General features: G+C 47.7%; 2 protein-coding genes across 2 annotated transcripts; both read right to left on the bottom strand.

Moving 5' to 3' along the window:
* Positions 1-19549: 19549 nt before the first annotated feature.
* Positions 19550-43099, bottom strand: LOC144165727 (sulfotransferase ssu-1-like). The gene is made up of 4 exons (XM_077695523.1): positions 42960-43099; positions 37915-38003; positions 21515-21936; positions 19550-20249 (listed from the first exon to the last, which is right to left on the bottom strand). Exons 2-4 carry the CDS (start codon positions 37951-37953, stop codon positions 19691-19693), a joined length of 1020 nt encoding a protein of 339 aa, XP_077551649.1. The 5' UTR covers positions 37954-38003; positions 42960-43099; the 3' UTR covers positions 19550-19690.
* Positions 40974-61662, bottom strand: LOC144165819 (uncharacterized). The gene is made up of 2 exons (XM_077695598.1): positions 60381-61662; positions 40974-41048 (listed from the first exon to the last, which is right to left on the bottom strand). The coding sequence occupies exons 1-2, from the start codon at positions 61425-61427 to the stop codon at positions 40974-40976; spliced, it is 1122 nt and encodes a 373-aa protein (XP_077551724.1). The 5' UTR covers positions 61428-61662.
* Between the last annotated feature and the right edge of the window lie 10013 nt (positions 61663-71675).

Below are 71675 nucleotides of genomic sequence, written 5' to 3'. Positions count from 1 at the left end.
TTTGACAGCTTAGCCCCTATTTCTTTTTGATTAATATTTATTTTGTTGATATTATACAAGAATGCACTGAACGAACTTACAGAAATCGCATACAATATACGTAGCAAATATACGCAGTCAGTAGAGAGTTTAAGCACTCCGTATGCACCGTCTTTTCCGTGGTTACCGTGGTTACCTTGTTGACCTGGAAACGACTGCGCCTGCGCGCACGGGAAGGGCGAGGAGGACACCCCCCACCATGACGAATCCGCGAGCATGGCGAGGGCCGTGCAAGGGAACTAATCCAACCTACCCCGACGAATGCCCAAGTGCCCAGACGGGTCCCGGTCAACACGGTAACCACGTACAACACGGAAAATAAGGAGGGCTACAACTCTCCGTTACCATGTGCCTACGTTTAGTTTAGTGCTCGCAATTTGTGCCTCATTCGCGAAATTTTTTTTAACCGTATCATCAACGACTGATCTGGCAACCACAGCGCGGCATCATGCAGGCACCAGTGTTTAGACAGCTTTGTGGGATAGCTTTACCCGCCTGCCAAAACCAACTAAAACTTAAGCGCTCCTCATCCCTTCAATAATGTATAAGCCGCCGAAGAGGCCGCAAGCTTTATTTTCACGTTGTGAGGGCCTACACAGACGGCCGCAGCTGCGGGTAAACGGCAGCCAGCATCACAGTCGCGGAATCAGCGTTCATCTAGCTTCAAGATGCGAACACGTCAAGCAAATGTCAAGGTGAAGTCAGACTGCGAAACATCGACAACGTACACAGGAACCCAAGCACTAGAAATTGCCGAGCCCAAGCATGGCAAATCAACTGTGGCCAGTGCGTCCGAGCTTGGGAATGCCTCGGCCGCCATTATTTACTGGTGCTGGGAAAGGTGACATGCCAACAAATGACCAAGCTCTGGAAGGCTAATATTGGACAATGCTTGGCAATTTATGTTGCCGGATAATGCCTATGAGTATACCCCACGCTATTTTCATGCACATTTGTGGCTTCGTGGCCAGTCCTTATGGAAATGGCCTGTATTTTGATATTGCCTCGCGGCCCGATATCTGCTTTACACATGCCATTATACAGGAAATTATTTACCGAGTGCGCATTTATTTATTTAATGCGCACTCGTTAAATATTTTCCTGTACAATGGCATGTATAAAACAAGAATGGGTTCGCGAGGCACAATAAACAGCACCAACTTCGCGAACCAATTACGTGACTTGCCAAAAACAATTGAGCAACACAACACATCAGGTCTCTTTGCTTATGTTTGTTATTATGCCCATCACATTTACGAGAAACCTGGCTTAACAGTGGCAAGAATAGGAAATAAACGTTTTCAAAGCACAAACACTAAATCAAACAAAAACAGAATAGGAGAGAAAAAAAAGTGCTGGTCATGAAGCCGAACCGATCTATAATTCGTTTAACTGCTTGAGATGCTACAAAACAGACGCATTCAGGCAAACGAAAAGAGGACCCTCCTCCCCGGTAGTTCGCCGACCTCCCAAGACCACAGTATGTAGTTAAACAGCAGTGTTGTAGACTAGTCCAGTTTGGAAGGCTTGTTCTCTTTGCTGCACCAGCCACTTGTCCACGAGAAACACGTTCACCCCAGAAAGAGAACGACTTATCTTCTTCTCATAACCGCAGATCTTCGCAACGAAATTTTGGAAGCGTGCCACGACGACCCTTTTTCCGGGCATCTCGGCACAGCCCACACAATAAAAAAAATCAAGGCAAAGTACTACCGGCCCCGCCTTACATCCGACGTCACCCACTACGTGCGGAGCTGCTGTGACTGCCAGCGACGAAAAACGCCACCGACGAGACTCGCTGGACTTCTGCAGCCGATCGCCGTCCCATCCAGGCGCCTCCAACATATTGGAATGGACCTTCTGGGCCCGTTCCCTACATCTCGATCCGAGAACAAGTGGATTGTCAGGGCGACGGACTACATCACGCGCTACACAGAGACCGCCGCTCTTCCGAGGGGGACTGCCGATGAAGTGGCAAAGTTCTTCATAAGCCAAGTTGTGCTACGACATAGAGCTCCGGAAGTCCTAACGACGGACCGTGGAACGGCCTTTACTGCGGAGCTGATGCAAGGAATATTACGCTACAGCAACACGGATCTAAGAAGAAAGACGGCGTACCACCCCCAAACGAACGTACTAACGGAACGTCTGAACAAGACAATCGCAGATATGCTGTCAATGTACGTCGACGTTGAACATAAGACTTGTGGAAAGGTGCTCCCGTATGTCCCGTTAGCGTACAACACTGCTATTCAGGAGACTACGGCGATGACGCCGTTCGAGCTTGTCTACGGAATACGGCCGACTACGATGCTTGACGCCATGCTTCTGCATGTAGAAGACGACGACCTAAACCCCGACGTCGAAGGATACCTTCAGCGTGCGGGAGGCCCGCCAGCTCACTCGAGTTCGTACAATGGACCAGCACCTCGTGGATGCCGGGCGCTACAACCTGCGACGCCGAGACGCCGAGTACCCCCCAGGGGGTCGTGTTTTGGTTTGGACTCCCATCCGACGACGCGGACTCAGTGAGAAGCTTATGCGACGGTATTTCGGACCCTACCAGATTATACGACGTGTCGGCCAACTTATCTACGAGATCATCCCCGATGGTGATTCCGGAACATCACGACGACGCACGCGGCCTGAAGTCGTCCTCGTGGTTCGCTTGAAACCTTGAAAATTTGGTTCGCTTGAAACCTTATTATGCAAGAGGATAGACATTTTTGTTGTTTCTTTTGATTGTCTTTTGCTTTAGCATCTGGTCGATACAATCTTAGAGGGGGGGGGTAATGACGCAAACCATGTATGCCTTTGTTTACTTATTATTTGTTTTGACTGCCCCGCCACACCCGGCTCTGTTATATGTGTCAAGCGAAGCGCGTCTTCTATTCTTTATTTTTATGCCGCACGGGCCATCTCACTCAGATAAGCAGACTGTTTCGTCTTAACGTCGCTAGGCCGCAATATTCTTCTCTGATTCAATGTTCTTGATGTGAATCGACGGTTCCAGAAACACTCGCGCCGAAAGATAAAAGCCTGCATAGCAGACGCCTTGGCATTCCGATCGTCGACGCTCGCCAGCACACGTCACTTTGTTGACTGCTGCTTCGCCGCCTATTTCTACAAAAGACCTGCTAGTTGGAAGCTCCGCTTGCCATAGGGAAGCTGGTCAAGAGAAGCTGGGCTTCTCAGCCTACCTTCAGCTGGCTAGATTTAAGCACAGCTCGAGCAGCTTCGCACCGCCATTACTGGAAGATTTTCGAACGGACGGTGAATGTGTATTTACATACCGGCTTTGGCTATGACATTACCAAAAAAGCGCCTGGCGAGCTGATTTTACTTGTCGAAATATGTGAACAGCGACGCGATAAAGCGAACATGGCCTTTAAAGCGTCCTGTGGTCGTGGAAGTTGGCGAGGTTTGTTTTGCTTGCCTGTGCCTCAAATGCGCCCGCCTGACCAGCCCCGACTGAATAGAAAAACGTTTACAACTTTCAAACTATTGCTGCTACCAGGTTCAAATTTTGTACAAATGTGCTCTAGAACGTTATGAAAGAATATTGTGGAAGATAAGAACTTACAATGAACATTCACACGCGAAAATGTCAAAATTCACACACCCCTGCCCATCCGCGTATGAACTGAATGGGAGGTTCTCGAACGTACGGTGGTGGTTTGTTTACATTCCTGCTTGGGGTGTGGAATTACTAAGAAAGCGCCTGGCGAGCTGATTTCACTTGTAAAACTATCTGAACAGCGACGCGATCAAGCGAGTGTGGCCTTTGAAGAGTCCCGTTGTGGCAGAAGTTAGCTACAGTCGTTTTTGCTTGCCTTGGCCTCAAATACTCAAATTTGCTTGCCTTCGTTGGCCCCTAAGGAAAATAAAAAGTTTTATAACTTTAACGTCTACAACTTTATGACAAAGCGTAGACGTTGTTTTTAGTGACTTCGTTCCGTTTTCTGTAATCCCCGGAGAAGCGAAGGGTGCGGGTTTCCTCTCGACCAGCTCCATGGGCGACGACTATGAGCTTCTCGATGACTGTATGAAGTCGCAGTTGAGAATTTCGTTCGGTCCGACGACCACTGCTCTTGCTGTCAACTTACCCACATGAGCAATTAGTCAAACTCAAAGAAGATATGCGTCGGGCCACACGTGCTCTCATCCCACCGTGTGGAACAGACCTTCCCAGTGGGCTCGCTCGCTGGGAGGAGGTCCTGCTGCGTAGACTTCGAGTTGAGGTGGCCCTCTCTCCTGCGGTAACCTGGGCGTGGCCCTCGCGATACCATGCTCCGTTTACCACGACCTGCCACTTCGGTACGGCTCCTGCCGAAGACGCCCACACCAAGCACCTGCTATGGACGTGCCCTTCCCTGAGTGCAGCGAGATCCCGACACCTTCGCGGCACAGCCTGCACCCTGGGAGACCCCCCGATCTCCAAAGATGGCTGTGGGGCCTCACCACCGCTGTCTTCTGGACTTCCTCCGGGATGCGGGTGTCAAACTTGTACCTGTAGGACATTATGCCAATGGGCATACTTTCGCAAAAATAAGCATTTCTTCACTTGGTGACGAATAGCCTCCCGTTGTGTAGCCAAAACTCTGTGAGGGCGTTGGTTTATAGGTCACACATTATTGTGGTTATCCGATGTGTAGCGGTAGTTGTCTGCCACACCTTAGATGGCAGAGCGATGCAGTCGCTGAAAGACTCTGGAACGTGTACAAGCTGCTCCCGCTGTGACGCAGTCAGGTCGGCGTTCACTTGTTTTTTGGCAGCTTTCCCATGTTTACTTATGGCCGATAGTGTCGCTAAGGTTATTAGGTTTTGGCCATCGTTGACCTCGTTTAAGTACGTGAAGGCCGTCTTGCTCGGTGAATGCTGGTGTTCTGGGCTGAAAATTGCAAGAAGTAACTCTGTCCGTCCATTACGGATGTCAACGAGACCACGAGCAGCGCAGACGTGTCGGGTTTGTAAAAGAGACACGTTTTTCTCAGCAATCCCACCTTTGGTAGGGGATCGATCAAATTCAACTGTGACGAACAGGTTGGCTCGGTGTGGGAATTTTACAGGATGGCAAGTTGGGCGAGTTGGTATTGATTCATCTGGAAAAACAGGCGCAGATACGTAATAAATTCTCGTCGCAGATACGTAATGCCGGCCTGTATTGCCGACGGTTCTCGTCCAACACCTGTGTAGTAAAAACGTGACAAAAAGCTCTTGCAAGTTAATTACCGCACCTTTCCCGAAGGAAGCCTAGTCAGAGAATTAATCGCTTCGCGCCCCACCGAAGCACAACAAAGCTTCCAGGGAAAGTCCAACCACGTACTTCATTTCTGGCCTAGCATATGACAATCGGCGCCACCATGTGGCTGCCCGCTGTACGGATTCGCCGTCCGTTTTACTGCGCCGTAAGTGTTTCGCAGCTGTGCGGCATGTGAGCCATTCATCACGAAATAATCGGCTCCAGTGTCCACCAGGGAAGCAACTGGGAGGTTATCAACGAAAACGGGCATTTCAGCTGTGAGTATTTCACCTTCCACGTACCACATTTGGGTTCGATTTGGTTCCGGATGTGGTCACGTTTTGGAGGTTCGTGAGTATGGTGCGCAGCGGCTTCACCCCTGGATGTCGCTGGTCTACGTTTCCTCGGCGTAGGTTGGGGAATCTGTGGCCGGTAGGCTAAGAAGACAGGCGGTGGCTGGGAGACGAGTACTGTCGCGGTGATGACGACGTAACGTAGTGCACTGTGCCTAAAAAACACGACATGTCTTAAACGAACGTAGTGACGCTGTCGTTTGGTTTCTGTGTGCTGGACTGGGGAGCTAGTTGGGCTTTTTCTTTGCGCTCACTGCTACCGTATGGGTCGAGCAATTACCTGTGAAACTCCGGCCAGCTCGTCAGCGAATTCTCGCGATTCTCGTACCAGGTATTTGGTGAGTCCTCAACCAAGAAATATAGGTGCCTTAATTTACGTACACGTCCTACTCGTGAAAAACGGCCATACGGTCAAAATGCTCTAACCAGTTCCCCACTTCCTCAAACGTGTCCCCCTGAAATGAACGACGGGTGCTCTGAGTATAGAGGACAAGTGGTGAGGGAGCTCCAAGGAACTCACTGTTTTGGAAGGCGGTGGACGTTGTCATCGCCCGAAGTAGTGTTACGAGCAGGCCAAAAAAGTCCCTGCGCTTTGCAGATGGATGGCAAGTTGGTCTAGTTGGTTCGTAGTTACCATAATAAAATGCAGCGCGAAAAAGGACGGGACAAAAGAAGAATTAGCGACGCACGGTGCTGACTCGCAACTGAATTTATTAGAAAAAACACAATATATATATACTCAATCCTCGTGGCTTCCTATCATGTTTCTCGTGATTGCAGTAAAACTACAACGTTGTCAAACTATGCCTGTCAAATACCGTTCTGCTTTTTCGCGCCGCATTTCATTATGGTATCCCTGCGTATTTTCAGCCGCCTGTTTCCACAGGGGCGATTTCCCTTGCAAGCTGGGTGAACTTCCCAAGAGTTGTCGCCTACACAAGGGCCGATCGCTAATCCGGGGAGTCGCTTGCACATATTTTACCGTTAGGTGTCCGGCACCACCAAGGCACACAAATCCACGCAGTGCTTTCCACAGCAACGGTGGACGCTCAACTCGCACCCGCCTGTGGCAGGACATGCCGCCAGACTCTTTCACTTCTGGCAATGGTGCAACGCGGCATGATGGCCTGGGGCCCCGCCAGATGGACAAGGGACGCGGGCCCCTCGCAATATTAAAAGCAGCTTTCCAGGCGTGGATTCCCCTTTGAAGGGTCCGCACTCGACCAGGGACGCCTGTACCCGTAAAGAAACCGGTGGGTGCCCGGAGGTACAAGGATTCGAACCCACTACGTCCCGCATGTGAGGCGAGCGTTCTACCTCTGAGCCATCGCTGCGGACAAACGTCACGACCACTTCCACAGAGCCATTTGCGACGAAGTTAGGTAACTTTCCAAGCACTGGATCTTCTTGTTCCGGTGGTGCTTGTACCAACTTTTTTTTATAATTGTTGGTGCCGAGTGGTACCGAAGTACCTACCACTTTCTTGTAACCAATGATGCGGTCCAGCGTGGTATTACGGGTTCTACGAACTTCTCATGGTAGGCGCGTGTTCCCATTTTCAAACTGGTGAGTGGCCAGACGCTGAAGTCAAGGAGCAGCAGCCTCCCACATATGCCGCAGTGGTAGAGGGTATCCAAGCCCGTTATCCCCTCCCGAGGCAATACGGGAGCGGTTGTACCCTTTTGAATGGTAGGTGCCCAGCGGTCACTGACCCCGCGCGAAGGTGTTTGAGGGACCTCCCACATAGCCTCCCACGGCTGCTTGTGGTCAAGCTCCAAGCGTTTATTCCCCCGTTCAAGGCGCCCAGAGGCTCCGGGGACGCTTGCACCCTTTAAAAAAACCAGTGGATATCCGGCGACACAGGATGTGAACCTGGTACCTTCCGCTTACGATACGAGTGTTTTTACCACTCGACCATTGCCGTCAGTTTGACGGGCGGTGGTAGTTGTCATCGCCCGAAGTAGTATTACGAGCAGGCCAAACTACAGCTGTAGGTCTTGAATGCAGTAGCGTGATTTTAGCACAGGTGTCACCTCCTGAAGACTACTGCACCGGTCGAAAGGTTGACCTGACTGAAAGTGCATGGGGCGTTGTACCCCGCACTCCCACCAAAAATGTCACTTACATAATGTGAATAAGCCGTGATTTCAGAGCACAATGCCGCACGAAGTGAAGAGAAACCGGGGGAATATAGAAATGGCCGAACACCAACCTCGCTATCCTACTCCTTCATCTTTAGCTGAGTTCTGATTCTGTGGCACGTACCCTGCCGGCGAATGACCATTACGCTGCCCCAATCTTAACAGCGTGAACATTTACTTTTACGTTACCACCCTCTACGCAAATTCTAACCGGTCTCTCACATTTCGTATTAATTGTTGCTTGCACAGCTGCTAGGAAACCTATATGCTATATCTCTAAAGCCAAATATCCATGCTGTCACTAATGATGTCTCTAAGTGAACACGCGCGGCTGGATGGCCAGCTTTATTGGAAAGTGATGATGATTGTAGTTGGAGTATAGGAGCAGGAGGCTTACCTAATCCAAATCCAAATGGTAGTACGTTAAAGTCATAAAGCCCGTCCTGACTAATAAAGGGGATATTTTCACGATCCCGTTCGTCTGCCCCAATTTGCCAATATCCGCTCTGCACACCATAAGAAAAGAAATACCGAGTATTGCACGATCCAAGAAGTCGTCGATGCGCGCCAAAAGGTAAACGTCCTTTTTTGTGACTTCGTTCTGTTTTTTGTAGTCCAGGCAGACGCGAAGCGTGCCGTCTTTTTTCTGGACGAGAACCACAGGCGACGTCCATGGGCTCCACGATGGCTGCATGAAGTCATCCAAGAGCCTTTCCTTCACTTGGCCACCAATAGCCTCCAGTTCTGTAGCCAAAACTCTGTGAGGGTGTTGGTGTATTGGTCGCTCATTATCGTCGTTGATTTTCCAATGTGCAGCTCTCGTAGTGGGCCGCACCTTCCCTGAAATGCTTCCTAGCTACGCTTGGCGACAGCTCCGCTGGGCACCCGCGCTAAAATATGATGTGCTGCCACAGATGACGTCTATAGGCCTAACGCCATGCTCTGATATGGAATTCAAGAGCCGTTTCTCACAGCTACACTTACTATTAGAATGATGTTCTCCGGCACGGCGGAAGTCTGTTAGCCGCAGGACGTTAGTCCTAACTCTGCATTTTTCAGGCTTGGAACCTAGTACCTATCGTAACGTTTGGAGGTTTAACACCCTGGACCGGTAATCACTCGCAATAGTACTCACTGTACGCCAAGCGGTGCTACCGATTCACGCCCGAGACCTCAAACAGACATCAGGCCTATGGAGTACATACCTGAAAGTTGCTGTGGTCATTGCAAAAAATTGGTTCATACCTCTAGAGTAACACATACTCCAAGTTTAGGATTGGCCAACCAAAAACCTCACGAGCAAGCTTGGAATTGAACCATCGTCATCTCTAAACCGAGGGGCGCACAATTTGTAGTTTTTCTTTCTTCAAATCCTTCAATACTTAGGCAGCATTGGGCATGCCGATAGCAATTAAGGCTAGCTTCTTATTTTTTTATAACTTTTATCCCGAACCTTTGCTGCTCACCTATTCTGACATTTGACACTGCGCTGTTTTCTGCATGCATGTTTGTACGTTTCCAATTCATAAGTATCTCAAACCTCCGTTTTCTTGGCTAATCCCTCCACGTGCATAGGAGCCAAGAAGTGAGGAAGACAACAGCGACGATGGTCGAATCGTCGGGCGGTCTGTTCCGACCAGACCAACGACGATGGTTCCCGCCAACGCAGAGCACGACGTGATTGCCCGTGACAAAATTGTAAGCGTGCAGCGACAACGACTAGATGGTTTAAGATGAGAGAGAGAGAGAGAGAAAATTTTATTTGCCCTTTTGGCTAAGGCCTCCTCATTCCAGGGGGCCGCTGGAATTCCTCGTTAGTTGGTCTTCCAGGGGTCTAGCCGGGAAGGCGGGGTGCCTATGGTCTTTTGGACAAAGCTTGCCAACGATAGCTGCTGCTCTAGCGTGGCCGGTTGAGTCAGCCACTCCCTGCGGATACTGCTTCTATCTACCTTGGGGCATAGCCATAACATGTGCTCTTGATTGATCGGTACGTGGCATTCATCACACTCTGGCGGGGAAGTGTTCATACAGCCTTTGTAGATGTAAACTTTGTCGGGTGTGAGTAGCGTTTGCGTTTGCGTCAGCCTTATAGTGGTTTGCTGTTGCCTGGATAATTTCTTGTGCGGAGGAGTGAATTTGCGTTTGCTGTCTGCGTATTCTTTTAGCTGCAGTTTTGGCGGTGTCACGGGCTTTTGGGTTTGACCACAGTTGGCAGGTGCCCGGAGAAGCGCTTCGCGGGCGAGCAGGTTTGCTCTTTCGTTTCCTGCCAAACCTGTGTGTCCCGGTACCCAGTGTACCCTTATCGTGCCTTTAAGGTGCTTAAGCTCTTCCAAAGCCGGTTTGGGAATGAAGCCTTGTGTTAAAAGGGTGCAGACTTTCTTGCAGTCAGTGTATATGTTGGTGAGAGTGTGCTGTGTCGCAGTGCAGGCGGCTGCCCAAGCTATTGCAGTGGCCTCGGCTTCTTCGACGGAATAGCCATTGCCTTGGTTTGTCCCTTCCTGGCCTGAACTGCTCGTGAATGCAATGCCATAGCTATATCCTTGCACTGCCGCGTCGGTGTAAACATGGATCTGATGGGCGTCTCTGGTGGCTTTCTTTGCGTAAAATTTGGCCCGGATGAGTCGTCTTGCTGGGTTGCGTTCCTTGTCCATATTTCTCGGGATGGGTGCTGTCTGAATGAGGTTCGACAGCTCTGGTGGCAGTATAGCCAGTTCTCCGGTAGGGGTTCGCAATGGGTTGTAGCCCGCAGCGCGGAGAATGTCCTGGCCTTGCGGGGATTTTCGCAGTCGATCCAGTTGGTTATGTCTGTGGACTGCCAATACTTCTTGGAGTGTATTAATGGTACCTGTGTCGAGTAGCAGCTTGGTACTGGCGCAAAAAGGTACGCCGAGGGCGATTTTTGTGGCCTTCCGCAAAAGCGTGTTAAGTTTGTTCTCTTGAGTCCTATTGAGATTGACGTACGGTATTTGATATATGATTTTGGACGTGATGAGAGCATCTCTCAGACGAAGGAGGTCGTCTTCTAGGAGTCCTCTGTTTTTGTTAGAGATTCTCCGAAACATGTGCAGAATCTGTTCTCCCTGTCTGATAATGTTATTCACCGCCATGTGTCCTCCTCCGTCACTCTGTAGTGGCAGTCCTAGTACCTTGATGTGCTTTCCCGGGACGACGGTGTGCCCGTTCAATAACAAGCGAAGTTCTGGAGGTTTCCATCGATGACTATGGACTGCCAGAAGCTCTGTTTTTTCCACGGAGCAGTTTAGTCCTATCCTTACGGCGGCAGCTTCTGTGGCGTCGAGAGCTTGTTGTAGCAGGTCTTGTATGTGCCCAGGACTACCTGTGTTGACCCATACGGTAACGTCATCCGCGTACAGGGTGTGACGGATGTCTGGTACCGATTCCAAGGCCCTGTGAACCTTCAGCATAGCCAGGTTAAATAAAGTCGGAGATAGTACAGAACCTTGTGGGATTCCTCGCTGCGGGTGTGGAAATTCTTCTGAAGTGTGCTCGCCAATTCCAACCGTGAGTACCCTGTCTCGTAAAAAGTCTCTGACATAATTATAGAGATGTGCCCCACAGTCAGTCTTAGCGAGCTCCTCTAACATTGAATCATGATCCACATTGTCAAAAGCTTTCTTTAGATCTATTGCTAGTATTGCTTTGAGCTGTGAATTGCTGGGTTCCTTAGTGATGTCTTCGTAGATCTGAAGTAGTGCATCCTGTGTGGAAACGTTTGCTCGGTACCCCACCATGTTGTATGGCAGAGCTCCTTTCTTTTCAAGGTGATCTTGAAGGCGGTATAAGGCCATACGTTCCATGATTTTGCCGGCGTTTGAGGTTAATGTAATCGGTCGTAGGTTTGCAAGTCGGATTGGCTTCCCTGGCTTGGGTATAAAAATCATGTTCCCAATCTTCCATTGCTTCGCAAGGGGTTGTTGCCCCAGCCACATACTGTTAATTTCTCTCAGAAGTGCCGACAAGTCTTCTTCCGCTAGGTTCCTTAGATGCACCGAGGTTATGGCATCTGGACCCGGTGCCTTGTTTCCTTTGCAGTGGCTGAGAGCGCGTTTCAGTTCTGTCATGTCGAATTTTTCATCGATGTCTTTATTTGGGGCGCCCGTATACTCAGCGTATTGTGGTTGTCTAGGTGCTGGGATGTATGTGTCTTTGATGGATTTGATGAGCTTGTCCGGATCGTTTTCGTGTTCTTTCATGAGTGCCTGTAGCTTGTGCTGCGTCATGGTTTTCGTCGCGTCCGGGTTGATGAGCGCTCTGAGTATCCTCCACGTTTTCCCAGTGCTAAGCGTGCCTTGTAGCTGTTCGCACGTTTCCATCCACTGCTCATGGCGTAGTTGCGCTGAATAGGTTTGTATGTGCTTGTTCAGCTGATTTATCCGCTTCCTAAGTTTACGGTTGGTCTTATTCTTTTTCCAGCGTTTGACCAGCGCCGTTCTTGCTTCCCAGCAATGCGAGATGTGTTTATCCGCTGCTGGTTGGTCCTCCGTTTGAGAGTATGCTTTAGTGTGCTTATTCTTTGCTTGCTTGATTTCTTCAGTCCAGGCGTCTATAGTAGGTGGGTCGCAGCCTTGTCTGTCTAGTCTGTATTTGTACCAATCTGTGATGTGCTGTTTCTTCCACTTTAGACGCTTCGCCGTAGCATGAATGATCACTTGTATGACAGCATGGTCGCTGCCAAAGTATTCTTGAGTGTGTGACCATTGGATGTTAAGCTGTCTTGTGGAGACAGTGAGGTCCGGGTTGGTGTCTCTCTCGACAGAATTTCCCAATCTCGTATATTCACTGAAGTCGTTATGTACCGTGTATTCGGCTTCGTGTAGCAGACGAAGTAATCTGCTGCCCTTGGTAGTGTTTCTGTGGTAGCCCCAAGCTGTATGCGGAGCGTTGAAGTCGCCTGCCAAGAGGTGTTCATATCCTGCACGTGAGTCGTTGGGTTTGAGGAGTTCTTTTATTTCCTGTAGCTTGTCTTTCGGCGGACTGTAAACATTGGTAACGTGAAGAGGGCCTTGCTGTGTAGACACAGATATTGTGAGGCTTGCATCTGTGTCATGTTCAATGTTGGCGGGTATACGTTTGCTGACCAGAGTGGCGATATTGTGGCGTCTTTGATACGTCATGTAGCCTGGAATTTTCGGGTTTTTGCCTGCTTCTTGTAAAAGGATGATGTCCGGAGAGTGGGATAAGGATGTGATCCAGTAGAAGAATGCTGCCTGTTTTCCTTTGAAACCACGGCAGTTCCACTGTAGGATCCTAATATCGTTATTGCTGTGTGTTTTCATCGTAGCTGGGCATGGGGGGGAGCTGAAGGTGGCATGCTATTTGTTCTACCCTGGCAAAGAGAGGGCTTATCGCCTTCAGAACACGTGCCTCAAATGTTTGTTCTTGCTGAGTAATTAGGTTGGTTAGTGTAGCAATTGACTGTGCTTGAGCTTCGAAATTTCGCTGCAAAGTCAAGCAGGCGGCTTGTAAGGCGTTGGCCTGTTCGCACATTTTTGTGTTGTTCTCTAGCAGGAGCTCCACTTGTTTTTCATTTTCGGCGATTTGCTTTTCGAGAGCCTCCATCCTCTTGCTGAGTTCGTGTGATCGGGTGGACGATGGCCTGCTTGGGGTTTGGGATCTGCTTCTCTTGGCGAGAGGCGCTTGTTCAGTGTCGTGCGCATTGTTCTCACTCTCCGCGTCCATGTTAGCAGATTCTGAGGTCGGGTCTTCCTGAGTACCTTCCTCGAGATTCATTGGGATGTGTTCTGGCGTGTTGTTTGGTGTGGTGTCCTGAGTGTGCTTGCCTGTTAGTGCATGTGCAAACGATGCGTACCTGGCGTTAGTTTCTCTGCGATTTTTTACAGCAGGGAGTGGCTGACTCACCTGACCAGTTCGGTGCTCCTGAGGGGGCTTCGACACTTGCATGAGCCCCGTGCTCGTGGACGCTCGATGGTGGTGCGACGCCCGCTCTGTTGATGCTTTGGCATTCTTGAGTGGGGGTTCTTGTGACGCCTGCTCTGTTGATGCCTTGTCATTCTTGGTCGGTGGTTCCCGTTGGGACATGGATCCTTTCGGTGATTCCGTCGCCTTCCGAATGGCAAGCCTCTTTTGGTAGGCTTGAAGCCTTGTGACGGCGTCTGCTTCACGTCGGACCTTGCATTCTTTGTCTTCGGATGGGTGCGGGCCGCCGCAAAGGGCGCACTTGGTGATGCATTCATGTTCTTCATCTTTCTTTGCTGATCCGCATTTAGGGCAAAGAGGGTGAGATACTTGCGTGCAGACGTCAGCTCGATGCCCGAGCTTAAGGCACTTAGTGCAGTATTGGGCGCGTGGCTTGTGTGGTGTACACCTATGTAGGCCGCCGTCGTAGTCTACTTCCACAGGCACGTATGTACCGGAGAACGTGATGATCGCAGTTTGGGTAGAGCCCATCATGCGGGCGGCGAGGATTTCGTATCCAACAGCTTTAAGGTGTTTAAGCAGAAATTCCGGAGACGTGTTGGCGGCCACACCGTGGATCACTCCTTTGCATGATTCCCGGTTGGCGGCTTCATAGACACTGATGCGTTGTTGTTTTCCGTTGAGCGTGACGAAGGAACAGTTTTTAAGTTTGGAGATGGCGGATGGCTCTTGAGCAAGCAAGACGGCAATGTTTTTGCCGGGTAAGAGGCTTACTTTGAGCTCGGCAGCTTCGTTCGCGGTGAGTTGGGCTTGAAGACATAGTTCGTGACGAAGGTCTCTGGGTAAGAAGGACTGAATCGGGAAACCGTCCTGGGAGCGAAGTATCAGTTTACGAAATGTAGGATCGCTCACCCTCGTTTTGGAAGTTTTGCGGAACCAGCCGTCTTGTTCAGGAGTGAATCCCTTCATCGTGCCAGGTTGTGAGGCTCTCGTTGCGGTGTTGATCGGCGAAGCCGTCCTGGTGCAGACGAGGTGGTCGCTAGGCCTAACGATCTAGGCCTACTCCCAACGTGGTCCACACAAAGAACGCCGTAACTTCACCAATGTTCGCAGGAGAGTCCCAAAAATTGCTGAGGAGGTCCCGGTAATGTTCCGAAACACGTCCTGGTAATGATATGCACCAACACAAAAGGAAAACCGCACTAAAACGCAATACATGCGGAGCTCGGAGCGTACACGGGCGTCTGGGCTAGACCAGTGGCGCCCTCCTCGTTTAAGATGAGAATGAGGAACGTCCAGAAGGCTGCAGCTGAAAAGCACAAGCTCTGCTTTTGGATGATCTTAGATGCGGCCGATGCAGTTATAAACCTAGTTTTCCTCACCAACTGTGCCTGTCTTTGTGTCTGTGTGCGCCTGTCTTTGTGTGCCTCTCTCAGTGTAGCGTCTTCATTAGCGCAGTTTACCCCTTCTGACAAAATGCACCAATTTGCCCAACAACAAGTCCTTCTAAACTACATGCTTCATATTTGTCAACATACTTCAGCAAAAATAATAATGCGCTTATATGATGAGAACGGCGTATGCGAAACTGATGTTTGCAGTGTTCCTTTCAATAAAAGGAGATGTGTGCTGAATTCTCGAGAGAACAAAAGTAAAAACGAAAAGAAGTTGAAGACCATGTTTTAACAGCGAAATAAAAACATTGCGTCCAGTCGTTGCAGTCGTGGTTCGTGTGCTAAGTTCTAACACCTCAACAAATGGCGCACCAGTGCGAATGTGGCGAGAAGTGAAGTCCGAAAACTTCAAATGGGTAAAATGAGACAAGAGGAAAATGGTGTGAGAGGAGGTGGGCGGGAGAGACAGAAGATTCACTTACGTAGCAGAGGCGGCAAAAGACTATCGTGGTTCGAAGAATTCACACAGACGCGAGAAAATGCGCTGTCAGTTTTTGCGTTTTAGTTCAGTGCGCCGGTTTCAGCGGATTTTCTGATTTGCTTTCGAAAATATCGAGTCCATGTGTAATCGTAGTAAAAAAAATAACTGGCTTGTGACATATATTGATAATTTGTCTAAATTATGGCAGTATTTTTTTACTTTTGGCCAGAAGGGCTTTGGTATGGACGGACAACAGACAGACGGACAGACAGACAGATCGGAAGGCGATATTATCTAAAAATGCCTTACGACATCGTATTCACTTGGTACATCATCGAATAACATCGTACTGTTATATGTGACAGTTACATAGTGATACTTCGCCTAAATTATGCCTGGCTTTTTAACTTTTGGCTGGGGTGGGCTTTGGTATGGACGTACGACCAGACAGACAGACAGACAGACCGACAGAGAGATTAAAAGTGCTGGGTTTAAGTAGCCCAAGCAAGGCGATAGTATCTAAAAATGCCTTACGACATCGTGTTCACTTGCTACATCGGGAGGTTCCAGCTTGAACCCATTCCCATTTGATCCTTCCCGCTTGTTCCCTCCCGTTTCAACCCGGGGTAAAACGACCTTCCCCTTTCGCCCATTACTATTTCGCCTGTTCCCATTTGAACCAGTTCCCATTTGAACCTTCTTGTTTCTTCCGTGCCGCTTCAACCCAGTAGAAAATGCCCATTCGTTTCTAATTTTCCCTTTAGCCCCTTCCCAGAGTAACAAATCCAGTTTCGACTGGGGTGACTAGGACAGAAGCGTTCGATTTTCGAAATAATACTTACGCCCGACTGTATTTTAACCTCATAAAAAAACGTTACGTCGGGCGGAGCCAAAGTATGCAGACGCCCTATTAACCTGAAACCTTTCGCAATGGTTCGTTTTACTATACGCAGCGCCGATTATAAACAACATGCAGGCTGCTGCGTTACGTCCTACCGCGTACAGCGTTGGGGAATTGCGTACAGCTGAAACCACACCCCTCCGTCTGCCTCTGCGTTGGTCGAGCGGTCTGGTACGTGTGGCTCGCATGCGTACCCCGCGGCAGCGGTGATAGTTCCAGCCCCTACGGTTGCATATACAAATGCACATGCACTTATATGCAACACACACAAAAAAGAAAGGATAACTATTGTCAAAATAAAACCTTTCCGCAGTTGCAGTGCAAGTTTGTAGCATCCGGGCCTCTTGGCGAAAATAAAGTTGGGTGTTTTAACAAATGCAACTATTAATGTATTAGGAGCAGTGCGGGGCTACTGTTTTATTTCTACGGAGGAAAAGGTGCTCGCGAAATTTAATTACCAAATCTAGCGAAATACAGAAGAAAAAGTATTTTATGAACGCGGTAACTACTATGGACAAAGCCAGTGGTACGGTCCACTTTAATGTGTGGCCAAGGGTCACTTTATATGCACATATTTCTAAAAGAATAGCCATTGAAGTCTAAAGCTGAAATTTTTACTTGGAGGAAATAGTGCGCACAAATTTTCACCCAGGCGCTAAAAACACATCAAGCTGTATTCTCTTGCGTGTACCTTTTACGGATAATATATCGGCGGGCACGCAGTACATTGAAAAGCAAAAGCAAACATTTAGGTGTTATCCCTCCATAATAGAGCGTTTTAGCATATCGTTACCGTGTTTCGTCACCATTTACTGTGTTACTGGTTAGCAGGCCGTTTGCAGTTTCCTTGTTCCGACCGCCGCGGCGCATGTAGCGACATCTAACGAATTAATTTAAAAAAAAAATCACGCATAATTTTGTTGTTGTAGTTCACATTAACTGTAGTTGTTTTCAGAATACTGTAGCCATCGCATGTAGAGCTATAAAAAACCGTGTCGGTGGTGCCATCTACCGAGTAGAGATAGAGTCAAGAAGAAATGAAATTTGCCCCCGCGCTAAATAATTAGGTAAGAAATGAGTAAAATACGTGGTAGTACTTACGCAAACACCTACGATACCTTGCCCAGCGCAATTATGGAGGCTAAAAGTGCACTAGGAGCTCAGAAAGTTACCTGAAGTATTTGAGGCGGGCATTTGGAAGGGGGTTGGAATGGGAAGGGTGTTTTGGGAATGGGCGCACACGGAACGGGCAAAACGAAAAGGGCGTTTTGGGAATCAGTTCAAGCGGGACGGGTTCAAAGGGGATAGGGTAGTTTCGGGCTACACCAGGTACATCGACGCTCAACATCGTACAACTATGTATGTCACTGCGTGTATTGAGGTTTACGCTTGACGAGCTATTTCTGAAAGTGTCTCGGATTGCGATGGCGTTGAGTTGCATTGAAAAGGATCAACATTTGGCCAAGTTGGTACTGGTTAAGCATTTTTGACGGCAGCGTGGTATACGAACATACGAGAAGACCACCGGATGACACTGTCTGTACCATGCTGCCGTTCAAGAACGCACTGATTTGGATAGCGACATTTAGAAATAAAACATCATTACACAAGCACCAGAGCCGTATTTATGCCAAGTCAACCACTGGACAGTCAAAGCTGGAAACGTTACTTGAGAACACCGTGTTGAACCTGCAGACTGGAACGTGGCCAGGCCACCCACAGCGCTAGATATAACGGCAATCCTGTTAGAAGACGTTCCCACACTGCAGGTATCACTGCCCGTCTTAAATGTGACCGTTGGCGGGACACCTTACGCCTCTCTACAATAGCGCCCTGAACCCTCATGCCCCTATTTCAAAGCAGAATCGAAAGTGCCATAAGTAAATTGGACTTTTCCCACTGCATCCTGAAATCGCCCCCCATTTGTCATGGAATAAATGGACATGTGACGGTCGTGTGTGTGCCCCGACTACTCCGAACCAGATAGAAGAACTTTGACCACAGCAGGTTTTCCAGTGGGAACACGTGGCCTCTTCGCTAAGGACATATGGTTCCGTTTTGCCTCGGGGCGAGACAGGCTTCCCTCTTGCTCGACGCGCCCTTGGGGGGTGCAGACAGCCGGGTCGTCCACCGCCGCTTGAAGCCGGCCCTTCTCCCCCTCTTTCCTGCCGCTGCTCGGACGTGGGAAGAGGAGGAAATAAAGACGAGCGAACGGAAAGGATCAGGCCAGATTTGGGGAGGCGGTCTTGCTATCCGGATGCAGCCGTAGGAGCAACACGAAAGCGCGTCCCTACCAAGAGCCCGCACGCTGTCAGCGTTTCCTGTCCCGGTCTACTTCTCGAGCCCGCCGAGCTACAGGTCCTGCCTGGCCTCCCCTTCCTGACCGGGGCCTGCAGCCCGAGCTCGCCGAACTACCGGTCCGGTACCGCCTGCCGTTCATGCCCTCGGGTTCACCGCGCAGATCTTCCGAGCCACCGGCCCCGCAAGGGGCCCCAAGACCCACTTGGCCTGTCGGCGTCCCGTGGACGATTGACCACCCCTGCAACCAGAACGATTCCGCCCATACTGGTGAGGAAGCAGGCACCACTGAGGCATCCCATTAAACTAATTGTTAATGTTTTTCGCCCGCCTCCGTGTGTCCCATTTCCTCCAAGCTTAGCGTGGGCCTACCTTATTATAAGTTCTGACTAACCAATTAACGAGCGTCACAGACGCGTTATTCTGCTGAGCTTTGCAGACATTAACGTCGTAAAGGTGGTTTACTTCTACGTGTATCTGTGATCATACCGCGATCAAGTGCTCAACGCGATGACGCGATGACGCTATGCCTAATGCTTTCTTTTTTCTTTACAATGTTGACAATGAACATCGCTACTAGGTTTTTTAGTTCAGACATATTTTGCCTTCGTGGACGTTTCGTTCAAGAATTGCTTTAACGTTTGGTTGGGTGGCTGATTTGAGGGACACAGAGACCGACCGACAAAACGTTTTTAGCTTAAGCAGGCCACTGAAGACCATCGTCGTTAAAAATCACGAGGGAATCGGTTTTGCAGAGGCCGCACGTCGCAGGTGGGTCTATACTCACCGAAGCTCTAGAGCCCAAATCAGTCGTACTCTCTCAAGAAAGTTGCAAAGAGAAATCGGGCTCCAAGGTCAGACTGGATTTTTATTGAAAGTTTTAGCTAGAGGGACCCATAAGGGTAATGCTTTTTGCCCAGATGTTATTGCCTAGCTTTTGACCTCAGGGAAGGTCGATGTCTTTCCAGAGGTTCATTACATCACTTTCCTTTGTCTTCTTCTCAATTAAAGCCTTCATTCTCTTGATCTGCTCTTGGGAAAAGTAGCTTTTCCAGTCACCCACAATTCCTTTGCGCACAAACTGTCCCTTGCAAGGCTTCTCCCAGGCGTCACCGAAGGTCTCTTTCGCAGATTTCATGAGCTCCTCAAGGGCTTCCTTGGGCATGCTCTGCAGAGTCTCTGACCAATTCCTCATCTTCGAATTGATCGCCTTCATGGCATCCATGCTGGTCATGTCGAGGACTTTCTTAACCAGCTCTGGATGCTCTCTAAACCGCTTGCCGTACTGTGTATTGCCGAAGAAGTCCGCCAGCTTCAGGATCCAACCAGCGGTGTCTTTCTTGAGCTCTTCGTAGGTCACAAAGAGCACGTTGGAATCGTTACGATGCGCGTGCCAGGAGAGCAGGTGGTCAAAGTAATCGCCAAAATCAACCTTGCCTTGCTCGAACATGTCGAAGAACTCCTCGAACGTGCCGTCTTCGAAGAGGTACGTAGGCAGGCGCCTGCAAATCGAGACAGCAAGAAAGGGCACAAAGAACGTAAGGAAGACGAGTTGATATAAAGAGAAGTTGGTAACGTTTGTATTTAGATTAACCCATTATGACTCAGGCGTACTTGCTCACAACCAAAAAACCCAAAGTAGGTGAATTGCTCTCGGTCTTTCTGGATTTCGTAGAGTCTCATTTGGCTGGCGGCAAGTAGGGGCAACAAAATAAACTACTCCTTTGTTGAGACGGCTATGATGGAGGTATCGAAGCTTTCCAAAATCAAGTCCAACACCAAACGAACCAATCCAGAAGCTGGCGCTCCCACATCACACAACCTTACCATACACATGAGGTATGTCTTATCTGGATGGTTAACTGAGCGGCGATTGGGACCTCCCCTACTCTACGGATAAGGGCATTCTATGGGTTTCCCTTGTGTTCTATCCCCGGGTCACTGAATGGAAGGGTGCATTTCCTGTCTAATTTTTCACATTCATTTAGGCCCCTACAAATCTGAGACTGCTTCAAATGTAAGTGAATGGCGCAATCGAATAAACGTTGGCTTCATAAAATAAACAATGCCCCTTTGATTACAACCACCTTAAGCGCTTCAATTCTTCTTCCCTTTGCACACGGTATTCATAATTGTAAGAAAATTTTGGCCTTGCTGAAGTGCGTTTTGGATTTTCTTTGTATGAAACCAGTGAGCAGGATGCTTCTAGATGTTTCATATACTAGCAAACTTTCCACGTTTCAGGCATGCGCGATTGCCACCGCATAGCCAGTCTTACGGGTTCTACATGGTTATTTCCGTAAAAGTACGACTTGTGTTGAGTCGACGTGCGCTATGAGGAGATTCGAGAAGTGTAGAAATACTTAGATCGATGCCTTAAAGCTGACAATGAACAGTATTTTTTCTAGGACGGCAACATTGCATATACAGCTGCAGGTTTGTGTTGTTACACCAAAGCATGTGGTAAAATACTATTTTTACAGATTTATTTCAGCCGTTGAGTACCATAAATGTCCTGAACGTATTTTAGGGTGTCTTCTTGACTCATCCACAAATTTAATTGTTCAGGAGGTGATTAAAATTGTAGAAGGCCCAGTCTTGTTTCAGTCTGCCAAAAGTTTTGACAAGCAATATATGTGCTTTCGAGGGCGCGGTTACGCTTACGCTTAGAAACTCCGAGAGTACATTATTATGTTCATACTTTCTAAACACTCGCCAGGGCACGGGTTGCAGGAATTGGCATTTTGAAAGCGTCAGCTGCACTCACTTTGTGTGATGGTAGTAGGACACGCAGGTGTCGTAGGGGTTTCGGGCTATGTAAACATATTTGGCCACGGGCGAGAAGGGCTGCTTGTCGAAGGGCAGGTGGGTTTTAATGGCTGCAGGTCGGGACATGGTCCGGGCACCCTCCGCCCCCATTAGCTCCAAAAAGGGCAGGACCGTCCATTTCCCACCAGCCCCGGGAGCGTTGGGGTCAAGTTCCGGAGCCTCCAAGCCGGAACCGATCTTAAGCACGGCCTGTGCCACGTGCTGAAGCCACGTGCTTCCGCACTTCGGGTAGCTTAAAATGAAGACGTCGCCTTCCTGAGGCTCGTAAGAGATAGCAGAACGAATGTTTCTCTCGGTGAAAAGTCGGCTCAGGTGCATTCCTTCTACCACGTGGTACACATCCCTCCGCCTTCCGGTGACCTGAAAAGCCAGTGCACATTTACAAATTCGGTACCACTAGCCCCTAGCATACACTTCCAGCTAGGCTGAATGTCACTGTCTGACCTTTTACGGTGGTCATTATAGTGTCAAACCAAAACAAACGTCGGCAGGGGAAAACGGTAAGGAGTAGATGGAAAGGGGAGGGGTTGATAGGGGGTGGGAAGAGAAGGGGGAGTACTTCTCGGCGTAAGGGGGGCGGAATTCGAAGGATGGTAAGGTGAGGAGTAAGGCGAGGGGAGTGCTCTTGAAGTGAATTCAATTTGTCAACACAAGTTGAATTGAGGATAATCTCGGCGGCCGAAGCGAGCTGCTCTTGAACGCGCTGCAAGGAATCGCTCTCCGCACTGAGGAGGTGAACGCACTGCATCAGGACAACGCCCGCCTGCATAGGGAGAACGCCAAAAATTCTAGTCAGCAGGCTGCGGAAAATCTCCTCTCTTCAAGACGAGGAGTGTGCGCGGAGGTCTGAGCTGGACAAGAGGAGGCCACAGTACCCCCGCGCTGCTTCCGTGAAGCATAACAGTGCCATCGCAGCTACCGCGACCAAGGCCTCTCTCCTTGGGAAACAACGCAAGGACAACAGCGCGTCTGATGGTGCCTCGTCCAAACTGCCGCCGCCCACAAAAAACTAGGCCTCTTCGGGCAATGGACCCCAAGAGACGCGCGTCGACGGGCTTGTGATGCAACCTTCGGAGCGGTCTGCAACTCGGACATCCTCAGAATTCCCCGGCGACCCACGAATAAGGCCTTTTCGTGTTGCGCCTCCGCCCTGACATTTCTCCGGCCAATGATCTAAAGCCTGGGAACTCCTTTGTTACCGACAATAGCGCTGTTTTTTGCACACAACTGAAAAGCAAGTAGCCAATGTACGCTTCTTTTTACATTGGCGTAACCGCTGATTATTTTGCTTGTTTGAATTACGCTTCTGTCTGGCCAAACGGCTGTTTGTTTCGCCAGTTTTGTGGGTTGCAGTATGAAGACCAAGAGCTAAACTTTGATAGAATGGTATCGAATTTGTTTGTTAGCTCTGTCTAAACTTAAGGAAGAAATTCACAAGTGAAGGATGTAGCACTTCGACTCATCATGATATGACACTTTTGGACAACTGACTATTGCTACGAAATACCTTATCGCTAATACATCCAAATTCGGAGTGTAAGAAGAAATCAGCATGTTTTGTGGGTGTGTGAAGATAGCTTTATCCTGATGTTGCTTACGGAAACGTGGTTGACGTTTAATGACGAAGCCTTAGTGTTTAGTGGATACTCGTAGGAGTATTTATGCCGAACAAGAGACCGAGTAGGTGGCATTGCAAAATTTGTAAAATAAAATCTGAAGTACTGTGTCCTTGAATAATTTTGTGTTATCAATGGTGAAGTGGAATGTGTAACTTTGTGTTTGGGAAAAATAATTACCGCAATTTACAGACCTGCTTCAGCTGGCAAAATAAATTTTACTGAGTTGGTCAAAAATTTCTAACAATATACCTGCGGTAGAAATCAGCCAGTCATAATGATGGGCGACGTCAGCATAAATATGAAATGTAAAAATCTCTAGACCACAGCGACCGAAAACATTCCTTCCACGTATCCGTTCCGAAATTACATTAATACGCCGACCAGAATAACTGTTAATTGTGCAACACAAATAAATGAATGCACTTCTAACCTGAACACATATGATACGGACGCTGGAACGTTTTCATGTGATATCAGCAACCATCTCCCAATTTAATGTTAGGCCTGAAGGTCACACGATAGGTCCCGCAATACCAACCACATAAAGGTACGTCCAAACATTGCCGTAGAGACAATGAACCATTTCTGCACCATGTTTGAGTATCTAGACTTGAATGTAGTTTAGAACTGTTGCGCCCCCAAAACCTTCGAGAATGTCGGGCTAGAGTGCTCCGCCTACACTGACGCAAGGAGCGGGTTAGAGCAAAGGAAGACATGCCTTCACCCTGGACCAATTAGGCTGAGCCTGCAACTTGGACGATGGCATTTTCCGTCACCTCAACGGGAAGTCTTGGATGCGTTATTACTGCCAAGCAGTATCTGTCTATCCCCCACAGTTTTCATTCCGGTGTCATCGATTTACTCAGCGCCGCTCCAGGCCTCCTTCCCGCCCCCGCGGACACTTCTATCACAACTATTTTCCCCCTCCTCCGCCGATGCCCCTTTGGCAAGTTGCGCAGTCGGGAGCTAACGGCGCTAGTTTCGTGCGCCATGCTGCGAGACGTTTCTTCTTGGGCTCGGTAAATAGGTCCTCGAGCAGCCAGGTGAGCCGTTTCCGCACCGCCAAAGCCCACGTGGCCGGGGGTCCAGTGGATGAATATGGTTTGGTCGGGAGGAAGGCGGGATAGGTGAATTTGGCGAGCAGGGAAGGAGGTGTGTCCCGGACGGAAAATCTGCTGGACCAATCAAGCAGAACGGGAGCGCTACAAGCGGCCGCTACATAATCTGGTTCGCCGAAGAAGTGGAGGGCTGCCGGACGGGATCGGAGCGAATTGATGAATGCCCGGTCAGCATCGGGGTCTGAAGAGGGGACTACAACTGCGAGACGTTTCACTCCATCGTACTCCAGGAGATCTGCGAAGCGGACATAGTGTTCATCGACGTGTTCGCGAGCGTTCCTTGCAGCGCCCACGACGTCAGAGTACTGCGGGAGAGCTTTTTCTTTCGGAGAAATACCCAAAAACTTCATAACACGCGGAAAACCAATGTACTCGCTTAAAACTCCTTACCTGAAGTAATAAGCACAGGCATGCCTTCATCTAGAATTGCGACGACATCCTCGCCCATGAGCGGTAAGCCCTCCATGTCTGTCAGAGGACGAACCGCAAATGACAATTCAGGCGCGAATTGTCATCTCACTTACCTTATAGAAAAAAACGGGTATTGCGATGAGAAAAATAAAATGAAGTGTGCGCAACAGATATTTCTCATATCAAATAAATGAACTTGAAACCATAAAATTAGAAAGAAGGAAAAAATATGCGCAGATTTAATTCGAAACTGACCATGCCATTCTCATTTTATCGTCTGCTACCAGCGTCGTCTGCTAGCTTCGACAGTGGTGCCCAGTCGCCACAAGACCACAAACGCCCGGACGGCTTCGGCAGCTCGAGGGGAGCCTGAAGTTTCGGACCCAAAAAATCGAAGAAGTTTGGGCGTCCCCAGAAGTGACGTTTTGGGCTATATGAAATGCCAATGGCTCAGCCACACGCTCCCCCAGCAATGGAAGCACTCAACCATTGCGCTAATCCCCAAGCCGGGCAAGGAACTCTCCTTTCAAAACCTGCGCCCAATCTCGTTGACGTCATGCATGACTAGGCTTTTGGAGCACATACTGCAAGATAGAGTCAACGGATACCTAGAACAACACCAGCTGTACCTTCTAATATCCGAGGCTTCCCACCCAACCTTTCAACGCAGGATGCTCTTTTGCAATACCATCACGACCTACATCTACACCTACCGAAGACATACAACAGCACACTTCTATCAATGGATTTACATGGAGCTTTTGACAACGTTTCCCACGAAGGAATTCTATAAGCTATATGTGGCTTAAACCTCGGACAACTTTTATCAGTACATTTACAACTTCCTATGCTGTCACACGGCCACGATTGGGCTGAGATCAATGCGCTCCAAACCCTTCTCTATGCCAAACAAAGGGACACCACAAGGAGCCGTGCTCTCTCCAATGCTTTTTAACATCACCTTAATCCCGCTGGCGAGAGCCCTCCTCACCATTCCCTCCTTGCGCAGCACGCTGTATGCGGATGATATCGCTCTCTGGGTGATACGGTGATCAGATGGCCACATTGAACACACTTTACAAAGGTGCCTGGACACCGTGCTAAGACACATACAGCCCCTGGCACTATCCAGCTCTCCTACCAAATCGCCAATTCTCATCTTCACCCCACCCGGAAACAAGCCCTCACCTACCACCTATAAAACTCAGAGTCAACGGGGATGACATCCCAGTGGTTGAGCAGCTCAAGATCCGCCGCCTGACACTCACACACAACTGCTCACCTATACCAACCCTCCAGTACGTGCGTAGACACGTTGCACAGATCACACATCTTATACGTACGGTTTCCACCAGGAACATAGGGCTTTTGGAACAGGATCGCCTGCGCCCGGTCCACTGCGTTCTCTTACCAATTACCATACCTTCTCCTAACCCCTCTACCACTCGGAAATTGTATGCATCGCTGAGGAAAGCCTATCGACATGCCTTGTTCCTCCTTTACACACCCCGAACGAGAGTTTAGAGCAGCTGGGTCTCCACAACACCATTTCAGAGCTAATTGAGGCTAGCCATACGTCCCAACAATCTCGGCTGGCAGCTTCTCCGACAGGGCCGTTTGTACTACACTCCGTGGGAATAAAACCAACCACCACACAGACAAAGCCCATCCCAATCCCACGCGAAATCAGATTACACTTGCGAATCAAAGCTCTCCAACGACATATGCACCCAGCGTTTCACGCGGGACGTCGCCTGGCTAGGGCGAAGGCACATGCACGAATGCATCCCCCAGCCGAACCCAAACTATACACAGGTAACTCTCCCTACCATGGCAGCAAGGCGCATGTAATTTCAGTTGTAGGCACCACGACGCCCATCGAAGCCACCATTCTAACCTGCCACACTACGATGGCGGAGGAGGCAGCTATTGCCCTGGCGATTTCACATCGCCCGACCCCAGCCTACGTTCTGTCTGATTCCAAGTCAGCTTTAAGACACTTTCGGCGGATGCAATACCCCGGTTGCACTTTAGATCCCCCCAACTAAACCCCCCCCCCTACCGATATCGTGACCCTGTTGGGGTCCCCGGCCCACCCAGGAGTAGGCGAGAATGAGACGGTGAACGCACGTGCTCGCGAGTTTTCTCAACGAGCCGCCGTTTCTTTTCGAGCTACACTGTACCGCTCAGGAGAGGCAATAAGCCCTCCTGACATTCAGGGACATTGCCCTGCACTCCGCCTCCTCCGCCGGATGTACCCACTCCCACACCCCAACATCTCACAGGCGGCCGCTCTCGTACTGCGACAGATTCAAACGCGCACCTTTCCTTGTCGCATCATGCTAACACACACCCATCCTCACCTCTTCACCTCCTCTACCTGTCCTGCGTGCGGGGCGCTCGACACGCGCAATCATGCGCTATGTGAGTGTCCCAAGGACCACTTTCTCCCTCTCTCCTCCCCCCACCTCTGGGAGCAGTGGTTGCACCGGTCGGACGCGGCCAGTCAAGAGCTGGTCACTGCGCGAGCCCTGGCGATCGCGGACGCCTCTGGTCCTCCCCAACCCCACTTCCCTGAACTTGAGGTTGACATAAAGTTTCCTCTCTCTCTCTTGGATTGGCTGAGAAAAAAGAATGACCGGCTCTTGCCTCTGGCAGCCAATGGGCGTCCTCGGGCAGCCAGATGTGGCATATCAAACAGGCTCAATGTGTGGTTGGCGCTCGAGCTGTGAGTTCTAGTGTTAGCTCTAGTTCTAGCCCTGTTTGCGTTTTGGGGTTAAAGTACCGTTTTACTCACATTTTTTTAAATTTCTATCGCAAAATTCGAAAACAATAAATTCTCTTCATTTGCCGCCGTTTCGATTGGAACTTTTCCCCGTCATCCAATCTTGCCACACTGGAATTACAACCCCTATCCGTCCGCCGTGATCCTGAATGTATTAACTTTTTGCATATTCTCACGAGCACTCCACGCTATTTATTGGATAACAACAATTTGTCTCCTGATAGACTGAAATGTACTAGAAATAGCCACAAGCTTAACCTTGCACCTTTTCGACCAAACACTAATCTATTTAAGTACAGCGTCTTCCCCTTAACAATTGAAAAATGGAACTTCCTACCACGAGAAGTTAGGGCATTGCCATTAGAAAAAATTTTGTCATTTAAATTGACTCTGTTGCGTGAATCTTTGCATAATTCAATCTTTCCTGTACTTGTTGTTACCTGCTGTGTCTTATTTTCGGAAAAAACGTGCGAGTTCTATTGAGTTGTCAATTTTGTTTGAACTGATCTGTGCAGAATAGTGTTATTTTACTCCATTTCTTCCCTATTTCTTCTTCCCTACAAATTTTCCTTCCTACATATTCCCTACATTCCCTACAATATTTCTTCCCTACAAATGCCTCGTTAAATAATCACAGGTTTGGCAAAGGGGCTAAGAGAAAAAACAAATACAATTGTATGTACATTTTTAGCGACCAAGAAAAAAGATTCCTGTTTATCCGTCCAAGAAAGACGGGCGTCTTCGAAAAACAACATATACAGTTCAACGCTTCCTGTCGGTGTCGATCTAGGAATAGAAACAAGGAAAATCCCAAAAGAAATAACGCAAAGCATAAAAAAGTGAAACGTGGCCCTTTATTAAGCATTTATTTATAAAGTAACTATTTTCATATTAGCGGAAAATAAATATTTGGTGATTTGCCTATTGTTTAAACAACGCTATGCAAAACAATAGAACTCAATTGTGATTATTAACTCAAGCTGTTTTCTAACGGAAGTTTACTGAAACTAGTGTTAACATCATTTGAATTTGTCATGTCAGAAGGGAAAGACTTCACAGCAGTTAAGCACAAATATGCCACATTATGTGTTCAGCGCGAACAAAATCTTGAAATGATAAGTGGTAAATACTTAGGTAGGCGTATACTTTTAGTATTAACAATATGGCCCCCACATTTTTTATCGGGGAGTAAGTGTTGTTAAGACTTCACAGCAGTTAAACACAAAATATGCCATATCATTTGTTCAGCGCGAGCAAAATGTTGAAACCATAAGTCGTAAATACTTAGGTAGGCGTATACCTTTAGTACTAACAATATGGCCCTCGCATTTCTTATCAGGGCGAGCAAAAGTAAGTGTTTTTCGGAACTTTCCGAGACTGTGAAGGTCTAATTTGACGTTCGGTTGAACGGCTTTTCACCTTTGTGTAAAACATTTGGCTGCACCCATTTCAAATTTCCGGATCCCCTAAACAGCATCCCGCGAAGCTTTTTCCGCTCGTTTCGCCGTCGCCAGGAACCCTCTGTTCAGCCCTGTTTGTACATTTACCTGAAAGGATGTTTTGACGCCCGTGCGGCAGCCGCCTCATCTCTTGGTGCGCTGCTGTTCCCCTTTCTAGGCTCGCGCTCCCTCACCCCGACCCAGTCCTCCTCCGATGTTCTTCTGGTGGTGCTATTGCCACTTCCAGCGCCCGAATCCCAGTTCAGGCTCCAATTTTGTACCAGAAATTCTCTGTACCTCAGAACGAATTCGATAAAGCAGACAGATCAAAGTTATTCAGTCATGAAACATACGGCAAAGGTAATACAGGTCCACGCACCAACATCGAGTAAAAGGATGATTTCTTTAAGTGTTTCTAGGAGGTGTCGAATATCCAAAAAATTATGTGAATACAAAATGCGGAATAGTAATCGGCGACTGTATCGCAAAGAATTAAAGAAAAACCTGAGCGCGCTGTTGGAAACCGGCTTGGTTGGTCGGAATGCTCGAGGAGATTAACAGGTTGCAGCTTGCGTAAAAATTAACTTGAAAGTAATAAATAAACATTTTGTAGAAGCAATACTAAACTAAGGTGGGCATAGAAAAGCGCCATTGCGAAGCTAGAACGGAAATTCAATTCATAACTGTCAATCCTTGTATGGTTGCCGATATCGATGTTCTCGGCAAAGTCAATTGACGTTATTCAAGAATGGTGAGGGCAAAATAAGTATGCTTGTGAAAAGTTGAAAGAAGGAAACAAATCCAAAGAAAGGAACCTAATAAGCCGTCAATAGGATGTATGGAGGTAGAATTTAGAACCGAGCTGCGGAAAGGTTTCACAGTCAGCACGAGTGAATGAGAGGACAGTACTCGCGTATTAGTTGACAAGCTGAAGATGATTATCATTGTTAGCCGCTGCTGTGGTTGGGAGGAAAAGTATGCAAGAAGCTGGTAAACCGTCCGAAAACGAAGGCCTTCTAAAAAACGTAAAGATATGAGAGAAGCGAGGGTAAGCGAAACACAGAATTGGCCGAGTATTCCATAATAATTACCATGCGTTGCTGTCCCGGTAATTGAGCGTCTTACATGACAAAATAAGCAATAAAATTATGCGGGTTTGAAATCAACCATAAAGAGAGTAGTCTTTCATAGTTTCAACATATACAGTAAAACGACGGTTATATGTCCTTTGGTTTACAAAAACAGTGATTTAGGACGGTCTAGTCGGGTCCCGGCGAAGTCTCGGTATAAATAACTCAACAAAAATCACGGTTATCTGACTAGACACTTTGCGTGACACACGTTATCAAATGACCCACGCGAAGTGCGCAAACGACCGGCGGACAAAATTAAAATGCTCGGCCCTGTTCTGCGGACCTCAAGCCCCCTCAATCGGTTTTCAGGCATATATTTCTTTCGTGTCGGCAGTTAAAAATACCAAGAAATTACTGAGCGGGCACGTCAGTGCGGTCCTCGCGGTGACTGCACGGCAGGTAACAAAACCGAGAAAATGCCTAGAGCTCCTGTGTGTGGGCCCAGAGTTCCTGCGCACGTTTTTCAAGCCAAGAATACCCACTAAAGGAGTTTGGCGATGACTGCGGTGACGGCTCGGTAGTTAAAAAAAAAGAAAATTCCGAGCGCTCATGTGTGCGTTTCTCGCGGCTACCACACCGCACGTTTGCCAGCCAAGCATAACCACATGGGAGATTGGCAAAGACTGGCGAAAAAAAGAAAACCAACTTCACCATTCCGCGTACTCGTGGCAGCATTTGCCCACAACGACAAAGCACGTCATAGTGTACGCTCCCGCAAGTTGACGTCCAATCATTACCACTTCGAAATAAAAATGAAGTAAGCTCACAAAGCAACAATGGTGGAGTAAACGTTGTTGCAGCAGCGAAGAATCAAATCGGCTGCAATCGTGGAATAAAACCATCGTGATGGTGTGTGTAGGGAGCGTACAGCTTCGTTACCTTCAAGTCTCACGCGTTAGTGTGAGCCCGCCAGAAGGATCCCACTCGTCTGCACAACCACTTTCCCCAGTCCTAACTGACGTGACGTCTTCTCTTGCTGCACAGCGGTCGTAGGGGCAGTGTGCAGGTGTTCATTTGTGTCACTCAGTAGTGAATCATCAACTAGATTACAGTCAGAAGCCTGGGGACCCAAATGTGTTTGTCATGATCATGTGTGCAATAATTTGCACTGGTTCGCAGTAGTCGCATCAATAAACTGCGGTGAAAGGTTTGTTTTAGTTAACCTTGATTGGCATAGATCAACTTAACTCCATGTCCAGAGATCTGGACTTGCAAAAGCTGCAGGTCCAGATATCTCCGCAGGGCCCTAGCGACCTGTGTTCGTAATCTGCCGTCAGCCGCAGTGCCGGCTGATGTTTTACCACCGCAAACGTCCACGGTTATGCTCCCTTCAACTCTGATTAAAATTTCTCTCTCTTTCCCTCGATTATCCGGGACATATTGAGGCTTGCCGTGTTCACCGGGTGACTTGGTTGGTCTCCCTAATAGTATATGAGGCTCAGCAGCGTCTCACATTGTTGAACACCTTGCTGCCCATATATTTACTGAACCATGCCGGAGCCTGCTCTGTTTGAGCAGGCTCGGGCATGGTTCGTCCTCTTGTCTCGTACTGTGTCTGCCTCGCGCTTTGCCTACAAGAATGCTCAAACACGTTTCTGGAGGTAGAAACGTCCTATGAAATTTGCAGGGGCCGAAACGCCGCAAGCATAGCGGTGGCGGTGTCCAGCGGGCTAATGCAGACGGGTGATGCCCCGATGATCCGCATGGACTCGGACGACACTGAGCCGCCATCCGCAAGGGCGGGTACGGTCAACCAGTGCTCATATTGTTCACAAGTCGGCAACGAGCTGTGACAACGGCTCCAATGTTGCGCTAGACAAGCTTTTCAGGCCTGAGTTTAGGCACAGCTCAGCAGCATCGAACGTGGAGAAACTGCGGCTTGCGGGTGCAGTAAAAAGAAAGCGTGTCATCCCTATTTCATATTTGCCGCGCTTTCGAGGCGCTTTTTCAAAGTAAGTGCTACGAGTTGTGCCGCGCCTCCACCAGATGGCGCCACGGGTCACTCGACCGAGAGAAGACGCAGTGAAACACCCCCCTCGCGAGGGGCACGATCAATTTCAGAGCATTTCCGGGGGCGAACGACGTTAAGTAGTTTGCGTTACGTTAATGTTGTTGCACTTGTGGCAACTGCTGACGAGAGAGCGCTCATCAGCAGTAATTTGAATGAGTCAACGATATAAGGCGCGTTCGTAGCGTCCCATTCTGTGTAGGCTTGGTGGGGCAGTGGGTAGAGCACCATGTACATTGCGTTCCGCCCGCAGGGTCGAGGGATCGAAACCGGGCGCCGGATAGTATTTTTTTATATAGTAGGGAGGGGTGCGGTGCGGACTACTAACATCAACGCGGGTGACATCGTGAGTTACTGAAATGCTCTGCATTTAATTACGGGGTAGAGGTATGAACAAGGCTCGACAAAAGGGCGGGTGAAATCAGGTTGGCATGAGCTTACTGGGACAAGGTCAAACGCGCACAAGAGATGGAAAGCATCTTAAAGTATCCGCTCCCGGTCATGCATGTGGTTCTGGCACTGTGTGCTTCCCTAACGGGTTGCAGAGGCGGGTCACCTGGCACGTCAGCGAACGCCGAAAGTCGCGGTTGGTGAAACTACAAAAGTGTGCATTCTCACCTCGAAGCTGCGCCCAATGAAGTAGACGGTCACAGGTAGAAGGACGGAAATACTGTGGTGAAATTATTGAAAACTCGCGTGCGGTTCACTCCACTGCTGTTTTTTTTGCTATTCCCTATACTTGCGGAGGAAAGTAGCTTTTCGCCCCCTGTTTTTGTGTTTTGTTTTGCAACCGCGTTGTTCATTTCGCTGCCGTTTTCTCCGTTTCTCTCCCTTGTTCTCGCGAGTGAGCCTGACTTTTTACTTTATCGTTGTGTTCGGCAGCCGGATACTTGGCTACCTGCATAATAACCCATGACGTTTTATTCATCGTTTGGCATTTTTTCGCCAGGGTATCTGTTCAACTCGTATTTTGTTTCGCACTGGGAATTGTATTCCTGTATGCTTTGAAGGTGCAGTGTTGTTCTTCGTGTGTTTCCCTTGTTTAATTGTACGGGCGCTGTAATCCTTCCTTGTAGTGCCTGTAGTAGCCCAAGAAACCCTGACATAGGCTTATGAGGGGAGGCGGTAGCTATGGTAGCGCCAATGGGCCTCGACTGGGGTTATGTATCGCCTCTCATTGTGCGTGTTTTCTTCCGTCTCCCCTCATTAGGCGGGCGCAATATAATTCACGCCACCGGCGCCTGCGTATTGTTCCGTGAGCAAGGTCAGGGAATGCCTCTCTTTCCTGTGGACGGTCAGAAAGAAGAAGGGGGCGGAGATCAAGGCCCCCAGGTAGCTAGCGCACTGCCTTTGGACGAAGACTGGTTGAAGGAGGCAAGTCGGCGACGGAATGCGCATAATTCAACAAGTTCGTCCGAAGCTCCAACCGACAGCGGTGGCATCAAGATTTGCTCCGGTGGCGGGTTCTGCGCGCCAGAGCCCCACGCACTTCTCGTCGTCAACTGCGCGCCAATTGTTTGGGTAATTTGGCTTTCCGAGCACTGCCGGACATTAGTTTGTAGTTTATATTGAAGTTTCTTTGTGATTCATCAGACGAAACTGAATATGCAGGCGTTATTATTGTTTTTCCGATTTTACGGCGCCCGCATTTTACAGCGTTTTTTCACAGTCGTGAGAAGTTCGCATAAACAAAGTTCCTCTGTGTAGAATAGGGGATGATTTTTGAAGAAACAAGCAACACTAACGATGTATGGGAAAGAGCAGAAGAAGCTTCCTGCATGATTATTCGTTTCTGACCACATTTTAGAGAGAGAGAGAGAGAGAGAGAGAGAGAAACATTTATTTTAATAATGAGCAGGAGGATGCTATTAGGGCCTCTACCCAGTGAGAGATTGTTTTAAAGCGCTCGCTCTGGCTTCGAGCATAACGACAGGTAAAGTTTCAAAGACTCTTAAAAGTATACAAAGAGGTGAAGCATCTAGGGATGACAGAATATCAGCTGATGTTTTACACCACGAGAAAGTGTTTGTAAAAAGGACACCGAAATATTTGGACAACACTTAAGTGCGTAGAATGCTGCCCTCGCATAAAGCAACGAAATAAGTAAAAACAATAACTAGACTGCTATAATAAAGTGCTAGAAAAGCGCATGGACACCAAGCTTATATTTTTTGTAAAGAACTTATTCACTACCGTAATACTGAATAATGTAACTCACACCCGGTCTTCCCGAAAGAGCAAGCTGGATTTGGAGAAGCTTTTCAACGAAGGACCTCCCTAGTTTAAAAAAAAAAGAATCCTATTCACTAGAGATCACAGCTGTGCTGAAATGTTTGGCAGGTCGCGCAATAGAGGAGCCATAGAAAGTGTTGTTTGGAATATCTTGCGTGCATTGAGCAAATTTTCCTATCATAAAAGGTGCCACACCAGGAGACACATGTCGTAACTTATACGGGCGGTGGTGATACCTTGGGCGTGCGGTGACCAGAACAAAGGCTGACAACGGTTAAGGTATTGCTTGGGCTAGGAAAAGGCTGGGGTGTTTTTCGGCGCTAAGCACCTTAGGACCTTGCTTTGTCCGGGGCTTGGCGTCCGTGTACATTGTTGCGCTTGCGCGAGGAGCATTGGATTGGATTGGATCGGATTTGGATTAGAATTGTATATACTGTACACACCCGTTGACATTTATTTGCATGCGCGAGTGGGCAATGCCACGGTTTATTTACGGTAAGAACGATCCTAAGCGCTTCGGGATTTACTTCGTGGGGATGCGCAAATTTTTTTAGCTGTCATTTTTAGTTTTTGGTCTTGGTGTTGATGCCGTAATAACGGGAAATTGCAATTTAGAGCCGTTGGATACAATTGGTACCACGGTAGTGCTTACGTATGGTGAATATAAATGAAAGGAGTGCGCGATGTTGACCTTTTTGGGTGCTGGTCAGTCAGTCGCTTGTCGTTTGGTTCCATGTGGATAACGCGCGTAGTCAGTGGGCAGACGCTGCAAGTTGGAGACCTAAGGCTGATTCGTGAAAATGGTAGTCAACCACTTTGGTACAGGGACTGGGAGAATAGGCAGGGTGTAGATTCTGCCGTAGTTGCTTCAATCTCCTCAGGTGCATTTGCTAGAACGTGGTTTCCCTATCTGCATTTTGCTTTGTTTTATTGTGCAGCGAAGCAGTTTAATACTGGGATTCGGGGTTTCTCTTCCCTAAAGGATGATTTTCGCGCCACCGCTTATCAACTTTTTCTCTCCAACAACGAGGTTTGTTCCCCAAATTGCGCAATCTGCTGGTAACGAAAGTAGCGCCATCATCACCTATACATTGGACAATATGGTTTTCTGTTTCTAGTTATGCTCATATTCAATGGCGTACAACTTGTAGTACGTCCTATTTCCTGTTACCAAAATACTGCGAGCCTTTACAAAGCCTGTTTTACTGCTATACAAAGATGAACGACTGGAAGAAAGTTTTACGAGGGCCGATGTAAACATTGTATTCTCAACGTACGCATCTCCCTTTGGATGGCTAAGAAATGACTCAATGTAGCGTCGTTTTCCTTAAACGCCTTGCTAGATCTTGGCAACAAACATTTGTTGACGAGTGGTTATCGCTTGGGAAGCTATCACTTCTTATTTGCACGCTATTTTAACGACCACACGTGTTAACTTCAACAAATATGCATTTATTTAACAAATTCAAGAGAGCACGGTTTTCAGAGTGGCAAATCGATTTCGCTAAGCTTCTCGACAAAGTGTGCTTGCCAGTAATAATCATCTACTACCGCTGTCGTCATCATCATCAACAGTCAGGCAGATTCATTGCAGGACGAATGCCTGTTCCATCCACGTCCAACCATTCCGGTTCCGCGCCGCTTGGGTTTATTGTTTGACTCCAAAACTTCCTATTTCTTCTCTCCATCGAGCAATTGGCCTCTGCCTTCCTCTAGACCCATCGCGCAGTGTACACTCTGTCACATTGGTATTCCAATCATTGTCATTTCGCTTAACCACACGGCCAGCCAACGTCCATTTCTTTTTTTTTTATTGGAAGTTGGATATCTTCTAGTATAGTTCATTATTTTATGCATGTAGCTCGTTTACTCTCTGTAAATGTTACTCCGATCTATATTTGTAGCATGGCATTTGCAGCGGATCTCAGTTTGCTTTCAAGTTTTTTAGTAAGACGCCAAGTTATCGCTCACGATGTCATCACTGGCAGAGCGCATTGACAGTATATTCTGCTTTTCAGGGATAGAAGTGGCGTGCTTTTGATAGTCTTAGAGTTTCCCGAGTGCAATCCAGCCCGTGCGAATTCTGCGCCGGATTGCTTTTCCTGTTTCAGATCAGCACAGAGGGCCTGACCGTGTTAGTTAAAATCATAGTTCCAGCGTTTCCTTGTATTATGGACTGCGTGCTGTATGAATGATTATTCAAAATTACTTTCGATTATTTCGCAATCTTTTTTTTAATACCACGACCTTGCTTTCAGTAATTAGTTCCTGCAGTCTTTTCGGCAGTGTTCTGCAGACTCGCTTGCAAGACGGTCGTAAGAGAATATCCCAATACTCAAGCATTATTCGTTTATACCTAATCCAGTGTTGCCCCAGTCCCGCTTCGTGAACACCTCCTCCAGATAAGCTGTGAACAGTTTTGTTTGAAGAGATTGTATTTACCTGTCGTACAGATGCGGAATTTGTCCTTTGGCTTGTGAAGGATTATCCTGCCCGTACATCCTTCATATATGTCGCCCAGGAGTCTCAGGTACGGCCCTTCTATTCCCTGTACTTTCGATTGTCGCAGCATCGCTGCGGTGCTTTCCAAATAAACACTTTTTCGTAGTGTAAAAAAGCAATGTAAAGGGGTTTATTTTACTGCGCAAATTTTCAATCACTTTTTGTACGACGTGGCTGTGATCCAGTGTTGAGTATTCATTCCAGACGTAGTACACTACGGGACAAGTTCACTCCGGGCAAGAGAAGGAAAACACTGTTCAAGAACGTAAGCGATCCCGATATCCATAGATGAACGGTCTACAATAACGTAAACTAAGTATTGTGTTCGGGTGACGCTTAGCGAAATGAAAGGGTTTCGTCTTGGTAGATCCATGGTTTCTCGGTTCGGTTTGAATTGTAGCGTGCTGATTTCCGCTGAACTTTTTTCCTTCGGTTTTGGGGTCATTGCGTTTGGATTATGGCATTTTTCGATTTCAGTGAGGCCAAGTATCGCCTGCAATAGGTTGGCAGTGGCGGGTTTTTGGCGGGTGTTTTTACGCCATTGATATATGCTTTGAATTTCTGGGGAACCGATCGGAGACATGTCGGGTAATGTTTGGTTTTCCGTTCGTATTACAGGTGTTTAATATATAGTAAAGCATGTTGTTGCCATGAAGGCAACTTGGCAATGATACGAAGTCTGAGAACTTCCTATCTCTTATTCGGAGTATTTGTTCGGAGGTTGTGAATGTTTTTGGTCGTTGTCCATATCAAACCTTGCTCCTTGTTTTTTCTCTACTTAGGCAGAAAACATTGCGACACGCCAAATTTGTACACTGCTGGAGTGCATTTTAGACAGGCACAAAACGCCTAGCAGCAAGCGAAATCTTACACGCCTCACGCGGTGAACATTGTGGGCGCGTAGACTCAACCGACATACGGAGACACACATGCGAGCACCAACCCGCCCAAGCACGCTCACGCATACGTGAATCTAAGCAGCCATCGTTAAAATCATGCGTATTATAGGATTGATGCGAATAAACGCGTGATGTTCAGCTCCTTTCGGTCTAATCTGTTTTTTCTTGGGTGTGAATGGCTAGTATACTTACGCCTGTGTCGCCCTTAGCCGAGGCCTCTTCTTTCTGCATCTCTCTTTGTTTAGATGTCGAGCTAGATGACTCTCGCCTCCAGTTGAAATCTGAAAAAATGTAGGCACGCAAAAATTTGCAAGTTGCGAAAATATTGTCTGCCCCATAAAGTTTATAAAAGAGAATAATTTTCCTATGGAAGGGCTATCAAGCGCGTCCAAAAGACCCTTGGCTCACATAGGCCGCCAGTATTTAGATATATGAAGAAATAAGTACACCGAATGTGCACCGAGTCTGGTGGAAACTGCAGACATCAGTGGAGAAAAGTTGTTTTCCCGCAATGTGTTTGTAGAATTGCATTCAAGAATATCGATTATGTCTAGTCAAGGTAATGTTCACAAAAGGTAAGCCTCTCGGGCCAGGCAGTCGACATTGGCATGTTTAAATAAATTTCAATGTTCTCATGAACGACGTTCCAAAACCATACTCTACCCCATGGACTCTACAAAACGGAAGAAATAAAAACCTCGAATACGCCAAGTGTTCCGGGGAATACGGACCAACTTTCTCGTGAGCTGCACATTGCATTCCAAGCTTTCTAATGACAGCCTCAAAATTAAGACAACGCTGTCGTCTGGAACTAGCAGAGTCTTATCAAAGAACTGACCTTGACGGGTACATGTCAACCTGTACCCATCAGCGGGGGGCGACAGATATCCCGGCGGAACTTTGGTGACTAAAAAAGGGGTTTCATATGGCAGGTTACCAGCAATAAATTTCTCGCCCTGAAGAAGTAAAACAACAATTAAAAAAATTACACCATCTTCCCGTGGGGAACCATGAGGAGGATGCGAAGCATCATAGGGGTTCCGTGTATACGTTCCTTTGTGTTGCCGCTATGTTGTTTCATATATCGGAGCACAAATGGGAACGTAGTGTGAACCCGCATGTTGAGCCAGAGAAATGTAGAGAAATGTAGAGAGAGCGCAGAGACCGATACCGGCGTTACCTGATCGAACACCTCCTCGTTCTGGACTTTCTTTATTGCGTGCTCACGCTCCTACCCTACCCGCCCTCTTCATCCTCTTCTCTGGTTGAGCTGCAAGGCGCGTGGCGCTTCCCGCCACAGCTTTCCCACGGGAAATTCAACATGCTCCTCTAAAGTTTTCAGTTCGTCGTTTCCGTTGACGTTCAGTTTGCGTGCCTTCGTTGTATCAGTAGCTTCTTGACGTAGTTTGAATGAGTCAAGGACATAAGGCGCGTTCATAGCACTCGCTCCCGTCTCGATTGTGTAGCCCTGTGGGAAGAGCGCCGCGTACCTCCCGTTGCAACCAGAGATTCGTGGGATCGAAACCGGGCACCGCTATTTCTTTTTTTATAGTATAGGGGGAGAGGTGCGGACAACGGACGGACGGAGGACACAGCCCCGAGCAAGAGATGCTTTGCATCTAAAACTGTACTAGAGGTCACAAAAAACTCGAGAACACCATACTAGCAGCTAGTAGGCCACAAATATGAAGACGTTAGAATCGAGTATTGTGCATGGCTATGGTTGCGATAGAGTTTATTCGACATATTGATTTTTTGGGAATACTTGCGTTCGGCAACACTCATGTAAGTTTTGGTAAGACGTTCTACTGGCGTAGGCCCGTGACCTTTACGACGACAGCTCCATGCCTTTACAAAGGAGCGAGAGTCTCGGTGAAGGTGTTATAACTGTTTTACATGCTCTTATTTGTAAGCCTACGCCCTAGAAGCACGCCACTTAAAAATTCCATTTCACAAGCATCTTGCAAGATCCCTGTAACCCATCGCTTTTTATAATGTCGTTGACATACAGGGGGAGTGGAGGTACAAATCACAGTGTATGCAGTACGCCCAACTGAAGTCCTCTCAGGGCGATGGCCGTGGTAAAGAGATCGCGTGCATAACTTAACGGCCGGCTTTCGATTGTTAAAGTGGGTGTAATGATACAAAATTCATGGGCGGCTGGCACGCGAAGTGATAGTTATTGCAGGCTTTGTTCTCATGTCAGCGTCACCTTACGCGTTTATGCCACGGCCACCGGTGACTGTGTAACTTTCGATCAACACATTTTGTTTCAAGCGGAAGGGCGAGAAATGCACGCGTGTTCATTTAGGCTAATAGCAAGCAAACAGTTAAAAAATACTTCAATTTACTCCGTGAAAAATTTGGGTAATCGCAGTCTATCCAGGCATTTTAAGAACGTATGGTCATGATAGTTGAGCACGTAATATTTTTTATCGCAGCGATTGCATTTTCAGGAACACCTTCAGAGTGATCGGGTTGTTCTGGCTGATTAAACAGCAAGGGCTGTGAAAGAGCTTGCGGAATTAATCATTGTTGTGGCCGCATACATGTCGAAACCGCTGCATAATTAAATGCGGTCCCAGTAAATCTACAATGAGAAATTTCCTCAACGACTTCAAATGGACATGCCCGCATCACCCAAACAGAGCAACAGCACAGTTATTTCGCCGACAGTGGTTAAGGAACTCCCACAGACCGGAATTTTATGTGCTTCTGCAGAACAAAGAAAAAAAAACCCGAACAGTACAAAAATTCGCTGCTCGCATTTGGCTATTCGCGTGCCGAAGCTATACGCTAGAGGCAACGCCGTAGACTGGTGGCATAGCGAAGCTGCAAGATGATGGGCCCACATTGTCGTGAACAGCACAGTACGCCTGCGCGTGATCTTGCTCTTCCCTTCATGACTACGCGCTTTGCTGCGGCACTCACGTGATGGATTGACAGAACTGCCGCATTGTACCGGGATGCTTGTTACTGTGGTACATTGGATACACAGTGAAATAAGTACAAAATAGGTTGCCCCTATTCACGCTACGCAGATGGTTGGAGAGCAAATCTTTATGATGTCCCTCGGACATACGGATACCAGCTCGTTACTGCTGATCAATGCACCGTGCTTGTAACCTGGTGTCTCAATGCTTCTTCGCATTCTCGTTTTTATTAATCACTGGGTATTTGCTATTCCAAATTCACGTTTTTATGTGGCGGATAGCGTGAGCATCTTGGCATCGGGTCCAACAGGCCTTCCTTCATGAGCGGCAGTGGAGCAGCGCCTGCCGCGACCGCTTCTGATCACCACATTTCAACAACCAGTTGATGCTCCGCTACACAAGGGCCTGGGACAAAAAAAATATTCGGAGCATTAGGACCTGCTTACCTTGCGATAGATATTAACTACTTCTTCATGCACCGTATTCGTGCTTCCTGTTTTCTTTTCATTTCTTTGTCTTTCGGCGTGAGTCGCATCACCAAGCAGATTGCCACTCACCACAACTTGCCTAGAGGGAAGAATATGCGGGGTTGAGGCGCACGTATACTCACGTGCCTTCAGGTTAAGCTGCCATGCGGCATGCACCATTTTAAACTTTCACATTTCTAATTCGTAGTGTTGTGAATCTGGCACATTAGCCTGTCAAAGCTCCCGATTCCAGGCCAATCCCCGACATGGGAATTCGGACCAAAGAAAAATCAACAACGACGGGGAGAAAGCTTGGTGTACTGCTCGTTGCACGAACTTCTGACAAAAAATGGCTGTTGTTACAGTGCAGTGGTAGCACGTCGCCTTGCTACTGTGAAGACCCCGTTACATATGCTGTGAGACCACACACACTTATGCTCTTTATGTTTATAATGATTACAGCGGCGGCCAAGTCGCGACATCACCTCTTTGCGGATTGCTTCAGAACATTTGGTGATGTAACGATTATAGAATATTTGGCCGCGTAGCTACTTGTTTCACTACAAATGTCGCAAGACGATAGTCATGTGCCCTCTGGGCTACGTATTTTCCTTTCTACAATCTTCGAACCCCCTTTCACCCATTCCCCTCCCCACTTACCGCTCTCGTGATGATCTGACTGGAGATTTGTTAAGTTCAAATAAATTTTCTGGCGTTCGCACTGCTCGCGCATCACCTTCCCGGAAAGAGCGCATCTTTGTTTATCTGTTGTTTTGGATCAGTCCGCGCTGACGCTGTGGTCTTGTTTGTGCTTGGCGCACAAGCTGTAGCCTTTCTGGATGTTCTTAACGAGGTATTTTTCACCTGCTATCGCGAAATCAAAACAATGTACATTTATAACTGAAACAACGGGGGGACCATCGGTAAATCCCCTACTTTTTGCCTCAATCGTGTCGGAGTTTAGCGTTGCGCCAAATGATAGGAACATGTGTGACTCAGGCCAGCAGTGTTTGTGGTTCTAATTGTTTCAACTTATGGCTGGAAATCTGAGTCGAGAGTTAGACAGCCAGACTGAATTTTTCGCCTTTCAGTAGCCCAAGAAGGACTTTCCTTTTAAAAATTTTCACAAGCTTCCTCGCCATAGCTAACTATAAACGGGCAGCTTTTATTGTTAACTCCGACTTATATATTATTGTCTACGTGCGTGCAGCTGCGCGGGTTTGCTACATTTTAGCGCAACAACTTAACAACTGATATCATTGTTCAAGCTAGGCTTCCGCTGATTGTTGTTTTGGCTAACTGAGAGTAGAAGGCCCATGAGAAGCAATCCTACTGTAACTTCCATGCATAAGGGATGGGTCAGTACGCTAATGCTCTGTGTTTTCCTGAGCGCTTCGTTTACAATAGTACGCCAGTTTTGAGACTGTAACGCCTAATTACCAATGACGTTGTTACATTAGAGACCGCGTCTTAACGAAGCACACTGCCACAGTTCGTAGCGTTAAAGAAGGACCGCATTGAGGTGTTTTTGGCGATTCTAAGCCGACAACAATTAAGACAATCACAATAATATAGATGACCTCTACACAAGGACCTCACTAAGAAAAATTTGAGATAAACCAAAGCCTCAAAACAACCCCCCATGCAGGTGCTCTAGATTAATCGGTTACCGTCAAGTACGGTGTTTCTTTTTGCTGAGTTGCAATTTCGGCGCGTAAAAGCCCACATACATTGAGTGTACCATTCAACTAGTGTACCAGCAATTCATTAGCATTAAAAATGGTGGTCGCTTACTCTACCGCAATAAAATTTAGCCCTCAAAAATGCTGAAACGTACCAAATAAGCGAAGTCCACGGCCTGGTCACACAAATCCGAAGAAAGGAATGACCAACGCAGTTTTCAGCCTTGACCCGAAGTCAGCTTCTGGTGGCTTAGCTCCGCCGATCTACACTTCACCGAAGTTAGGCTGCGTAGGTGTGACTCATGCCAGCACTCTGTCAAGCGAGTCCACACCGGATGTGGTATCCTCTCAACAGGTGTTTTTGCAGCGCGCAACAACTAGAAGATAAAAACGCACGGGGTCACCAGCGAAAGAAAGTTTTTTTTTCATTTCCGGAGCTTTCTGTGTCATCCGGCTGCTGCCGGAGCTACGATACTGCAGCAACCCGAGCATGCGGGACGGCGAGGGCTGTCGGTGTACGGGGAGTGCTATCGGAATCGCTCGAACATAGACGGGGCTCATGCACGCACGAATGATACGACACTTCTTGCTACCCTTGCATATATATATTTGTATGCATTATCTCGTTCGTTGTCAGGGTTGCTATCATTTGGCTTGAAAACAGCAATTTTATCAGTGACCAGCAATAGCCGGCCTATGACTCGTTTTTGCGCTCGCTGTCTCAGGAGGAACGTGTCGTAAAAACTCTACGGGTCAAAGGCGCCTTCTAACACCGAGCGCGCTGCGTAAAAAAAAGAAAGAAATGACCGTCGGTCGTATAAAAAACATCCGTCGCCCTGCACGACTATTTATGTCCCCTACCCTGGAATACTAAAAGCCACTTTTTGGTACCATCAACTCCCAAATCGTATTTCACATTCTAATACCCGCATTACAAACGCATGTCTGGCGTTGTATGGCAACAGCACCGTCTATAGGTGGTATTAGTTGAAAAGTTTAGCAGTTATGTTGTGCCTGGCAACACTGGAAAGGGCCACTGACATGGCAGGTGCGCCACGGACACGGCACCGCTTGGGCCACTGCGCCCGCACGCCAAAGAAAAAAATAACCCCGGCGTGCGTCATCTGTTCCGTTCCAATCCGATTCTAACAGTGGCGTCAACAGGGAGGTTATTGATCGCACTCATATTGAACTCCACGTTCGGTGAGGTATAGTTCGTAACAGACGCTTGGCCACAGATAAGGCGGCGCACACTTGGTTGCCTGCATGCAGTCCACGCCATTGAACACCGGCTATAAAGATGAATGATTTTTTTGACAAACGGAACCGACGCCGGCACAACATTTCATATGGGTGCCTTCTATTCTAAGAACCACTTGGCCGTAACCGACCTCGCTTTCTTCTTCACCGGGCGGCAAGATGTAGATCACATAAAAAGACCACCGTGACATCATTGCTTCAACAAGTGGGCGTAAATAAGAATGGGGCAGGCCTGAAATATACACAAACCCAATTTACAAATTGGAGGGCGGTATTTATTGGATTACGGAGTATATCGCCATTTATCCATTTCACAATAATATCTCGCTCAAATAAGCTTCCACTGGTAAGTAGATTCAAACTTTTTATCTTTCTTATAGCGCAGCTTGCAACGCCAAAACAGCACTTCTCCATTCGGAACACCCGCCTCCAAGTACAGTTAAACCTCTATTAAAAAAGACTGATATAGTGAATTATCGGCTATAGCAAACGAAATGCAAACTTGGGCTGGTCACTCTTTATTTCAATCACACTTATTCTTTTATAACGAAACTGTAACAGGGAAAGCCGCGCGCGATTTCGGATAAAACGAAGAAATATTTGACGGGCAGTGTGAGAATCTACGTGAAAATACCCGTGTCGTCCGAAAGGCCCTTTTTTTCGTAGAGACTGCGGAAAACTCCATAGTGCACAGTGATGTTAGTAGCCACCAGACGAAGCTCTCATCCTTCATCAGATGAATAACGACGCACGCTTGTTTCGTCAAGTGAACTTTGTTCTGCTTAATTTCCCGTACTCATGTTCTGGTACATTGAAACTGAAATGCAGCAGCGAGAAAAGAAAGTGTCACCTTATGAATTCGAAGCATAAAAAATCATTTTTGTATGAAGTATGTTTGCGAGAGCAAGATTTTAGCTTTGTTAGAGGGGATTTTCGCCTCTACCATTACGACAAATATCGAGTATAATAAACTCATTTTTTGTCCCGGTACGACTTCGTTATAACGCGGCAAGACTGTGTAAGGTGAAAATCGTTAAAACGTGTTGTCCGCGAGATTTTGGGACTAAAATAGTGCACCTTGTAATGCTAACAGCTTGGCACATTTTTTTATCTATTTGCAATGACGTATTCTGGAGCGTTATTTAGAAGGCCAGGCTAACGTTGTCGCTACGCTAAAAGTTTGAACGTGAGAGATACTTTGGCGACTGTATATGTGCATTACTAGTTCTCTTTAGGCCTCTTCCTAAAAATAGGGTCTTGAAAATATCCCAGGGGAAACCTTTTGTTTCTGGTGTATTTCGGAGAGAACCATGGTACAACAAACCTTTTCCTCTACATTCAGCGTCAGTGGACAGGCAGGTGACTTAGCCGTTCCGTCGTATAAACTCGCTATTCCTAAAGCACTCATGACATATCAACAAGCAGGGAGTGTAATTCGCCCATTGTATATTGTTAAGCTGGGAACACTGAACTTAATAACTGCGCCTCATAACCTACGCGGTGATATGCGCAATGCTACTCCAGCGTAACACTGAACTCGCCAGATATATGCAGTCGCATCTTCAACGATGCACAGCACAGGTGTCTGGTATACAAGGAACGGTTCTGTCTGGGAACAATAAATTGTGTGAATGCATCAACCACCACCTCTAAGTAAAAGCATATGGGTTCTTTTAGGGTCTACAAACTCACAGCAAATATTTCCGCCCCCTCCCTATTTGTACCCTATTTGTATGAAATACTTACAAAAGAAGAAACGAAGTTCATATAAGGCTCGCAGTAGGACAGATGCGATTGATTGGGTCACCCTTTGCCCTAATGGAAAACTAGTGATTGACTTTTCTGCCGCTTTCAGCAACTATGCGACTAAAAATACACGTGCCAGGTTCGCACGATGAGGACAGGTATAAATTAGGGGGATACGCATTATACCTCGTCCTAAGCCTAATATCCACATAATGAAATAGAGAAGACAGAAAAACAATATTAAAAGCAAAACCTACACACTTGACTACAATTTGAAAGTCGTGTCACTAAGGTGAATGAAGGGGGTGGCGCTTCAGAAGGGCGATCACCGCCTGGTTGCAAAGGTTGCACTCGTTTTATTCCCACGAAAGTTTACCCATTACTGTGGGCCCAGTCGACGCACTTCGAAGTGTCCTTAACGCTGGCGTAAACCCGCAAAACCGCTACGCTGAGCATCGATATTCGTTGAAGCGCATTGCCCATTCACTAACTAAAACCCTTTCGAGAAACCAAAGGCGATACTCAGCCCGAAGGAGAAAACTTAAAAGGAATCTGCGACAATTTTTTTTCAACTTTTTTCGAAACCCTAAATGCTCGCAGAACGTAGTCAACCAGCACATCCAGTACTAGTGACTTCGCGAAGTATCCCTACCAAATATGTCTGCTCTATGCCCAGCAAATAACTTTAAAACTTGCTCAAAATATTATTCTCTGTTTGTGGAATTGCGTCATTACTTTAGTGTAGTCGCTATTTGGCGGGAAGCATTGAACTCATGCAATAGCCACTTTAAAAAAAAAAAAACCACAAAAGCAAAGCCGAAACGGAAGGTGCATCTGCTGCTAGGACCAAATGACGCAGTGCCTCTGTGTGCTGGCAATATCTGCAGCTTTCACAGTGCTCCGCTACGCAAATGAAACAGAAACAGCGTTTATCGGTAGTGTTGTGGAGTTTCTTTAAGACCAATGCGTCAGAGCCCGGCTGTAAATATGCTTATCTATTGTATGAACTGTCTCTTTCGCGTCCCGCGCAGCTTGCCCTCTCTCCACAGGCACGTAGAACAGCTGTGCCGCTAGCCTGCCCAGCGCCCAAGTATGCCAGAGACCAGCATGCACAGGGATGGACAGATGAAACGCGAACACAAAAATTTGAACCAGAACACATACATATCACGATGTCTTTCCAAGCAAATCAAAATCATACCTGGCTAAGTTACAAAAACGAAGTTTGGAAATGTGGTATTCAAAATGTACCAATAGCGCGCCATTAATGGCCTCAGAGAACAGTATTTTTCGATTTTGCCTGTCCTGGCTGATATTTTCGTGTTCGCATTTCATTTTTTCAGGCCTGTACATGCTGTTATGTACGTACCAACACTGGCGTTCAGGTTGTTGCAACGCGAACTGTATTTTTGTACATTAAGTAGGGTATCCCCTGCAACATACCTTCTGATTTCCAGCTGTCGAGCTCTCATTTCGAGGGTCTGATAGATAAGCTTCCCGAACCTTTCATTCTAATGGGTCACCTGAATTCTCGTAACTAACCATCATTAACTCATACTCCTGGTGTGTATTCAAACTCCCTAGGATCCGCTCTACCACAGGAACTTTTTAACTTTTTCTTGCACCTCCGAAATCTGAACAAATTTTTCGGAGCGGGGGGGGGGTGCTTACGAATTTTACGATATTGTCTGCATTTCTGATCGATATTATAGGCCTTTAAAGCAATTATATGAAGGTATACTATTTATAAACGTTTTGCGTTTATAGCAAGTTCGCGGAACCCACCCCAAAAATTCGCTGCTGTATGTTTATCGTCCGTTACTGACCGTCGCGTAGATGGTGCTGCCAAATGGTTTGAGAGATTAGGCACGTCGCATGCAGCACATCGGGTGCTTTACTTCCGAGCGAATGTCACAGTACGCACTTGTCAGAGTGTGCGCGTGTAGACCTGGAGGAGCTGCGATTGGTCGGAGGACAGATCGCCAGAAATAGTTTTTTCAAGGATAGCTTAAAAGTGCCTTTTTATGAAATTTATTGCTAAGGTGAACTTCAGGAAATATCTCCAAGGACAGTGAAAGGGGCGGCTTTCTCGCATGAAACGAATTATTCACCGTTGAGATCAGCGCCCGGTTTATTCTTGAAGCGGTTTCTGAATGGCGGCTTGGTCAGCTCTATAGTTTTTCTGTGTCTGGGTTGCGCCAGTTCCTTCTAACAAGTTTTTCGTAACTCAAAAATTAATTGTGCTACCTTGTGCAGATGCGCAGTAAATTAAAACGAGACGCTGAAAATAAACTAGACGTCGTTGTTCCTGCGTATTTCTAGTGATACTAGAAGAAGACCAGATGATCATGACGGGGAATAAAAGCGCTAGCACAAACGCTGAACAAAATTGGCTTATTTTAAAACATTATTCTGTTAAACCTGCATGTAGTGAAGTTGACAAAAGTTCGGAATTTTGCATTACGTCGATGTTTTTGTTACATCCAGGTTTTCATTTTAAGCTCGCGAGAATGAAGCAGAAACGAAGCCAGAATGCTAGACATCAGTGGGCATGAACTCTATTTCACGGTGTTAAGCTGCGTGGGTTGCTCCGGCTGCTTTCGCACTAGCTTAGACACTACGTGGCACTCCGAAGTAGCAAGGTTATGTCGTACCCCCGTATTTGTGAACGTAACGCAAGTATAACTTGTGGTTTTGACACTTTTCCGTGCCTGAACGCGCTTCAAGAACCGAACGTGTGCTAAAAGAGCGCCTTTTCACGAACTTAATGCTCTTTTCCGCCGTCAGAATTATTCATAGTGTTCCAACTAGCTTGACTAGTGTACCGGGCGGAGGCATTCTATCTCGCCGGCGGAGACGGCATGTAGAATTGTCAGCCTGTTTTGGAAAGATAACACTTTGTTTTCTGGCTTTATAAACCATCATCGATGAACATATATCACAGATATCAGCGGAGGTACGGGACTACACGCCCACAGGCAGGCCTCGCCCCACAAAACTTCACCCTCGAACAGACCCCGCACTCCCCCGTTGAAACCCACGGTAGTTTTCAAATCTGACGAAACGAAAGTGGTTACTTTTTTTACATGGTGTGGTGTCACGCTACAGAAGCATAACCAGATGTGGATGCTTTAGGTTAGCCGCTCCGTTGATCATCATCATCATGACGAATTTCGTTTTTAGAGAATTTTAGACATTTTCGTAGCTTCCGGTTCCCAGTGCTAGTATTCGCTATATTAGTACATTTCTCCGGCCTATTTTTCAGTAACTGTGCAAAAAGCAATGACTTATTAGCTTAGTGACTTCGCTACATCCAGGTTAACCGCCGCAACTCCTTCGTTACAGAGAGGTCGCAAACACATGCGTTTCGATGGAGCTGGAAATTGGGAATCTAAATACTTCGTTGAATCCAGGAATTCGTTGCATAGAGGTTTGTTACATCCAGGTTTAACTGTAACAGGTAGACATTTAAAATTACAGCAGACTCAACTTCAGAACACTCTCGCCCTCGTTTATTTTGAGCCCAGGTGGTTCGAACCATAAAAATATTTTTTGGTAATTTGCTTACTTTTGAAGTAATGTAGGTGATTGCAAAAACTCTGTTCAAATTAGAGGTGAATCGGGACTTTGATAGAGAATACTAATTGGTCCTCTTAGAATGTGCACCCCAGGGGCTCTGAAAGGCTTCTTTTAACGCCAGACATAATATTGACACCTTCCAAGTGAACAATTCTTGAGCCCAATTGTGCAACCTCGCGCAAATTCTGTCAGAAAAAATGCGAAAAAAAATTTATGGACGCTTGCACTCACGCGAAAGTTTTGAATGGCGGAGCTGTTGTAGTTGAGCGTTGCCGACAGAGATTTAAGTGTCAGTATCATTGTTCATTTGAATAGCTGCGCTGCTGGTAATCTTCAACATATACACCGAAGAGGACGTCGTCCGCTTCTCGGCGAGTGGTGGATGCAAAGTTATCAGCATAGTAGACTTCCACCATCTCTTCTTTATCGACTTGGGAACATGGTGGCGGGATCTGCAAGTCGTCTCGGGAAGGATTGACACACTCGTAGCCATATCTCCACTTATTAATAATGGCTTCTAGACAATTCCGTGGTGCGGTGACCTTTTCCAAGCAGGGTGTCCTTTCATCTTTAGCCTTCGCGCAAGAGTTGTGTTTACATGCGGGGTAGCGCTGGACGACAGTGGTGGCCTTATTTTGCTAAAGCCAGTGCTGGAGCCGGGGACTCGGCGGCCGCCGCGAGGGAGGCGCTCACGAGCGCTCCCCATTTTCTCGCTCCTCTGGGTTATTTGCCAGTTTGTCGGTTGCTGGTAGCACTGGGCTTGACGAGGATGCTCGGCGGTCTCTGCTAGGCACGGGCCTAGGAGCGCTCGTCATTTTCTTTGTATTTTGTTCGGCAACGGCGATCTTATTGCCACTGACAACAGCTGCGCTGTTAACACGCACAACAGCTTAAGTGCACCCTAACCTTCAGACGGACCAATAGCATATTTAGGAGGTTGCGGGCGAAGCCAGGAACCGATTGTCGTAAGTGTGGCGAAGAGTGAAGTAGAGAGCCTAGTCGAATACACCCAATTAACCTTTGCGCCCATACGGACAGACCTCTACAATACGATCACCAAGTCCGTATAGGTGCTACCGGTTTTGCCGTTATATAACTCACCTCTGTTATATAACACAGTGCCGTTATATACCACAGAAATGGTGTGCCGGGTTTCTGTTACAATTGCGGTATTTTGATTCGCACCGAGCAGGATTTTTTTCCGCCGAATCTAGCTTAAACAGTTTTTCCCAAGGAAGCGCCGAATGGTATAATAATTCCTCTGCTATGCTCGAATGGTTGAAATCCATCCTCAGGTGCAAGTCAAGATCGGGAGTGGCTAAAATAGTGTATATCTCCGCCGAAGCGACGTACTGAGGTATCAACGCCCGCGTGTTTCAAAGGAGATTCCCCCCATTTGTTGCATCCTCTGCTTTTTGACATGTGGTCGCTCGTCGCTTTCGTAGTTTATAAGCAGATTATGTCTAAAAAATAGAGAAACGAGTCGTGTCACGCTAAAATAATCGCATTAATTCACCCTGTGGGCCGCTTAGATGAACAGCCCGATCCCGTGATCAGGCGATGAGGGAATTTTTGTTGTTCTTAAGTTTTATATCAGTCAATATACAGACGGATGGTTTATGCGTGGCGTCGCAGAATTACTAAACGGCATCTACAATACTAGACCTATTGTGTTCACTGCGGGAGTTTTATTACAGTCAGTAAACATGTCCTCAGGGTTCTAACAGCAATAAGACGCAGTTGCCTTTTACAGCTTCATAATATTCAATAATTTAGAAATAGTGAGCCTTGATTAAGTGTTTCATTACAATGGAGACTTTATTTAAACTGAATTTTGGTCAAACAAGTGCATACCGTTGAGCTCGCCCTTTTTTACTTAAGAGTTCATTTTCTCTCGTTCTGGTAAAAATGTTTTTTTACGGCCCCAGAAATGGCACGCACCGACTCTCCTTGCTACTTTATTTCTCCATCGCCGCTTCTCCAAAAGAATTAAAGCAGTTCGACTCAACGTGATATATAGGAGGTTCAGAGCATATATTCACCAGAGAGGGTGTGGGATCCGTTATCCGCTCATTGCTTCCTCCGCTCACGCTCTCCCCTCGCAGTCTCACTCCTCTGTTGATGATATAAACAGAGGTTTGTAATACGGAATTCACATTTCCCGCCTTCGCAGTACAAGCGCACTCTCTGCCTGAAACAGCACGAGCGGGAGCTCTCTTCTTGTTGTGCTTACTTTCATCTCGCCCGTCCCTGAGACCTAATGCGGAGTTTTAAATGCGCGTCTTCTGTAGCCACTTTTTTAATCTTAGAATCGTAAAAACCAAACCAACGATCGTCACTAAGTCAATGATTACGGGGGCGGCCGGTTAATTACGCGAATTTTGCCTCAAATGTACGTGCAGTTTTCTTTGCATTAAATAATACGAAGATGTATGACCAGGGCCAGTGGTTCAAAAGTTCCGAATGGTTATGACTGTAAATAATAAAGCAGTTCCAGTCAACGTGAAAGCTTTCGGAAGGCTCAGCAGGGAGATATCTGCCATTGCCGTTGTGGCACTGTTATCCGCTCATTGCAATCACCGCTCAAGCCCTTCCCCTCACTGTCTCACCCCTCGAATAACCATATGAACAGACACTTGTCGAACGGAATTAAAATTTCTCTCCTTGGCAGTGCTAGCTCACCCTCTTCCTGAAACAGCGCCATGAGGACATGTGTTATTTTTGTGCGTGCTTTGATCTCCCACGTGCAGGGGCCTTACGGCGTAGTTTTGAACGCGTGTCTTCCGCGGGCACTCTTTTCGCTTAATATCAGAGAAATCAACTAAACGAGCGTTCCTGACTAAATGAAAGCGGGGGCGGCCGGTGAATTACACAGGTTTTGCTTTAAATGCAACCGCGGTTTCCTTTGCGCTAAATAATGGGCCGATGTATGACAAGTGCCTGCGGTTCAGGAGTTTCGAATGGTTTTGGCTATATAAAGTGATTGCTTACGCCGCAACACTGTGGGGTTCTGTTCGGGTTCGTTACGTCGCTACGCCAGGTGGTTGCGGCGGTGGCTAGACAGCGTGACAGCGTACAAGGTACGAGGACAAAGCGGGCCCCTAAAGTGCTCTGCACTTAATAAACCGCTCTTTTTAGGAGTGAGGCACCTTGTGGGCTTGAGCTGTCGGCCTCCCTTTGTCGTCGTCTCCTGTACTCACAGAGCTAAAAATCGGGATACTCTTTTTCCAACGCCTCGCGATAGAACTTAACGCCTACTAAAAGAAGACTGTGCACTGATAAAAACGGCTTACAATACCCTAAAACGATTTAAAAATTTGTGAAACGCTCCATGTCTCCTTTAGCAATCATCAAGCACAAGCAGAAGCTGTTTGTAGACAGGTTACAGCTTTTGTTACACTTAAGTATCCACCGGCTTTCGATGCTAGGCCTCATCAGGTGGGGTGGTCGGTGGAGCCAAGAAAAGGCATACTAACCTGGTGGCACGCTTTGGTTGATCATCGAGGACGCGGCCCTAATGCGAGCTGTGGGCACTGTACTTCGCTCGCTTAGATGCCTTCCCGGAGATGGGGCGTACACATCAATAAATCCGATTTCAAGCAAGAGAGGGCGCCACAGATTAAGCGAGTTCGCGTTTGCTTCTCCAACCGGCGCTTTCCCTGCGCCCAATCAGTGCTTGCCGCGTGGAAAGAAAGAAACAATTTTTGAATACATTTATAATAACACTGCATGCCTTGCTCCTCCCTAGGTTTCACGTTAGCGGAGATGGCCCGTTTTTTCGAACCATCTCTTTTCAGATTCGTTACTTCGCTTCGCTGCCTGATCGCGGCGGTGGCTGGAGAGCGCGACGGCGAACGAGCCACAACGACCAGGGGGCCTCCTGAAATTCTGTGCACTTGGAAGCTGCCGACGCGCGTCTAACGGATATATTGACGAAACACTGACCACCAATGCTGGATTGCTGCGAAAAGAATGCGACTTTTAGCTTTGAATCAAGGCTGTAGTTGTTATTTTGAAGCGCCTATATAAGCTTAAGAGAAACATTGCGCATGCGCTCAGTGTAGGTATTTACTCGTTTATTTATTCATTTCAAGTGCTCACCAACAAAGCACGCCCTTCTCGGGGGTGCTATGGATACATAAATGTAAGGCATACATAGGCAACAAAGGAAAATAAGAATAGCCACCAATAAAAGAGTACATTTAAACAAAATCGGACAGTGATCACAGAAGGCGGAACATTTTCTGAATAACAAGAGCTCGGAAGTCGTCGGTGGTCGTCTTACGTCTCTACTTCCCCCACGCTCTTTCTTCCCTTACCAATCACTTACCCATTGATTCCCACTGGGTCTCAAACCCACCAGTGATCACGCCCGTAACATTTCCGACTGAATCATTTAATACGCAGGTACGCCATACTTTCGCGTAAAATTGTTCCCGAATTAACAAAGAGGCCAGAGAAAGACCATCGTTTTTGTAATTACAACTGCTAAATTCTAGCGTCATGCTACTCACTTAAGCTGGTTTTATATCAGGCCACGTCACAGCTTATATCTCCTTTGTTTAAACATGGGTTGCCTGTTAGTGCTTGTTTTGATTATTTCTTTTCTACATGCTAAAGCTGTGTTTTTGGTTTTCAAAGGACCTTGACAACTTTTTTAAAGCAGTCTCTGTTGGCAGTTCTGAATAAAAAACTAAAGAAGTTCCAGTTAGAGTGAAAGCGGCCGCGATGGCAGGTCAGTGATGAATCCCCAAGAGGGGCTGTGGTGCCGTTATCCGCTGTCGGATCTCGGCTATCACGGCTGCTTAGCTGCTTGTGAAAATAACAGTGCTTATCTACACAGCGGCGCCCTACATAACTTCGAGAAATTTCACCCGCGTTTCTTTGCGGGTGGAAAACAATTCTGCCTAGCAGGAAAGCGAAGGAATGAAACAGGGGTCAACGTACCCAGGCTTTGTTGTCTGGACAAGGAACCTAGTGAGGAATACGGCGCAAAACTCCGGGGAGCTGTCGGCTCACTTGAAAAATGAATGTTAGATGTTTGTGGAAGCAACACTTCAACATACAGCGCCGAACTACAGAGGTTCACCTAAACAGTCGCAACATCTAAACATCGGTGCTAAATTTCGCATGGGGACGGCCATAATTGTACGCCTTTTCTCCGAGTAATTTCTTTCATCAGTTCTTCGGATTGTTCGCGTAAACAATCGTGGTGTTCGATGTTTTACTTCTGCCTTGTGCGAAGAGCCGATCAACACGTTTCCAACATCAACTTTAAAATAGCGCTATGTTTTCCCAAAACTCCGTTTTACAACGTTACTGAAAGAACTTGCTTGATCTTCCCTTCTTGACCTGTAGTATTTGTGGGTATTCAGGCTTTATGTAATTCTTTAGAAGAGTCCAGATAAAGCTGTTGGCATCACCTTGACCATTTATTGCTTTGCGTGACGTTTGTTCTCTGTTCTCTGTTCTCTGCAGTGAATTATGTTCCCCCCGAAGAATACGTCGCGCCATTCAGAAAATCTAATTTTTTTTTTTTTCGAGAATGCTACAATAGAAATTTTGCTTCAAGGTTCAAGCTACGGGGTCCCCATATCGAAGCTTTGTTGTCTAGGGGAAGAACAAAGTCGGAAATGCTGCGAAAAAATCGGGTGCCCTCTCTGCTCGATTCGTAGGATGACTGCTTAGCTGCTTGTGGAAGTAACCCTGCTTAATTATAGAGTGGCGAACAACGGCAGTTGAAGAAATTTTCACCATCGTTTCGTCGTGGCTTGCAAACCGGTCTGCTTAGCAAGGGAAGAGAAAAAATGAAACCAGGGTCAACATAAGCAAGTTTTGTTGTCTGGGTGGGAACCGAGACTTTAATGCGCCGTTATACTGGTCACCACTTCACGCAATTCAAACACGACAGCAAGATTTTGTCGAGGAGAGGTCCAACACCAGGTGTGCGTAATTACGACGTACTGGTGCATAGATTCGAGGGCCTGTAAAATTATGCACAACTGTTTTCTACAGAGGAGGAGGCCTGCAACACCATGGCAGAAGACATAACCGCTACGGCTACCGAACGGTTTAGGCCTAACGCCATCCCGCACTTCAGCCGAAGCTTCTCTGATTCATTTGTGACACAATAAATTGCATTTGACATAAGAGCGACGGAATTCCGACTTTTTAAATAAGGCAACCTACTTTAAAGCTGGGAAGCGATGCATAGTTAAGCGACACCATTCCCCGTTCTCCATACCTGACTGCGAAGTCTACTAGCCGTCCGAGTTTACAGGCAGGTGGAAATTGTTTATCGCGTTGTGCGCCAAGGAGCAGTTCTCATAACTTTGCATACGAAGCTTTATTGGCTGACTCGTTTCTCCGTCAGTGATGTTGGTACCTACATTCACTAAAACTTCGTCCTCACGCTCCTCCTCCCTCCTCAACCCTATAGGATGGCCAGATAACAGGCGCTTCTTCCAGAGTAGGGAAATGCATCTTAGACGAACCGCGTGACCCGTTTTTAACCACATAACATAAAAAAATTGTGATCCAAAATTGAAATTAAGTCACAATAAACGCTTCACAGCGTCCCTAATAAAAGCAGACAAGGCAATTGACTGGAAAAACAAACTACCATTTTTAAAGAAAATGGAACAATTAGCAAATAAAACTAAAGCCGTTCCACTCAACATGAAAGCTGGCGGTGGCGCGAAGCAGTGATTCGCCATAATGGAATACCGCCGATATCCGCTCACTGCTACCAGCAAAGGCAATTTAAATTTCTCGCCTCCGCAGTGCTCGCCCACCGCTGCGTGAAACGGCGCCAGCGAAGTTAAGTTCTTTTTGTGCTTGCTTTTACCCCGGAACGTGCCGCCATTGCACTGCCATTTGTTTTCGCTTGCTATTATAAAAGCCAACCCAAGGAGCGTTCTGAACTAAACTAACGCGGGTGCTGCCGGTTAGTTGCATATTATTTTGCCTCAAATATACCTGCAGTTTTCTTTGCACTAAACAACGGGGAGATGTATGACAAGCGCCAGCGGTTCAAGAGTTTCGAGCGGCTATGGCTATTTAAAGGGACACTGAAGTGATACGTAAACATTGCGGTATTACTATCGCAAACTGTAGCCCGCAGTCCCAAGGCTATGTTGCCACCACTGTGGGTGCGTTTACGCTATTTTATTTAGTAGAAAAATTAATGCGAAAATGCTGTCCTCCGTCCGCCGGCCGCCGACGGGTCGTCTTAATTCATTCGCTCAGTTGAAAAGAAGCCAGGACACGTTTTTCAATGGAAGAATGTGCCTTTCTTTGCTTGGTTAGTTTGTACACAGTATCTACCTCCAAGTCAAGGTCGCTTCACTCAAGCGCTGCACAAGCGCACATGCGGCGCTTTGATGACTGGTAGGCCAGTAGGAAAATATAAGGAATCTTGAAGGCGGGATAAGAGTTAGCGAAGTCAATATAGGCACTAAGAAAATATAATCAACTGATATTTTCACCCTACAGCGTCAAACTAGGGTGCGGGAAACACTTGTTTGCGCTGGGCGAACAAGCACAGCGGCCAGCAGCATGACTACGCATCTGCGAACGGTTTTCCGTCTAGGAAATGCAATTGCTAGACGTGAGATATTGTTGAAACTTGGGGAGGCTTACTGCACGAGCGCAAAACAACAAATTGTCACCTAAGCTGCTTGGAATTGTAAAACTAAATAAAAGGGTAAACTGGATATACATTATATACCTTATATTTCCAAGGTCGGCCGTTCGTGCCCGTGGCCCAGTGCCAAAACCCCTTAGTTTTCTCAATATTGTCGCGTACAGCAAATACGCGTTGGGGGTGTTGGTGAGCTTTACTAAAACGCTAATAGAAGAAGCAGCGGAGAAGAACGCTCTTGACCGCGAAGCACTCGAGCTGCCAGAGCAAAACACTGATGATGATGCGTTCCCGGTAGCGCTCGTTCGTCGTCGTCGTCGCCTCGGCTGGGATGTCACAAATTAAAAGTTCATTCAGATGCTTGTGGGTACGTGACAGTTTACCTCCCCTCCAAAGGAAGCATCGTCCCGATGCTAAGGCAGAAAGGAGCGGAACTTCATTTGCGACCCGTCACGTCCTCGCGAAGAATGGTTTCATGCGGACTATGTGGACGACCTCGGGCCGACAACGACGGCGCATTGTAGAAACGCTGTCCACCGGAGTAACTGCATACGTGACGTCGCTTAGTTGCTGTAGTACTCTGTAGGGCCCGAAGTAGCGCTTCATGAGCTTCTCGCATAGGCCTCTTCGTCTGATAGGGCTCCATACCCACACGTTGTCACCAGGCTGGAAAGCGGCGTGCCTGTGGCGAGCATTGTAAGTAGTAGCATCATGCAGCTGTTGTTGCCTGATTCGATGTCTTGCGAGCTGACGCGCCTCTTCCGCGCGCTGGGCGAACTCCTGCGCAGTCGTGTCGTCACCCCCACCGTCGTGAGGGAGCATGGCATCTAACATTGTGGTTGCCTCCCGACCGTACACAAGAGCGAATGGCGTCATGCGCGTGGTTTCTTGCCTGGCGGTATTGTAGGCAAAAGTCACGTATGGTAGAACTTGGTCCCAACTCTTGTGTTGCTCGTCGACGTACATGCTCAGCATGTCTGCAAGTGTTTTGTTTAACCTTTCTGTCAGTCCGTTTGTCTGCGGATGGTAAGCTGTCGATTTTCGGTGGGAAGTACCTGTGAGGTTCATGACGGCGCGCACCAAATCTGCGTTGAATGCGGTACCCCTGTCTGTAATCACAATTTCGGGAGCTCCATGGCGCAAAACAATGTTTTCGATGAAAAAGTGGGCCACGTCGAGAGCTGTGCAACGCTGGAGGGCTTTCGTTTCGGCGTATCGTGTAAGGTAGTCGGTGGCGACAAGTATCCACTTGTTGCCGGCATGAGACGTAGGAAAGGGGCCTAAGAAGTCCATGCCGATTTGTTGAAACGGGGTTTCCGGTATTTGGACAGGTTGAAGTAAACCGGCTGGGCGTCCCGGCGGTGTTTTACGACGCTGACAGTCACGGCAGGTACGGATGTATTGCTTCACTGTCGAAGGAAGCTTGGGCCAGTAGTAGCTCTGTTTAATTCGGGACATCGTACGTGCATAACCTAAGTGACCAGCGGTTGGGTCGTCGTGGCAGGCCTGTAGTATTTCTTGTCTAAGGCTCGCGGAAATAACGAGAAGGAAGTCTCTTCCATTCGGGGCGAAGTTTCGCTTGTAGAGGATGTTGTTTCTTAAAGAAAACGACTGGAGTCCACGTATGAACAGCCTTGGCTTGTGCGCAGTTCGTCCTTCCAGAAAATCTAGAAGTGGCTGCAACTCAACGTCTTCCCTTTGCTGATCGGACAGAGTTGTGGCGTCGATGGCACCAAGAAACGCCACGTCGTCATCATCTTCCGGTACAGGGCAGTCGACTGGAGCTCGAGACAGGCAGTCGGCGTCAGAATGTTGTTTCCCTGACTTAAAGACAACCGTCATATCAAATTCCTGAAGTCGAAGGCTCCAGCGGGCGAGGCGACCCGTAGGGTTTTTCAAACTGGCCAACCAACAAAGGGAGTGGTGGTCGCTAACAACTCGAAATGGGCGACCGTAGAGGTACGGCCGGAATTTCAAGACCGCCCACACAACAGCCAGGCATTCCTTCTCTGTAGCTGAATAGTTAGACTCCGCGCGGGACAGTGTTCGGCTTGCGTAAGCGACAACTCTCTCCACGCCGTCTTGCCACTGAAGCAGCACTGCCCCAAGGCCAACATTGCTGGCGTCTGTATGGATTGTGGTGGCCGCATCTTCATCGAAATGGGCGAGCACAGGCGGCACTTGTAAGCGACGCCGCAGGTTCTCAAAAGCAGCCTGCTGCTCAGTGGTCCAAACGAAGGCGACGTCATTGCGGGTGAGGTTTGTTAGCGGAGCCGCGATGTGGGAAAAGTTTGGGATGAAGCGCCTGTAATAGGAGCATAGGCCTAAGAATCGCCGTACGGCCTTTTTGTCGGCAGGCGTCGGGAAGTTGGACACAGCGGATACTTTGTCAGGATCGGGCTTGATGCCGGCGTGGCTGACAACGTGGCCCAAGAAGCGTAGTTCTTGGTACCCGAAATGACACTTTTCCGCTTTAAGTGTGAGACCAGCCGCTCTCACGGCGCGAAGTACACAGGATAGTCTTTTCAAGTGCTCTGCAAAGGTTGACGAGAAGACGATAACGTCGTCAAGGTATACTAGACACGTCTGCCACTTGAGACCGGAAAGAACAGTGTCCATCATTCGTTGGAATGTTGCTGGTGCCGAACACAAGCCGAAAGGGAGCACTTTAAATTCATAAAGGTCTTCGCGAGGACCACGAAACTGCCGACAAAATCAGCGTTACCAATGGCGATTCTGGCGGTGCACTTCCCTATTGGACTCATTAAATGGCCTCCAGCAGATCGAATCTGAAGTCCACACCACGGCATCTTCACTTTTTTTAACCGATCGGCGAGGGTCTGACTAATTATAGAGTAGTCTGCACCGGTGTCAATAAGAGAAACCACTTCATGTCCATCTATACAAATTACGAGGTCGGCGCTTCCAGCTTCGGCGAAAGACATTCTTGTGGTATCCTTTTCCGTCGGAGACGTCGAGGGGTTTTGAAGGTCTTGCGTAATTAGGCTACGAGCAACCCTGCCTCCAGAGGTTGCTGCTTTTAGTTTCCCCGCCTAGGGCTTGGGGATCTGCCTCGCAGTATCCCGCCGAAGTTTCGACGGTTAGGGGAGACGTCGTTCGCTGGGGACGGTGAACGTGGTCGACGGTTCGGCGAAAGGTCTCGTCTCGCAGCAAGGTATTCCTCGATAGCAGGGGGTCTTTGTCCAAAGCAGGGGCGTGGAGCCGTGGGAGCGAATCCGGAAAGCCCAATTTCGCGGTACGGACAGCGGCGGTAGATATGGCCTGCTTCGCCACAGTGAAAACACAGCGGCCGGTTGTCATTTGTGCGCCAGACGTCGGACTTCCGTACCTGTCGTCCAGCTGAAGTTTCCATTCGAGGCCTGGGATGCGGGTTGGTGTGCACTCCCTGATGCCAGGAATCGGTCTGGGAAGCCCGTTGAGGTGCTGGAATAGGCGGTACAGGTGGGTGACGACGGACAACCGACACATAGCTTGGTTGGAGCTGCTGCGGCTGGCTCTCCGGAATGGCCAAGGCTTCCCGGATCTCCTGACGCACGATGTCGGCGACAGAAGCATGCGAAGGCTGTGAAGAGCCTATCCCGTGCAGCTGTAGTTCCTCTCTAACTATCGATCGCACGAGCTCACGCAGGGACCTGTCACTGGATGCCGTCGCTGCAGCAGTAGCGCTTGGAGAACCGCCGGTAACCCGGTCATATTGCCGGCATCTGTCCCGCAGGGCATGCTCGATGGCTGTGGCCTCCTTAATGAAATCCTTCACTGTGCTGGGTGGATTTCGTACGAGGCCGGCGAACAGTTGTTCCTTCACGCCATGCATTAGATGCCGTAGTTTCTTCGGCTCTGACATTTCAGGGTCGGCTCTACGGAAGAGGCGTGCCATGTCCTCTGCAAACATCGCCACCGTCTCGTTCGGTTTTTGGATGCGAGACTCCAAAAGGCGCTGAGCGTGGTCACGGCGGTCGCTGCTGGCGAATGACTCCAGCAGCTCCTGGCGAAATTCCTCCCAAGTAGATAACCTCGCTTCGCGGTTCTCGAACCACGTCCTTGCACCATGTTCTAGCGAGTAATACACCTCACGCAGCTTTTGACGAGCGTCCCACTGGTTGAACGATGCGACCCGCTCAAACTGCTCCAGCCAATCCTCGACGTCCTCAAACACCTCACCGTGAAAAATGGCCGGCGTACGTGGCTGTTGGAGAGTTACCTGGCAGGGAAGTGGTTGCGTCATTACTTGGGGTGCTGGCGCTTGACGTCTAGGTGCAGTGAAGTCAAGGTAACCGCACTCTGGAGACAGTCCGCGTTTGCGACGACTAGCCCGATGGACAGGTGTGTGGACAGGGTGAGGCCGTTCCGGGCTGGCCGAAGGGGTCCTCTGCATGGGGTAGTCGTACCCCGCAACCTCCACCAGTGTCGCGTACAGCAAATACGCGTTGGGGGTGTTGGTGAGCTTTACTAAAACGCTAATAGAAGAAGCAGCGGAGAAGAACGCTCTTGACCGCGAAGCACTCGAGCTGCCAGAGCAAAACACTGATGATGATGCGTTCCCGGTAGCGCTCGTTCGTCGTCGTCGTCGCCTCGGCTGGGATGTCACAAATTAAAAGTTCATTCAGATGCTTGTGGGTACGTGACAATATTCATGACCGCTCCAGACACGTCACAAAACTCCTTAGTCAATGCAAGGGCTTCGTGAACACTACGGTTGTCAACACAAAAATAGGCAATGTCATCAGCATAGGCAAGAACTTTAACTTCACATGACGCTAACGAAAAACCACGTACTCTTTGGCTCTTTTGTATGCTAACGGGTTTTGGCTTGGCCTGTGGGGAACCAAACCTTCCAAATTTGCAGGTATTAATTGGAACAGCACACCGCTTGAGTACCTTGGCGTGCCTTTGCAACAAATAAGGAACTCAGGACCACACTGGTCTTCAGTACTCAAGCATGTCAAGCGTGCCTCGCAGGCATTAATGGGGTCAGAAATTTCTGTATTTGCCCGTGCGCAAGTCTGGAATGTCTTCTTGGTAGCAAAGCTTGTTTATGTGCTTCAGGTACTGCACTGTGCGCGGTCGAAAGTCCAGGCTCTACACAGAGTGTTTGCTACCTTCGTGTGGGGCTCTGAATGGGAGCCAATGCGCAGAGATAATTTGTTTCTTCCCTTACGGTCTGGTGGTGTTGGGTAAATGCATTTGTTTGTGCACCAACTTGTGTCTCGGTTTTTCTTCTTCAAGTCGGCGGAGCATTCATTTTTACGTACTGTAATTCAAGAGCGCATAAGTTACCATTTGCCGCTCATCCTTGTTTCTACGGGTGAGGTGAACCAAAAGCCGCCATGGGGTTTCCTAAAAGAAGTTGTAGATACTTTTCATTTCCTTACTGGCGGTTTTCTCTGGAGTACCTGTTTAGTCTTTCAAGGACGGCTATAACGAACACTTTAATTCATAATCTATTTCCCGTGCCTCTTTTTCGCCAGCCATACTTGCGGGACCATACGAATAATATTTTAGACCATGTCAAGCGTATGTGCGTTCCGCCATATGCCAAAAAGTGTTTCTTTAAGCTTCATTCGCAAACGCTTCCAGTTAAAACATGGCGGCGAGATAAAGGAATGTCGATCCCTTGGTCAGACAATTGCCGCTTGTGCAACCAACCAGAAACTATTGACCACTGTTTTGTGCTGTGCCGTAACACGGTGTTTTTCTGGGACGTTTTGCAACGGACACTAAAAAAGGACATTGACATCGCCCCATACACCATTCGCTTCTTGCCATTTGAGGACGTTAATCGGGTGCCGTATGACGTTTTTGTGCTCCTAGGTTTGTTTAGCTTGTGGAAGTGCCGCATGACTGATCGGCATGCTGAACACCCTAGGCCGACCAAGGTCATTTTTCGGGAACAGGCGGCGTTGGTACGGAGCGTTTACGTTGCGCAGAGTGATCCACCAGAGTGGCTGCATCTTGTGTATGCGTGCGTTTGCTTGCCTGAGTTTTGAATTGGTGCCGACTTTTGCTAGACTGACGTGCTTACTCTTTGCTGTCTGTTAGTGTTTATATTGTGTCAATTGTCTTGGCTGACTTCTCTCTAAAATTTCCATGTATTAAAGAAAAAAAAAGTGCCCGTGGCCCAGTGGTTTGGAGCGCTAGGTATGTCAGCGCAAGTGCTTTGGAAGTCACAAGTTCGAATCGCCGCGGGTACATGCTTTTTTTTATGAGTTAACTTTTGCGTTTTTCGCCGATGTTTTGTATACTGAGTTCACCTTTTTTTGGGCCGTAACGTACATTGCTCCGCGAACTTGTCCACAGAACTCGCGCAGGCAGGCGCTGCCGCGCTAGCGAGTTCTCGTTGGCGTGCTGTTGCCATAAGCACCGACTGCGTGCGGGCAGTGGGCACAGGCCAGAATCAACACACCCTTGGCCTGGTGCGAACACGCTTTTTACGATACAGGCATGAGCGAGGCAAGCTCTAAATATAGGAGAAAAGCGAATGGCATTTGAGCGTCTGTGGGGATGCGGGGAGCGTTCATGCACTGCGTAGGCCTGGACTAGTAAATGCTACGATTCCAAGCCGTCCTGGGAGGCTTATATTATGCATTTTAAAGCCGACAACATTGCAGAAGCGCGGTACTATGATTACTCAGATATTGAGAATGCCCATCCAACAACGCCATTGGTTGTTTTTTACAGAACTGAAACCGAAACTGAAACTTGTTTGATTGCTAACCTTGGGCATCGTCCAATCACGGTCCCCCCTCATCCCAACGTCACAGCCTTAGTTGGTGCGGCCGCCGCAAACCACGCATGGTAGTTTTTCTTCTTTCGCGCTTTGTAAAATAATTACCGATTTGTCAGCCGGATAAACCATAAAAAAATTCCCCCGCATTTCCCCGAGGGGAAGAATGTGAAAGTGCGAATGCACGGTTGTCGGCCCGGTTGCGGCGCTTGCGCTCGGCCCCCGCAGCCCACCGCCTCGCCGCCTTCTCTTCCATCTCTTCCATCGGGTTTGTAGTATCACGTGTACACCACGCAGTTATCAAGCCGCTATAACGCCGCTGAGTCGCCAACGCACGCCGCTGACGACGTAGTTTGAATGCGTTAAAGATATAAGGCGCGTCTAACACTGATATCACCGTCGCGTCCGTGGCTTGGTCGGTAGCGCGTCGCGCTGCGGCCGCAAAGTCCTCGGATCGAAACCTGGCGCCGGATGCTGTTTCTTTTTCAAATATAGAGGAGCACTGCGGACGCCAACGCCGCCGGCGGTGGATGGTTTGGGGTCGCTTATAAAGTGCATTCGCACTTAAAAAGTGTGCTAATTTGAGCCAGTCTACGCAGCGCAAGCAAAACCGGGAGCTTGACAAACTCACTTCAGTGTCCGTTTAAACCGCTTGGTTTTTTTAATCGTCTGGGGCACGCTGTACGACGGTATGCCGGGTTATACTTTGGTCCGTTATCTCTGCTTCTCTGTAATCTACTTTGGTTCGTTATCTCTGCTTGACATCGACCGTTACAGTGTGCTGCGACGACAAGGCCAGCGCCTAAACTGCTCTGCACTTAACAAAAAACACAGGTAGACATTTTAATGAGCCGTCGTAAAGCCAACAGCACGCACATCGCGATTAAGTACGCAAGTGGCACCACGCGGACGAGCACATTGGCAAAATCATAGCATGGCACTCGTCCGCGCCACGCGACCTAAAAAAAACAGGGTTGGATTGGATTTGCTAGTGAATTTGGTTAATTAAGGTTAGTCATAGGTTGAACATATGGTCTGACAAGCATTTGAGAAGGGATTAGTTTGTGGTTACACGAGATAGCACAAGCTTCGCGTGCAGGCCTGTTCCCTCTAGAGAAAAGGTGTCTTTTTGTTTGTAGAGATTTTAACGGAACAGGCGCGTCCCAACGGATTTGTCGCACGCCGGTGCCGCTTATACACGCTACACGCGCCTTTACACTGAGATACGTCGATGCGCGGGTATGCGCTTATTACATGCCCATCTAGTTGAGCCATAACTCAACAACTAGGACGTAGCCTTACCAATTAGATAGAATCGCCGATGATTTTGAAGTTCTGCAAACAGCCCGTGAGGCTAATTGTAGCCAATGAGAGGGCACATTGTATGCTAAGATGAAACTTCACGGAAAATAAGCTATAAAAATTATCTGCCTTATAGCAATACTCTCACATCGTCTCCACAGGTCATATACCCTAAGCTGGTGTTCAAAGGCGGTGAACTAAGAAATTTTATTAAGCTAAAACCGGCACCTTTCCTGAACGATACAGCCGCCCTTCTCGCGCTTCCTGGTCCATTGCAGCATGTTGTGGTTTCGGGACATTTTTTATTGTTATCCAAAGGGGCGTGGGCGCAGTGAAGCACGAGGCTCTTATACCTGTAGAACGCAAATCTCTCTCCTAGGATACGCTTTGCTGGAAACCTGTCAGTGCTAAATTGGGCGCCCAATCTGCTTTCTTCGCCGGAAGTGTCATCAAAAGGATATATCCGCCCCCCAGCCTCGTAATGTACTCCCCTTCCCTTGAACGTTCGGGCGTCGTCCTCCTTCTCAAATACACTTAGACGTGGATGTAACAAACCTTGATGTAAACAATTCCTGAATTTCGTGGTTTTTGAATTTCCCACTACTGCCGAATTGAGGCCCATATGTTGGCGACCCCTATGCAACGAAACGTCGCGTCGGTTAAGCTTGAAGTAACGAAGTCGGCGAGCTGATCAGTGATTGATTTTTGCACTTTTACGGAAAAATCTACCGGAGAAACGAACTCATTTAGTGAATACCAGCACTATCGTCAGAATCCGGCAGTAATGAACACGTCTGGGATCGCGAACACGAAATCAGTAAGGATGATGATGAACGGAGGAGCTACACCATCCCATGGCTAACGTACAGTCCCGTCTGGTTTTACTAGTGTAGCGGAACACCACACGACCTAGCAGGAGTAACTACCCTCCAAGTTTTTTTTTTCGCCGGCACCGCAAACTACCGTGCCTTATCACATGTGGGTGGAGTTTTGGTTCCAAACTTAAGTTTTGAGTGCTCGGCCGTCCTGTCAGCGCATAATCAAGCGTCTCCATTTCTATCTGCGGTAAAGTTTATTTGGTGATGAGTGCTGCTGTTGGAAAACGAAAAGTAGTGTCTTTTAATAAAAATCACACAATTTTAAATGCCCTGTGCGCTGGTGAGAAAGAAGAATGTTGCCGCCTGTTCTAGTATCCCAGCTAGCCCCCTCTGAACAATCTTGAGTGTGCTAAAGAGCATCAAGTTCGCAAAAAGTACCCTTTCAGGATAAGTTGGTTTTTGTAACGTTTAAGGCAACGAGTAGTGTCAAAAGTTAAAAGGGATACTCAAGCTACGTTTGCTAATACGGGGGTGAGTGACCTCGCTTCTTTGGAGCACCGAGTGGGGCCTAGGCTCCTGCGGAAGCAGCAGCCGCAACTCACGCAGTTTTTCGCTGTTCGAAAAATCTAGTATGATGAGTTCACTTTCACTGATGTCTAGCATTTGCGCTTCGTTTCTGCTTCATTCCCGCTGGTCTTAACTCGAAACCTGGATGTAACGAAAACACGGATGTAACAAAAAATTGAAAACTTTTTTGTCAACTTCGTTACATACAGGTTCAACTGTAGTCATATAATGTATTCCGTAAAGGTTACCAATACAAATAATGTTTACATCGATCGCACTGCCCTCGTGCCAAGTGTTGGTGTCTTTACTGTCCGTTCTCAAAGAAACGAAGGGGACATCTTTCTTTAGTACTTATATTTATATGGCCGGACATAAACATTGTTTTAAAGGCAAGTTTATTGATTGGCTGCTGGAGAACCAATGCCATGACATTTTTAACTTTCTCATTGATCCAGTTATTAAAGCCGATTTTCAAAAATTTGGCTGACTATTCACTTATGTACGTACGAATTGCCTCAAGTAGGCCTGATGCAATATTTGTGAAGTGTAAATCTGTCTAATGGCCACTTCACGTTGTGCGATTTGAAAGAGGGGTGACCATGTGTACTTGTTAAAGGATTCTTATAACTGCTACCCGCTGGTGAATTGACTGAGAGAGATGAAAATTTTCGCGTTAAAATAGCACTTGTACGAAGGCCTCTGTTCATGCTCATTTCTTCTTCCCCGACATTCTATCACACCATCGTCACACTCGCCAAACGTGACCTCCCATGCCCGCCCAACCCATCCTCCGTCGAATAATCCTGCACAGAGCGCTGCCTTCAAACTACCACACACTAAACGCCACCATAATTTTACACATCTTCCGATTATTCCCCGAACTTGTTCTACACCTACACACACTGCTCACCTTCCGTGATATCATGCTCTATCGCGGGCTCTCGTGCACGACCCCTCAACCTAGTATTGTTATCCCACTTAGAATGTGCACTCTGGAGTTCAATTTAAGCATACTTCCTCTCCACTCATACCATCGGTGCCTTTAAAGCACTGCTGTTTAGGGCTGAGACTGTACGAATGTAACATGGCCTCTAGCAATAAGGGACAACACCCAAATCACCAGGCTCAAAATAACATTTTTGAACAACAATCTAATCTCATCATCGTCTTCCCAGCTTTCTTTCTAGATTGCGCGGAGAATGAAGAAAGATATGACGCGTTTTTCATTTTTCCTAATCCCGTTACCCACCACCGGCTCCTGGTTGTCTGCCCTCGCGCGCACGGACTCCCAGTTCCAGTGCGCCGTTGTGAACAAGGCGTGGGACCACTGAGCTGCCGGCCTCGGCTCAATCGTCTCTACTAAACCTGACTAGACATAAAGCGTTTCTTTGTCATTTTTTATTTTTTTCTCTCTCTCTCAATCATGACACGTAACCTCCCGTGCTGTGAAGCATGGGGTGTCACCGCCCAACTCGTTGTTCTGTGTTTTCTGCACTGACTCCCTTCCCTTCCCTATCCCCATCATTGGGGAATGCATGTTCCCAGCTCGGCCCTTCGGGAATTGTGCACCTTCATCCTATGAACCTTCCGAACAGTAAATCCCGCCATTCTAAAATTTGGCTGCCGCCCTCTGTTTATTTGTATTTTTTCTTTTTATCCGTAGTCGTTCATGAAGTCAAAATAAACGTTTTTTTCTTTAGAACGGTTGCTTTGCCCCGCTGATACCGATAATATTACTCTCGCAAACTTAAAAAAAAACAACGCATATGGTTGAAGAAAACATGAGAAGGGGTGGCGAATTCCCGGCCAGTTTCTGGCAAGTTTTGTATAACGCCACAAAATCCTATTTCTGTGATTGGCGAACGCCGAACTCTCTAGTTACTAAAAGACGGGACTTTATAATTGCAGTGGGGCCTCGGGTTCCATGTGATCACATTACTTGAGAGTTAGCGTGCAGTTGCGCAATAAAAATTATGTTTAATGGTGGCCCTTCTGACGTCCCTCCTGAACATAACACTTCACTGTAGCGCGAGATCTGAAATTTCCTGATTATTTATTGTGTCTTTGTGACTGGAATAGGCATCAGTGAGTTACTCAATCCTAGCAGCTCTAACAAGTTAACGAAAGTTGTACTCCATGTTTGTGGTCCCTTTATGCCAACCCCACATCAAATTTATGCTTAAATAATTGCCGTGTACAGGAATGACTGTGGCAAATACACATTTCCCCAACTTAACCTCTCCCAAGACTAAGCCACCACATTCCGGCGACAGCACACTTATTACTACCCCCATAAGAACCTGCTACACACTATGTATTATAACTTCTATACGCCACATGCAAATGGTCCCCAAACCAGGCCCCCTATAGCATTCCCTACTTTGACCCCTACTGTGTCCCGTAACCTCACACCTTACTATGAGCGGCGACCTCAAGCATAACTATGAGCGGCGATGGGACCTGCCGGCCATCTCCACCTCTTTAGACCAGTGACGACTGGGGTATAAATAACACTAAAGGACAGCGCGATCCAAGGCATCCCGGACTAAGGACACCTTCCATCGTACGGGTTTCCTAACAGGGCACATCGAAAGAAAATCAATGGAGTTAATACATCACCAGCAGTTAATTTTGGCTCTACAGACTTTTTAACCTACCTTGTTATGTACACTAAGACGACAATCACCTAAACATAAATAACACGCCTCCTTCTGAAGGCACCATGAAGAAGGTGAAAAAGTTATTTCTACCATGCTTCCTAGGCGATCATTTGCAACGCCCGTTCTTGCCCTCTATTTAAAGCCCGTGCGCTTTGGGTGAGAAAAATAGCTTCTTTAAATGAAGGTTAAGTTGTACGAACACGGAGAGTGAGCGTTAGACTAACGCCACCTACAGAGGGTTTCAAGACCTGGTTTGTTGTGGGCCTACGTCACCACCCGTCAGGTATAATGGGCTGACTTCTCACGCCGCATGACTGCCGCCTCGGAGGGAATGGCCACTGAACCGAATTCCTGAATGTGGGAGAAGGAATGTGACCACTGCAATTACGGACACACAAAGTTCGTGTGGGTGACGGCAACGACATGCCAAGCGTCTTCCCTTTTTTCAGCACGCATTCGAGTCGAATTTGATCGCTAAAACTCATGGTCAGTGGTAAGGGTACGCTGTGGGTAGAAGTGACCTGCTATGTGATGTGAAGTGCATCGTGGAAAATGCCGTGCAAGTGCTATGCGCCTCACTGCAACAATATGGGACCAAGAGTGGACGTTTTGGTTCTTTGTAAAAATCAGCCGGTGTAACAGCGCTAGACACGAATCATCCTGAGGGATAACTTGTCCATGTAAAAACACTCAAATGTACGCACTTTTTGCAGTGTCTTTAGTACCTATTTTAACGATTAGATTCGGGCTTGTGGAGCTGTAATTGGCTTGATAATACTGCACGCAGTAAATGCTGTAGCAGTAGTGACTGCTTTTTACGTTAGTGCACATACGTTGTGTGCGTGGTAGCGGCATTTCAACACGGGTGACGTTCTGTGTGAAGCCAGTCATGTCGACGAGGTAACCTGACGAACAGTCACAGCACCAATTTTTCGAATACGACATGGAAAGCACAGATTCTCGATCACATCCGAGCTATACGTGTGCTACAAAAGAGACGAGAGAACCGTGCAGCAAAACGAAGACGATTAGAAATTGTTTACCACAGAAACGAGCTTACCCAGTCAGTTCTGACTGCCTATAAACCGGGGGAAGCCGACAAGTTTCGTTGCACATATAATAATATTCTGTGCATCAGAACCCGTCAGTTTAATTTCCGGCTCACTTGCGGAACCAACGGCAGCATAAGTTTGCTACACCTTACTGGCGATGAAGTGGCCAACATCAAATACTTTGTTATCATAAAGCCAGAGCTGAGAGTCCTTGCAGTAAAGACCTGGGATATAGCCAAAACCGGCTATGCGCCACGTATTGCCTGGCGCATAAGCGACCGGCTACTCGGTGCACGTTGCCCTGAAGCGGCTGAAGGGCGAAACTTTCACAGATGCTCGGACCATAAAGAATATCGGCATGGTTTTGTTAACAGATTGGTAGTCCGTTCTTTTTAATGGGGCCATGAGGACAAAATGCAAGTCAAAGATTCAAGGACAAAAAATGCAAGGACAAAGATTCCGTGCTCTATGGGGCCCCGAGCGCTTGTACGGCAGCAAATGATGCCGTATTCTCTGAGAAAAAAATAATCAATTAAGGTTAAATTTTGATTCTTTCGCCAAATCAATTTTTTTGGGGACGTCAGCAATGAAGTCATGAGGGCGCGTATAAAAAATTAGTAGTGGCTTAGCTGTGCTATGCCAAGATATACGTAGAGTGAGGTAAGGGTCAGCTATCCAGTCCAATCCAGTCCAGCCCAGTCCAGTCCATTTCGGTCGAGTCACTGCTCCTCGCGCATGCTCTGCACGGCTCTTCGCGAGCCACGCAAAACGGCTATCAAGCGGCTCCGGTGCAGCGTCAGACTTGGCTACTGCGCAATTCAGGCGCATACCTGGGCACGCGCCGGCGCGAGTGCGTCTGCCGCGGATATGACGCAACACAATCCAACCCAATCCACTTTAACAAATCCAAATCCAAGCCAATCCAAGCCAATCCAATCTATTTTCCCTCGTGCTTGCGCAGAACGGCCCTTCACGGCACACGCGAAACGGCTCAACGTCGGCCAGTGTAGCTTACCCTACAAAACGAATTTGCGCGCCATGATTCGGCTGCAGCGCTGCGTGCTTCAGTCTTACCAGATGGCGCTACCATATTCATGCAGGGACCATTGTCGGCCGTTGCTTTATTTTCTGACAGTATTTGACCTGGCTTGCTCTTGTTACTCTATATAGTAATCGTTTCGTGAAACATGGAATACCCTCGATACACAGGGTCACGTAATAAAACATCACTCACGCCAATCTGCCAGTGCGTGTAAGACAAGTAGAAAGCAGCGGACTGTTGTGCATCTTAAACAAGCATAACGCGCGCAGTAGCTTCAGCAGTACGCATCGGTACTTCTATGTTTACGTCTGCTTTCGCAACTTCACTGTTTATCCCCCCATTCTTACTGCTATAAAAAGAAATTGCGCTAAATGTAAGCGTAAAAGCTCGTTCGGCAAGCTTATAAGCTCTGTCTAATTTGCGTTAGCTTTCGCCGGCCTCCGCCAATCGCACAGCTG

This window comes from Haemaphysalis longicornis, unplaced genomic scaffold (genome assembly GCF_048455015.1).
Source record: "Haemaphysalis longicornis isolate Haplotype H1 unplaced genomic scaffold, Haemaphysalis longicornis Haplotype H1 scaffold_15, whole genome shotgun sequence".
Lineage (NCBI taxonomy): Eukaryota > Metazoa > Arthropoda > Arachnida > Ixodida > Ixodidae > Haemaphysalis > Haemaphysalis longicornis.
This window is presented reverse-complemented; position numbering and strand designations above follow the sequence as displayed.

Excerpts from the sequence above, each read along its gene's own strand:
- LOC144165819 (XM_077695598.1), bottom strand. The coding sequence starts at position 61,427 with ATGCAGAGGACCCCTTCGGCCAGCCCGGAACGGCCTCACCCTGTCCAC. Across the intron at positions 41,049-60,380 it reads AAACTTCAGCTGGACGACAG|CGGAGCATCAACTGGTTGTT; the intron begins GTACGGAAGTCC and ends GCCCTTGTGTAG.
- LOC144165727 (XM_077695523.1), bottom strand. The coding sequence starts at position 37,953 with ATGCAGAAAGAAGAGGCCTCGGCTAAGGGCGACACAGGC. Across the intron at positions 21,937-37,914 it reads CGGCTAAGGGCGACACAGGC|GTCACCGGAAGGCGGAGGGA; the intron begins GTAAGTATACTA and ends CTGGCTTTTCAG. Across the intron at positions 20,250-21,514 it reads TCCTACTACCATCACACAAA|GCGCCTGCCTACGTACCTCT; the intron begins GTGAGTGCAGCT and ends CTCGATTTGCAG.